At 44.4% G+C, this 69,067-nt stretch overlaps 1 protein-coding gene across 1 annotated transcript; it reads right to left on the bottom strand.

Annotated features, from left to right (window-relative positions):
* Nucleotides 1–11,368: 11,368 nt before the first annotated feature.
* Nucleotides 11,369–64,423, bottom strand: trpv1 (transient receptor potential cation channel, subfamily V, member 1). The gene is made up of 16 exons (XM_041197296.1): nucleotides 64,296–64,423; nucleotides 57,590–57,978; nucleotides 56,316–56,485; nucleotides 49,693–49,845; nucleotides 49,065–49,205; nucleotides 45,585–45,883; nucleotides 43,947–44,123; nucleotides 42,840–42,998; nucleotides 39,202–39,297; nucleotides 37,364–37,437; nucleotides 34,496–34,661; nucleotides 26,966–27,032; nucleotides 22,790–23,079; nucleotides 16,306–16,433; nucleotides 14,122–14,240; nucleotides 11,369–11,746 (listed from the first exon to the last, which is right to left on the bottom strand). Exons 2-16 carry the CDS (start codon nucleotides 57,892–57,894, stop codon nucleotides 11,601–11,603), a joined length of 2,490 nt encoding a protein of 829 aa, XP_041053230.1. The 5' UTR covers nucleotides 57,895–57,978; nucleotides 64,296–64,423; the 3' UTR covers nucleotides 11,369–11,600.
* Between the last annotated feature and the right edge of the window lie 4,644 nt (nucleotides 64,424–69,067).

The raw sequence follows: 69,067 nt of genomic DNA, 5'->3' as shown, positions 1-69,067 counted from the left end.
TCTTCTATCTCAGCTGCACCCTCCCACCCTATCCACATATCTCCTGACTCACTTAGTTTCCAAAAATCTAGCAATGTCTGTCTTGAATGTACCCAATGACAGAGCATCCACAGCTCTTGGGGTAGAGAATTCCAAAGATCCACAACCTTCAGAGTGAAGAAATTTCTCCTCACCTCAGTCCTAAATGATCAACGTCGTATCCTGGGTCTGTGTTCTAGATTCCCCAGCCAGGGCGAAAGCCTCTTAGCATCGACCCTGTTAAGCCCCTTAACACTTTTATGTATTAATGAGATCACCTCATTCTTCGAAGCTCCAGGGAACTAGATCCAGTTTATTCAATCTCACCTCAGAGGACAATTCCCACATCACAGAAATCAGCCCTGAATGTGGTTCACACTTTTCCCTTCTCAAGGCTGAACAAGCCGCTGCCAACAGCTCCCAGTTAGACTATAAAATGGGGAAATAGAAACTGGAGATGCAATCAGATGTGTAAAAACAGTTTGCGCCACCGAACTCTTAAAGGAACAGTCACATAGAAGTGGAACAATCCAGAACATTTTGTCCAATGAGTTTTGTGACAGGATTTGCTGGAGGCTGCTGATTTTCCATCAGTGAGTTGAAAACAAATTTAGACAGACTTAAAATAAACAAAGAAAACCCATTTCTTATTTCAGCCTCAGGATATCCCAAAAACTTTTACAGCTAATGAAGTACTTTTTGAAGTGCAGTCACTATTATATTTTGGAAAGGTGGCAGCCAGTTTGGGTAGAGCAAGCTCCCACAAAGAGCAATGTGATGATGACCAGATAATCTGTTTTAAGTGATCTTGGTTGAGGGATAAATGTCAGCCAGGGCAACAGGAGAAGAACATTCCTGCTCCTCTTTGAAATGTGGCCATAGGAACTTTTACGTCTACCTGAGAGAGCAGATGGGTTTCTTCGACAGTGCAGCACTCCCTCAGTTTTGACCCTCCAGCAGTGCAGCACTCCCTCAATACTGACTCTCTGACAGTGCAGCACTCCCTCAGTACTGACCCTCTGACGGTGCAGCACTCCCTCAGTACTGACCCTCCGACAGTGCAGCACTCCTTAGTACTGAACATCCAACAGTGCATCACTCCCTCAGTACTGACCCTCTGACAGTGCGGTGCTCCCTCAGTACTGACCCTCTGACAGTGCGGTGCTCCCTCAGTACTCACCCTCTAATGGTGCAGCGCTCCGTCAGTACTGACCCTCCAACAGTGCAGCACTCCCTCAGTACTGACCCTCCGACAGTGCAGCACTCCTTAGCACTGAACATCCAACAGTGCAGCACTCCCTCAGTACTGACCCTCTGACAGTGCGGTGCTCCCTCAGTACTGACCCTCTGACAGTGCGGTGCTCCCTCAGTACTCACCCTCTAATGGTGCAGCGCTCCGTCAGTACTGACTCTCCAACAGCGCAGCAGTCCCTCAGTAGACTCTCCAACAGTGCAGCACTCCTCAGTACTGACCCTCCAACAGCGCAACATTCCCTCATTACTGACCCTCCAACAGTGCAGCACACGCCCTGTAACGGATTGGGTGTCAGCCTGGATTAGGTGCTCAAGTATCTGGAGTGGGACTTGAACAAGTTCTGGCATCCACTGAGCCACGGCTGACACCTAGATATCATTCTCTTTGTAGAGGAGAGCAGAGGGTTGGAGGGTGTTGCGGTGGGGACGGGATGGACAGTGGGGAGAGGGGAAGGCGAAGAGGTGAGGGAAGTGATGGGAAAAGGGAGAAGTGGGAGTTGGGGAGGTGAGTTGCATTGGGGAAGGGAGTGAAAAATGGGCAAGTTATTTGGGATGAAGAGAGTGTGGGGAAGGGGATAGAAGGGTGGGTGAGTGGATGTTGAGAGGATGGGGAGGGATTAGAGAGGGTGGGGGAGGGGATGGTGATAGAGGGAATAGAAAGGTTGGGGGAGTGGATGTTGAGAGTGTGGGGGTGGGGAAAGAGAGGGTGGGGGAGTGGATGGTGAGAGTGTGGGGGAGGGGATGGTGAGAGGGTGGGAGAGGGGATAGTGAGGGAGGGGGAGTGGATGGTGAGAGGGTGGGGGTGGGGAAAGAGAGGGTGGGGGAGTGGATAGTGAGAGTGTGGGGGAGAGGATGGTGAGAGGGTGGGAGAGGGGATAGTGAGGGAGGGGGAGTGGATGGTGAGAGGGTGGGAGAGGGGATAGTGAGGGAGGGGGAGAGGATGGTGAGAGGGTGGGAGAGGGGATAGTGAGGGAGGGGGAGTGGATGGTGAGAGGGTGGGAGAGGGGATAGTGAGGGAGGGGGAGTGGATGGTGAGAGGGTGGGAGAGGGGATAGTGAGGGAGGGGGAGAGGATGGTGAGAGGGTGGGAGAGGGGATAGTGAGGGAGGGGGAGTGGATGGTGAGAGGGTGGGAGAGGGGATAGTGAGGGAGGGGGAGTGGATGGTGAGAGGGTGGGAGAGGGGATAGTGAGGGAGGGGGAGTGGATGGTGAGAGGTTGGGAGAGGGGATTAAACAATTATTTGGCCCTGGTACAGCAGCGACTGATTCAGGAAGTGAATTTTTTTGTTGAAATCTAGCAGTGCGATGAATACCTTTGAATAATCTTAGAAACCAGGCCGTGATATTATTATTTAACCTGCTTGTATCAACTTTCTTTTTCCTGTCAACTGGTTAACATCCTTCTCAATTAAGGAGACAAGAAATTGGATACGAATACATTAAAAAGAGAAAAGAATGACTTGCATTTATATAGCACCTTTCACAACCTCTGGATGTCCCAAAGTACTTTACAACCAATTATGTGTAGTCACTGTTGTAATGTAGGAAACATGAGAGGCAATGTGCTCACAGCAATGCTCTCACAAACAACAATGACATATATGATCAGATTTTTACTGTGTTTGGCTTTTTTTCATATTTTATTCATAATTAAGATATTGGAAATGGGGAAGCTGGTGTTACAGAACCTGAATCTTGCTGAAAAGAGAGACATGTTGCCAAAGCTTTTCACCTGACACTCATCGGGATAAATGCAAGAATGCCCAATTTCAAATAATCACAATTTGTATAATTTGGCATGCTCACATTGGCCCTGAGTGCAAAACGAAAAACTCCGGCACTATTTCTCTTTTCAGCAATATTCAGGATTCAAAATTAATCCAGCCAAAGAGTTCGCTCCCTTTCCAATTGGCTGCAGGAGGGTAGTGTTCCTGGAAGATTAGCCAATGGTGGGAAGGCGGGGGTGAAACTGTGAAGGCAGGAGGTCATGTGATGAAACCTCCAGGAATGCACCCAACCAGAGTTGGCAACTCCTGTGGAGAACAGATGTGTGAATCTGACAGAAAACTTGCTAAACACAATGGGGTGAAATTAGACTTGGGCAGAAGGGCACAACATGCAGCATTGCATCGACCATCTGTTTATACTCAGTTCCGTTGAAGGTCTGATTAACTCAGTTTTGTGTCTCTTTCTAAGTGCCCTTTTAACCCTGTTTTCTCTCTCACTCTGTTTAAAATCGAGTTTGTTAAAAAAAAACGGTGTTATAGACAACAAAGAACAAACCAAGATCATTCATTCATTCAAGGACCCTCCTGTAAATGTGTGCTGTCTCCAATCCAAGACCCAGATGATAACACAGGGAAATGAGAGAGAGGGGTCAAACCACAAGGTCTTCCTGAGTTTGGAGCCACGCAGTTTCTTCCTGAGTTATTCGGTGAGTTTGGAAGCTCTGCAGCTGTTTGCACTGCTTCCTCTCCGCAGTCACTGTGTCTATGACACTTGCAGATTTGGGTTTGCAAAAGGAGGAGACTTCCTCGCATTTCTTGTTGCCGTTACTGGAAGTTAACCAAGACAGTGAAGCGAGACCTCAGTACCACCTTTCTAACAGTGCAGCACATCTCCAGTGCAGACCCTCAGACAGTGCAACACTCCCTCAGTGCTGACCCTCTGACAGTGCAGCACTCCCTCAGTACTGACCCTCAGACATTACGGCACTCCCCCAGTTCTGATCCTCAGACATTACGGCACTTCCTCAGTACTGACCCTCCAACAGTGCAGTACTCCCTCAGTACTCACCCTCCAATAGTGTAGTACTTGCTTAGTTCTGATGCTCGGATAGTAGAGCACTCCCTCCGCACTGCCCCTCTGAAAGTGCTGTGCTCCCAACAATGCGGCACTCCATCACTGGGAGTATTGGCCTGCATTCTGTGCTCAAATCTCCAGAATGATGTTTGAATCCACAACCTTCGGATTCAGGCTGAAAAGTACCACCCACCGAGTCAACTCACACTTACTAATTCCTTTACATTGATTACTATTTAATCAATCACCAATTGAAAAAGCAACACAGAGACAGCAAGCTAATGCAGCAACACCTCTTACTGAATCTATAACCAGTAATAAAACAGTGCAGACAGACACAACCAGGAGCAACATCCCCTCACCAGAAATCTCTGTGACAACTCTCATATAGTTGCAGCTGTCAATCCTTAACATCTGGTATTCTTTCATCCATGTAGATCGCGATGTAGATTCCACAATGGGGAAAAGTTGCAGTTCAATTGCTTCTGACCAGCTCACGATCTAGTTATCAATTCGACCAATATCACAGACAGGCCACACTTAATTGCTGTGACCTTCACAAAAGACTGGAGATATGTGTAGCGTAAAGTTACTAGGGTCTCAGTACTGGGAGAAGAGGAAGAGAGAGAGAATAGTGTGAGAAAGAGACAGAAGAGAAAACACGTCAGTGTGGGGTCTGATTTTTCATGTGATGCAGTTCTATTTGTCTTTCACACCATTTCAGGTGTTTATCTACATTGACAGGTGGTGTTGAAAGAGGCAGTCAGTATCTTTGCAAAAAATTGTTTGGAAACTTCTTGTCTTCCCCATCAGAGAGGAACTAGAGTCAAATGTCTTTCCTGCACATTTCAATATGATTGTGTTTGTAAACCAAGGGGACTTTACATAGCACTTCACTGAACGTATCCCCATCACCAGGTTATAGAGGCTCCTGCCTGGTTATTGTGTTACACCAACGTGGTCTGGATCCCTGAGTGAACTTACTCACTGTACACACACATTGAACCTGCTAAAATTCATTCATTATTTGACAAAGATGCATGCTTGATCCATTAGACCCATGATGTCCAATCACTAGCCAGATGTGACCAATTTTATCTTTGATCAGTAAATGATGAATTACTGATCATGTAGTCTCAATACTCATTTAAACAAGGTATGTGTGAACTTTAATCTTTGTGCGTTTGTTGGTGAAATGGAGAGTTCAAAAGCAGTGTATGCGAACATTTTTTGATCATTGTGGCTGCTTTGCTTTCTTGGTAACTGAATGGTGGGAGAGTTACCTGGACGCTTTGTTTCAGGAGGCGGTCACATCCAGTAGATTAAGTACCTCAAGTTCAGTCAGTGGTCAGGGTCAGCAGGGTGTGACTGCAAGTGAGGCAGGTAGAGGGATCCTGTGCTCAGGAACAGAGGAGCCTCAGCTCTTGACCTTGTCCAACAGGTACGAGGTACTTTCTCCCTGTGTGGATGAGGAACAAGGCTGTAGGGAGGATGAGCCAGCTGACCACGGCACCGTGGCACAGGAGGCCATTCAAGAGGGGGAGCAAAAAGACAAGTGGTAGTATTAGGGGATTCTATAATTAGGATAATTGATAGCATCCTTTGTAAGCAGAATCGAGAGTCTCGCATGGTATGTTGCCTGCCCGGTGCCAGGGTGAGGGACTTCTCTGACCGTCTTGAAAGGATATTGGAGAGGGAGGGGGAGGATCCAGTTGTTGTGGTCCACGTTGCGACAAATAACATAGGTAAGACTAGGAAAGAGGACCTGTTTGGGGATTATCAGGAACTAGGAATTAATTAAAGAACAGGTCCTCAAGTGTTATAATCTCCAGATTACTACCCGAGCCACGTGCAAATTGGCCTAGGGACGTGAGAATAAGGGAAGTAAACACGTGGCTAAAGGAGTGGTGCGGGAAAGAGGGGTTCCATTTCGTGGGGCACTGGCATCAGTATTGGAACAGGAGGGATCTGTACCGTTGAGATGGTCTCCACCTAAACCGATCTGGGACCAATGTTCTAGTGAAAAGGATAAATAGGGTGGTCAACAGGACTTTAAACTAGAAAGTTGGGGGGGAGGGAAGGGTAAAGCTCCAAGAAGTATGACTAATGGGAAACAAAGCAGCAGGTTAGTATGTGGTGGGGGGGAGGGGTGGATTCAATTTCCTGGAAAATTATGAAAAAACTGAAAAGAAAGGAGAGCCCAGGAGAGGCTATTAAAGTCTCCAGAACACAAAATAGGACAGAGTGTTTGGAAAGAGCTAGGAATCTAACTTCAAGCACATCAGATAAAGGGACGACAATGAGAAAGGGGACGGGAAATACAGGACTGAAGGTGTTGTATCTGAATGCACGCAGTATACGAAATAAGGTAAATGAGCTTGTGGCGCAGATTGAAATTGGCAGGTATGATGTAGTGGGCATCACGGAGACATGGCTGCAAGGGGATCAGGACTGGGAACTAAATATCCAAGGATATACATCCTATCGAAAAGATAGGCAGGTTGGCATAGGGGGTGGGGTTGCTTTGTTAGTAAGAAATGAAATTAAATCAATAGCAAGAAATGATGTAGGGTCAGACGATGTAGAATCTGTGGGTAGAGTTGAGGAACTGCAAAGGTAAAAAACTATAATGGGAGTTATATACAGGCCTCCGAACAGTAGTCAGGATGTGGGGCACAAGATACACCAGGAGATAGAAAAGGTGTGTAAGAAAAACAAGGTTACAGTGATCATGGGGGGGATTTCAATATGCAGGTAGACTGGGAAAATCAGGTTGGTACTGGATCCCACGAAAAGGAATTTGTAGAATGTCTACGAGATGGCTTTTTGGAGCAACTTGTGGTGGAGCCCACTAGGGAACAGGCAATTCTAATCCTAATGAGGCAGATTTGATAAGGGAGCTTAAGGTGAAGGAACCCTTAGGAGGAAGTGACCATAATATGATAGAATTTACCCTGTAATTTGAGAGGAAAAAGCTGGAATCAGATGTAACGGTATTACAGTTGAATAAAGGCAACTACAGAGGCATGAGGGAGAAGCTGGCCAGAATTGACTGGGAGATGAGCCTAGCAGGAAAGACAGTGGAACAGCAATAGCAGGACTTTTCGGGAGTAATTTGGGAGACGCAGCAAAAATTCATCCCTAGGAAGAAGAAGCATACTAAAGGGAGGACGAGGCAACCATGGCTGACAAGGGAAGTCAGGGACAGCATAAAAGCTAAAGAGAAAGCATACAATGTGGCGAAGAGCAGTGGGAAACCAGGGGATTGGGAAGCCTACAAAGACCAACAGAGGACAACTAAAAAAGAAATAAGGAGGGAGAATATTAAATATGAGGGTAAACTAGACAGTAATATAAAAGAAGATTGCAAGAGTTTTTTTTAGATATATAAAGGGTAAGCGAGAGGAAAAAGTGGACATTGGGCCGTTGGAAAATGACACTGGAGAAGTAGTAGTGGGGAACAAAGAAATGGCGGAGGAACTGAATAGATACTTTGCGTCAGTCTTCATGGTGGAAGACACGAGTAACATCCCCAAAGTTCAAGAGAGTCAGAGGTGAGTATGGTGGCCATTACCAAGGAGGCTAGGAAACTGAAAGGTCTGAAGGTGGATAAATCACCTGGGCCAGATGGATTACACCCCAGAGTTCTGAAGGAGAGAGCTGAAGAGATAGTGGAGGCATTAGTGGTGGTCTTTCAGGAATCACTGGAGTCAGGGAGGGTTGCAGAGGACTGGAAAATTGCTAATGTAACCCCCCTGTTTAAGAAGGGAGTGAGGCAAAAGACGGGAAATTACAGGCCAATTAGTCTGACCTTGGTTGTTGGTAAGATTTTAGAGTCCATTATTAAGGATGAGATTTCAGAATACTTGGAAGTGCATGATAAAATAGGGCAAAGTCAGCATGGTTTTGTCAAGGGGATGTCATGCCTGACAAACCTGTTAGAGTTCTTTGAGGAGGTAACCGAATAGGTTAGACAAAGGAGAGCCAATGGATGTTATCTACTTGGACTTCCAGAAGGCCTTTGACAAGGTGCTGAACAGGAGACTGCTCGGTAAGATAAGAACCCGTGGTGTTAGAGGCAAGGTACTAACATGGATAGAAGATTGGCTGTCTGGCAGGAGGCAGAGAGTGGGGATAAGGGGGTCCTTCTCAGGATGGCGGCCGGTGACTGGTGGAGTTTCGCAGCGGTCAGTGTTGGGACCACAACTTTTCACTTTATACATTAATGATCTAGATGAAGGAACTGAGGGCATCCTGGCTAAGTTTGCAGATGATACAAAGATAGGTGGAGGGACAGGTAGTATTGAGGAGGCGGGGAGGCTGCAGAAGGATTTGGACAGGTTAGGAGAATGGGCAAAGAAGTGGCAGATGGAATACAACTTGGGGAAGTGTGAGGTCATGCACTTTGGTAGGAAGAATAGAGGCATAGACTATTTTCTAAATGGGGAGAGAATTCAGAAATCTGGAGTGCAAAGGGACTTGGGAGTCCTAGTGCAGGATTCTCATAAGGCTAACTTGCAGGTTGAGTTGGTAGTTAGGAAGGCAAATGCAATGTTGGCATTTATTTCGAGAGGACTAGAATATAAAAGCAGGGATGTGCTGCTGAGGCTTTATAAGGCTCTGGTCAGACCACATTGTGAGCAATTTTGGGTCCCGTATCTCAGGAAGGATGCGCTGGCCCTGGAGAGGATCCAGAGGAGGTTGACGAGAACAATCCCAGGAATGAAAGGCTTAACATATGAGGAACGTTTGAGGACTCTGGGTCTATACTCGATGGAGTTTAGAAGGATGAGGGGGGATCTGATTGAAACTTACAGAATACTGAAAGGCCTGGATAGAGTGGACGTGGGGAAGATGTTTCCATTAGTAGGAGAGACTAGGACCCGAGGGCACAGCCTCAGATAAAAGGGAAGACCTTTTAGGACAAAGATGAGGAGAAACTTCTTTAGCCAGAGAGTGGTGAATCTATGGAATTTGTTGCCACAGAAGGCTGTGGAGGCCAGGTCATTGAGTGTATTTAAGACTGAGATAGATAGGTTCTTGATTGGTAAGGGGATCAAAGGTTACGGGGAGAAGATGGGAGAATGGGGATGAGAAATGTATCAGCCATGATTGAAAGGCAGAGCAGACTCGATGGGCCAAATGGCCTAATTTCTGCTCCTATGTCTTATGGTTTATTCAGTAAATCTACACAGGTGAACTACACTTACCTGTATGACATGTGAGGTGTTTTCTACTAAAATAAGTGCATGGGACTAAAACTGTCATCATAGACTCATCTGTTGCAGTACTAGGCGATACTGCCACCTGACCCAGCAGCAGCAGAAGCACCAGAGGAATAGGATTGTCCTATAGCCTCCAGGAATAAAAGGCTCATCTCCCAGGACACTGCTGGAAACAAGGCCCGTGAGAAAAACTTCCCAGGTGTTAAAAAATAAATGGAGAGAGATTTTTTTCCCCCCATTTTTATTAGTTATACAAATATTGGAGGCAGCATAAAAATGTTGTTTACTGACTGTCCAATCAGATAAGAGTCTCTTCGCTTTAAGTCATGAAAGGCACTATATAAATATAGGTTTTTTTTAATTCATTCATTTGATGTGGGCGTCGCTGGCTGGGCCAACATTTATTGCCCATCCCTAATTGCCCTTGAGAAGGTGGTGGTGAGCTGCCTTCTTGAACTGCTACAGTGCTGTTAGGGAGGGAGCTCCAGGATTTTGCCAGCGACAGTGAAGGAACGGTGATATATTTCCAAGTCAGGATGGTGGGCGGCGGTGTTCCCATGTGTCTGCTGCCCTTGTCCTTCTTTTGGTAGAGGTCACAGGTTTGGAAGGTGCTGTTGAAGGGGCAAATTTCTGATTGGCTGTGGGAAGGTAGGGTATCATGAGGATGCAAACAATGGCAGGTGGATGGGGGGGTGGGGGGTGGTGGTGGGACTGATGGAGGGAGGAGACCATGTGATGAAACCGCCAGGAAATTTCCAGTCAGAGTTGCCAACTTGAGCTCGCTATCACTATGAAAGGATGGAGTAAGTCTGACCTGTGACTCTGTAGGAACAAGTTCTATGCTCCTACTAGTATACAGCAGGGGGAATGAGTGAAAGGGATAGGCTCTGTCAATTAGCTCCCAGTAAAGAATTCTACAGTTAAACACCTAAAATTAAGAAACATGATTAGGAGTCATTGGTACAGTAGAGTAGTGGTTATGTCATTGGACCAATAACCTAGAGGCCTCAACTAATGATCTGCAGACATAAGTTCAAATCCCACCATGACAGCTGGGAGAATTTAAATTCAATTATTAAATAAAATTGGGTGTGGTGGGAAGAAGGGGAAAAGTTAGTATCAGTTATAGCGACCACATGACTACCAGACAGTTGTAAAAACCCATCTCATTCACATATCCCTTTCAGGGGAGGAAATCTGCCATCCTTACCCGGTCAGGCCTATATGTGACTCCAGACCCACAGCCATGTGGGTGTCTCTTAACTGCCCTCTGAAATGACCGAGCAAGCCGCTCGGTTATATTCAAGGCAGTGCACCACCACCTTCTCGAGGGCAATAGGGATGTGTAATAACTTGCATTTCTGTAGCAATTTTCACAACCTCAGGATATCTCAAAGCACTTTGCAACCAGTGAGGTATTTTTGAAGTGCAGTCACTGTTGAAATATAGGAAACTTGGCAACTAATTTGTGCACAGCAAGATCCCACAAACCGCGATGTCATAAAGACCAGATAGTCTGTAGTTTTAGCAGCGATGGTGGTTACAGATACTTCCTATCTCCTGCTACCTCTCTCTTGTCAGTGAGAAGAAATGGATAGAAACCATTCTTACTTAAAAGAATAAAATAAGAATCAATGAGACAGGCCTTTGATGAACATTCATTTGATCCCCCCAATGGCTGTGCACCAATTGACCGCTCCCTGAATTTTCCAATCCCCTCCCATTTGACAATAAACAATTTCACATCCCAAGGAAGATTAAAGTTAGTTTGATATTTGTACTGCACTTGTCATCATTCCTATGCCATAGTCTGGTTGTGGGATATTTGGTTGTCTGTTAATTCCCATTTCCCACTATCAGGGTTGCCAACCCCATCTGGATGTATCCAGGAGGTTTCATCATGTGTCTTTCATTTCAAATGTCCCGCCCCCACACTTCTGCCATTGGTTGCCTGACACATCCATCTTCACAGGGCCCCATCTTTGCAGCCAATCAGGATGTAGACAATTTATTCCTTTCCCAATTGGATAATTCCTGTCAGTTACACTGCAATGCTTTCCCCATCTGCAATATTATAACAACTAATAAACAAAAATATTTAATAAAATAAAAACACACATTTCTTTGAGTATTACCAATGATTTTACTCTGGTGTCCAGGAGATTAATCTTCAGTTTCTGGAAACTCCAGGGCAATCCTGGAGGGTTGGCAACCCTAATTTTGGAGGCTAATGAAGGTTTGACTGTATTAGCTGTTCTAAGACAGTGTCCCGTGCATTGCTCCAACACACACAGTTCTAATATTAAACTACTTTTGTAGTTGCGTCATGCGAGTGTATGGGAAGCCGTCTTGCTGGGGTGGTGTTCATCTCATGCAATCGCACTTCCTCTTTCTCTTTCTCAGGTTCAATCTCCTTCAGTAGGGGCAGTATCGTCCGCCAACTCCTCTCTGTTCCAGGGCGAGAAATAGGAAAGGTTCAACTGTGGAGAAATGGAGCGAGCAGAAACTCTTCCATTTTCCCAATGGTAAGGATCATAGAGGGGAGACGGTGGTATAAGGGGGATGTCACTGGATTAATAATAAAGAACCAGCTAACGTTCTGGAGGACATGGGTTTGAATCCCATTGCAGCAGTTTGTACAATTTAAATTTAGTTAATAAATCTGGAATCTAGTCTCACTAATGGTGACCATGAAACTATTATCGATTGTTGTAAAAACCCATCTGGATCAGTAATAACCCTTTAGTGTTGGATTCACCCCCACCAATCACATCTCCCAACCCCTGGTATATTGCAGCATAGAATGTGCAGCACAGAAACAGGCCATTTGGCCCAACATTGCTATGCCAGTATTTATGCTCCACACGAACCACCTCCTGCTCCTACTTCACCTAGCCCTATCAACAGGTCCTTCTATTCTGCTCTCCATTGTGTTTATTCAGCTTCTCCTTAAATGTATCTTAAGGAGAAGATTTCTTTTTTCTTTATTCTTTCATGGGAAGTGGAAGGCCAACATTAGTTGCTCATCCCTATTTTCCCTTGAACTGAGTGGCTTGCTAGGCCATTTCAGAGGGCAGTTAAGGGTCAACCACATTGCTGTGGTTTGGAGTCACATGTAAGCCAGACCAGGTAAGGACCAGGTAAAGGACCTTAGTGGACCAGATGGGTCTCTGGATTACTGGTCTAGTAACATTACCATTATGCTACCATCTCTTGTCTCTGGTACATTTATCCTATCAAAGACCCTTCCTCTCAGACACTAACCCTATCAAAGACCCTCCCTCTGGTACACTAATCCTATGAATGACCCTCTTTCTGGTACACTAACCCAATCAAAGACCCTTCTTCTCACACAGTAACCCTATCAAAGACCCTTCCTCTCGTACACGAACCTTAACAAAGACCCTCCCTCTGGTACACTATCCCTATCAAAGACACTTCCTCTCAGACATTAACCCTATCATAGACGCTTCTTCTGGTATACTAATCCCATCAAAGACCCTTCCTCTGGTACACGAACCCTATCAAAGACCCTTCGTCTGGTACACGAACCCTATCAAAGACCTTTCCACCTGGACATTAATCCTATCAAAAACCCTTCCTCTTGGACACTAACACTATCAAAGACCCTTCCACTCGGACACTAACCCTATCAAAGACCCTTCCTCTGGTACACTAACCCTATCAAAGACCCTTCCACTCAGACACTAACCCTATCAAAGACACTCCCTCTGGTACACTAACCCTATCAAAGACCCTTCCACTCGGACACTAACCCTATCAAAGACCCTCCCTCTGGTACACTAACCCTATCAAAGACCCTTCCACTCGGTCACTAACCCTATCAAAGACCCTCCCTCTGGTACACTAACCCTATCAAAGACCCTTCCACTCGGACACTAACCCTATCAAAGACCCTCCCTCTGGTACACTAACCCTATTGAAGCCTCTTACTCTTTGGGATTGTGTTGAATGCAGAATCCCAGGTGAAAAGCTGCATGATGTTGTGCACTAGTGCACATTGCAATTTCTGTTAGTGCCCTGGACTCTGACCCTCTGCTGCTGGTTTCCGAGAGAGACTGAGAGCTTGGCCTGAGCATTGGAGTTGAACACATTGTCCAACAACTGAACTACCCACATACAGAAAAACAATTCTGTGCTCCCATGGCTGCACCCGAACATGGTCATTATCTGTTGATTCAACTTAAGGCAGTCAGAACATAACACAACAACAACTTGCACTTATAGAGGGACATTAATGGAGGAAAACATCTCAAAGTTCTTCATAGGTAAGTAATAAATAAAAGAAAAAGGGAAGGTTTGATAGCAAATGTTTGATAGGGTCAAGATGGAGAAGATGTATCCACTTGCGGGCAAGACCAGAACTAGGGGCCATCAATAGTCACTAATAAATTCAATCAGGAATTCAGGAGAAACTTCTTTACTCAGAGAGTGGTGAGAATGTGGAACTCACTCCCACAGGGAGTGATTGAAGTGAATAATACAGATACATTTAAGGATATGCTGGATAAACACATGAGGGAGAAAGAAATAGAAGGATTTGGTGATAGGGTGAGATGAAAAAGATGGCTTGGGAGGAGCATAACAGCGACACAGACCTGATGGGTGGAGTGGCCTGTTTCTGTGTCTGTAAATTCTACGTAATTCTATTTAAGGAGCAGGGGGGAAACCAAAAGCTTGGCCTAGCAGGGGAGGTTTTGAAGAGGGTCTTGAAGAAGAAACATTGATCCGTTATCCTAACAGTGCAGTTGGGAATCTACAATATTCTGATGTGGAGCAGCTTAGTTGCTGCTGCCTCTTACCCCGGCGAGCTGTTGTCCTTCTGCTCCCAGTGTTCCTTCTGACAACCTCAGAATTTCCTGGTTCCTCGTTGATGAGTCCAAGGTTTGTGTTCCATTGCGTCCAGTTAACTTCATCAACCCTGTGTGGACGGCATGCAACAATTCCATTATTGCTAAATATCTATACCCTGGACTCCCACAAATCCCCTCCTCCCACCCTCCCCAGCACAGGAATGAACTGTAATCAGTACAGGTTGGTGCCAATTATACCCAACACAGAAGTAACTCTAAACACAATGAAAACATGACAACACATTACTGTTGAACAATTGCTTCAGGGGTTCAAAGCTCCTTTAAGAGTGAATATTAATCCCAGAAAACGGGTATAAAAATACTTGTATTTAAATGGCACCTTTCAAGAATGCCATTGACATGATTTTGTTGGATAAGGTTATTGAAGGCTTTGGAGCAAAGGTGGAAAAATGGAGTTGAGGAACAGATCAGCCATGATTTAACTGAAAAAAAGTAAGTGTTGGAAAAACTCAGTAAAACTCAACAGAGTTAATGTTTCAAGTCCAATATGACTCTTCTTCGGATTAGTGTTCTGTTTCTGTTTTTTTACTGTTTCTCTCTCCACAGATGCTGCCAAACCTGCTGAGTTTTTCCAGCACTTACTGTTTTTATTTCAGATCTCCAGCATCTGCAGTATTTTGCTCTTATGATTTAACTGAATGTTGGAACAAATTCAAGAGGCTGAATGGCCTCCTCCTGTTCCTTATGTTACCAGTTCCTTGCTGTGTGACCTCATTAAGGATCACTCACTGGGTCTGTGCCCAGGGACACTGCAATTACTGAGAAATCAACAGGCTCCTTTAAGAAAGAAGAACTATCAACATCCATTGACCAGAAATTGAACTGGACCACACATACAAATACTATGGCTACAAGAGCAGGTCAGAGGCTAAGGATCCTGCAACGAGTAACTCACCTGTTAGCTCCACAAAGCCTGTCCACCATCTACAAGGCACAAGTCAGGAGTGTGATGGAACACTCTCTACTTGCCTGGATGAGTGCATCTCCCTTAGCACTCAAGAAGGTGGACACCATCCAGGACAAAGCAGCCTGCGTGATTGGCACCCCAACCACAAATATTCACTCCCTCCGCCACTGACACATTGTGGCAGCAGTATGTGTCATCTACAAGATGCACTGCAGGAACTCACCAAGGGTCCTTAGACAGCACCGTCCAAACCCACAACCATCATCATCTAGAAGGACAAAGGCAGTAGACACATGGGAACAGCACCACCTGAAAGTTCCGCTCCAAACCAGTCACCATCCTGGCTTGGAAATATATTACCATTCCTTCACTATCGCTGGGTCAAAATCCTGGAACTCTCTCCCTAACAGCACTCTGGGCGTACCTACATCACATGGACTGCAGCAGTTCAAGATGACAGCTCACCACCACCTTCTCAAAGGCAACTAGGGATGGGCAACAAATGCTGCCTTACCCGTGATGCCCACATCACATGAACAAAATAAAAAAAAGTGTGTTTATTTCATACCTTTCATGACTTCAGGACATCCCGAAGTGCTTTACTAAACTAGTTAAGTGCTTTTGAAGTGTAATCATTGTTGTAATGTTGTGGCAGCCAATTTGCAATCTCCCACAAACAACAATGTGAAAATTACCAGATAATCTATTTTCTTGTTTATATTGATGGAGGGATAAATATTGGCCAGGACACTAAGGAGAACTCCCCTGCTTCACTTTGAAATAGTGCTACGTAATCTTTACATAGTCCTCAAAGGGCAGATCATCTGAAAGATAGCACTTCTGACAGTGCAGCACCCCTTGAGTGCTACACTGGAGTGTCAACCTGGACTAATCTGCTTAGATCTTGAACAATGCAACCTTCAGACTCAGAAACAAGAGTTGAGTTGGTTTTGGAGGCCTGGACCAGAATTTGGACTTCCCCAACCAAGATAATTATCTTAGGGAGAACGTCGTGTAGTGATTTTGGAAATGGATCAACTTATGATCTTTGTAGCTAATTTAGAAAAATGAATGACTTAAAAATCTTGCTCCAGTTCATGAGCGGTTCTTCTATGTAGCCAAACTACAGCATTTACACTGGTCTGTATTGAAACTTCCAGAGTGAAATTTGGAATTTGCTGCATCGCAAATTGATTCCACTTTACCTGAAACACCATCTCTGGTCTTCTCTTCCATTGAGCATAAGGCCAACAATCACAGGCTCACCCGAGCGGAACCTCGCCCTTAGAAACCTAGGCAGACTTTTCTCTAAATCCAGAATTGTTATTGCTCGCTGGAAAAGAATGTCAGAAATTCAAGAAACAGAGAATAAATGCACACAATTTTAAAAAGTTTTGGTCTAACTTGACAATTTCGTTAGTTAGGCTCCAATGACTTTGGAGAAATGGAAATGACAAATTGGAACCCTCTCTTTATGATTGGCTTTAAGGCACCAATTGGAGCTTTATTCTGTATCTAACCCCGTGCTGTACCTGTCCTGGGAGTGTTTGATGGGGACAGTGTAGAGGGAGCTTTACTCTGTATCTAACCCCGTGCTGTACCTGTCCTGGGAGTGTTTGATGGGGACAGTGTAGAGGGAGCTTTACTCTGTATCTAACCCCGTGCTGTACCTGTCCTGGGAGTGTTTGATGGTGACAGTGTAGAGGGAGCTTTACTCTGTATCTAACCCCATGCTGTACCTGTCCTGGGAGTGTTTGATGGGGACAGTGTAGAGGGAGATTTACTCTGTATCTAACCCCGTGCTGTACCTGTCCTGGGAGTGTTTGATGGGACAGTGTAGAGGGAGATTTACTCTGTATCTAACCCCGTGCTGTACCTGTCCTGGGAGTGTTTGATGGGACAGTGTAGAGGGAGATTTACTCTGTATCTAACCCCATGCTGTACCTGTCCTGGGAGTGTTTGATGGGACAGTGTAGAGGGAGATTTACTCTGTATCTAACCCCGTGCTGTACCTGTCCTGGGAGTGTTTGATGGGGACAGTGTAGAGGGAGCTTTACTCTGTATCTAACCCCGTGCTGTACCTGTCCTCGGCTGGTTAGAGGGAGCTGTACTCTGTATCTAACCCCGTGCTGTACTGTCCTGGAGTGTATGATGGGGACAGTGTAGAGGGATTTACTCTGTATCTAACCCCGTTGCTGTACCTGTCCTGGGAGTGTTTGATGGGGACAGTGTAGAGGGTGATTTACTCTGTATCTAAACCCCATGCTGTACCTGTCCTGGAGTGTTTGATGGGGACAGTGTAGAGGGAGCTTTACTCTGAATCTAACCCCGTGCTGTACCTGTCCTGGGAGTGTTTGATGGGGACAGTGTAGAGGGAGCTTTACTCTGTAACTAACCCCGTGCTGTACCTGTCCTGGGAGTGTTTGATGGGGACAGTGTAGAGGGAGCTTACTCTGTATCTAACCCCGTGCTGTACCTGTCCTGGGAGTGTTTGATGGGGACAGTGTAGAGGGTGATTTACTCTGTATCTAACCCCGTGCTGTACCTGTCCTGGGAGTGTTTGATGGGGACAGTGTAGAGGGAGCTTTACTCTGTATCTAACCCCATGCTGTACCTTTCCTGGGAGTGTTTGATGGAGACAGTGTAGAGGGAGCTTTACTCTGTATCTAACTGTTATGTTCTACTATGGGGTCGCTTTGCTTGCTGAACCAGTTGCACACTTATGTGTCGGCAAGTGAGTCGATTACAATATACAGCAGATGCAGATACCAATATGAAATGAAGCACATGCTATTTATTTACATAAACAACAGAGCACTAACATGATGTGTGCTCCTTCAACCGGACCCTACTCTAGACTAACACTAACATGATAGCTCACGCTACACCGCTATTGGGTCCTACAGTCACGTGGTCAATGTGCTCATATTTTCTTAAAAGTGTATTGCACCTTAGATTGCCACATCCCTCCCCCTTTGGTTGAAAGTAAATTTTACAATATTTTAACTATTTACATAGATAAACTATTTACAAATTCAGTATCTCGGGAGGCTTTTTCAAACGTGTCGACCGTCGTAGTTCTATGACGTTGGATGGTTTATCTGAGGCCTCCCTCTCAGGCGTTATCTGTCCACTGGGCTCCCCAGGAGGAACCTGTAAGCTTACCTCTTTGACTCCAAGGCTCAAAAGGTTCTGCAGATACTTCCAAAGCAAGAGGAGTTCCTTCCACCTTTGGTGTAGACTCCGAATGGGAATATTTGGCACACCTTTTCTTGTGGATCTATTTCCCTCTTCCTGATGTGATCTACATACTGCTGATTATCCGACCAATCAATATATGGTTGGATTGGAGTCCTGTCACTGCACTGACTTCACTTGATAGTCATTTGGGCCCATCTCCAAAGTTCTTTGCAAAAACTGCTTCTCCTATAGTGAAGTTTCTGTCACAATTGTGGGGTAATCGTGTTCATTTTTCTGGGCCTCCTGACTTCTCTCAACCCTCCCTCCTAAATTTGGTCATATGAGGCTTTACCGTGTTCTGAGACGTCTCTTCGTTAATAACTCCTGCTATATCAGTGGGCATATGTGGCGTAGTCCTGAGCAGAAAGCATGATAACTTTGTAGCTATAGAGTCCCTGTCTAATTTTTTCATTCTGGCCTTGAAGACCTGGACTGCCTGCTTGGCCAGCCCATTGGATGCAGGATGGTATGGTGAGGTCTTGACATGTCATGCTGTTGAGAGTTGTAAATCTTTGGAATTCCTCGCCAGTGAATGCTGTTCCAGTATCAGATACTGTTATCTCTGTTAAGCCGTGTATCGCAAAACTCTGATGCAATCTGTCTATGGTGGTGGCAGACGTGAGCGATCTCACCTCATATACATCCATCTATTTGGAATGAGTGTCGGAAAAAGGCCCCATGTAGTCAATGTGGAGGTAGACCCATGGCCTTCCTGGCCATTCCCAAGGATGCAGTGGAGCAGGAGGTAATTTCTGCAGCTGTTGGCACTGCATGCAGCTCTTGACCATGTTTTCGATCTCAGTATCCATCCCTGGCCACCAAAAGGAGCTGCGCACTAACATTTTCATTCTAGAGATGCCGGGGTGAGCACTATGCAATTCTATCAATAATGGCTGTCTACCTCTGGGAGGCACAATGACTCTCACTCCCCACAGTAAGATGCCATTCTGGCAGGTGAGCTTGTATCTCCTGTTAAAATAGGTCTTCATTTCATCAGACTTTGGCTCGTGAGACAATTCCCTGCAAGACTTGTTCCCTGACGTGAGACAAAACTGGATCGTGATCTGTCCATTCTCCAATCTGTTTGGCATTCACTGACAATGAATCCAGAAAGTTTAATAACAAGTTCTTGAGTAATGGGGGCGTTCATATTGCTGTCTTTTAGAGGTAATTGGCTCAGCGCGTCAGCATTGACAATCTGGCTTCCCAGCCGGTGGATAAAAGTACATTCGTAAGCAGCTAGAATCAGTGCCCACCTTTGGATGTGTGCCGAGGCGATTGGAGGGTATTATCTCATCTTCCCCAAATAAGCCAAGTAGTGGCTTGTGATTGGATACAATGGTGAAGTGGCAACCATGGATGTATTGGTGGAGTTTCTTAGCGCCAAATACAATGGATAAGCCTTCTTTCTCTATTCGTGAGTATCTTCGTTCTGCCACAGTGTTGTGGAAACGTAGCTAAGGGGCCGTTCAGAGCCATCCGCCATCTGGTGGTGGAGTACTGCCCCAACTCTGTAAGGAGATGCAGCGCAGGTTAAAATCAATTCCTTCTTTGAGTCAAAATGTACCAACAGGGCTGATGAATGTAGTAACTGCTTTACTGCCGTAAAAGCCTGTTGTTGTGGGGCTTGCCATGTCCACCTGTGGTTTTTCTCAAGTAACCTGTATAATGGAGCCAGTACTGTCGACAAACTTGGGAGAAAACGACTGCAGTAGTTAACCATTCCCAAGAAGGACTTGAGTTCTGTGGCATTTTTTGGGGCTGGCACCTCACGAATAGCTCTCAGCTGGTCTTCTACTGGGTGAAGGCCCTGCAAGTCAAACCTATGACCCAAGTAACTCACTTCTTTTGCTTGGAAGATACATTTTTCCCTTTTCAAATGTACTCCGGCTTGTGAAAAACGCTTCAATACCTCTTCCAAGCTAGGCAGGTGTTCTTCTTCAGTTTATCATGTTACTAGGACAACATCGAGATAAACCACCACATGGGGTAGACCTTGGAGTAAATTTTCCATTGTCTGTTGGAAAATGGCACAAGCCAATGAGACTCTGAAGTCTGGTATAACCCCCTATGTGTGTTGATAGTCACAAATTCCGGACAGGCCTTTTCTAGCTCGACTTGCCGGTAAGCGTGGCTCATGTTGAATTTTGTATATGCGGTTCCCCCTGCCAGCTTGGAAGGCAATTCATTAATTTTCGGTATAGGATGCCTGTCTAGTCTGGCCACTTTGTTAACGGTCAACTTGTGGTACCCGCATATTCGCACACTCTGGTCAGGCTTTAGTACTGGAACTATAGGCGCTGCCCATTTGGAAAATTGTACAGATTGTAAGGCTCCCAACTTTCCAGCCTGTCGAATTCAATACTCACTTTTTCTCGTAATGTATAGGGGACTGGCCTTGCCATCAAGTATCTGGGGGGTTGCCCTGGGGTCCACGTGGATTTTAGTTTGCAGCCCCTGAATCTTCCCAAGCTCTTCCCTGAATACAGGGGCATATTTCTATAATAATTGTTGCAGATCTTTCATTCTGAGTTGAAAAATTACAGTCTACTCCAACTTTATGTCCTTAAGCCAGTTCCGACCAAGCAGAATTGGACCCTCCCCTGGTACCACTATCAGGGGTAGGTTAGCAGATTGGCTACTATATTGTACTGGAACTTTGCATATACCCTTTACTCATTTGTCTTTGCCAGTATGCATTTTTAATTTAGCATTTGAGTTTTCCAGCTTTAGTGGCCTCCTCCATTCAGATACTTAAGTGTATGTTCCCCTATGACTGTCGTGGATGTGCCTGTATCCACCTCCATTCGAATGTGTTTCCTGTTGACTTCTACTGTCACGTAGATTGGCTCTGTTTTACCCATTTTTAAGTTGTGCAGCGAGTAAATATCTGACTCCTGGTTCCTCCATTATATAAATTTCACGACTTCTGCCATTTTGTTTGAAATTTTGCCTCAATCCTTCTATACAATATCGTATAATGTGCTCATTGAGATGGCTGTAGAAACACTCTGTTCTGTTAAACTGTTGTTCATTTGCTGGCTGTTTGGCTCCATTTCTGCTATTATGAATGTGGTTTTTATCCATTAAGCCATTGCGTTTTGCTGGTCTGTAAATGGTGACTGTTTCCCACCTTTCTGCAGCACCCTGCGCTTCCGCATCATTTCTAGCTGGTGCCTCCCTCCCGACATGAAGAACAGCACCATTTTGTGCTGCCTTGATTTCGAGTCCCTGACTGTGCTTTCCATTGCGAGTGCCAACTCCAGTGACTTGCTGAAGTCTAAATTTGTTTCTGACAACAACCATTTTTGAATGGCGTCTTCAGTCACTTAACATGTCATTAATCGACGTCCCGAACTCACAATGCTCTGTCAGTTGTTTTAAGGCTGCTATATAGCAAGCGACTGTCTCTCCAGGGGCGTGACACCTCGAATTAAATTTAAAACACTGCTTTGTTACCAAGGGTTTCGGCTGAAAGTGGCTTTTCACAAGATTCACCAGCTCATCAAAGCCCTTGGAATCTGGGGCGTTGGGTACAGTTTGACCACGAATTAGGCCGTAATGTTTTACTGCCACATGTCGATAAGAGGATTGCCCACCTCTTCTCCACCGATATGTCATTGGCCAAAAAGAAAAATGCAAGCCGTTCAACATAATGTGACCAGTCATCGGTGGTCTGATCAAACAGTTCGATGCAGCCAAATTGTGTCATACTGGAGGGAGATAACTTCGGCGACTATGGTGAGAGCTTACAATTGTAATGTATTTACATTACAAGGCATGGCTGATTCACCTGAGTTTTCGCAGCTTTCTTTGGTGTCGTCAACTGGTCATGTTTTGCCTCATCGCCAGTTGTTATGGTCTACTACGGGGTTGCTTTGCTCATGAACCAGTTACACATTTACCTGCCGCAAGGTGAGCCAATTACAATATACTGCAGATGCAGAGACCAATATGAAATGGAGCACATGCTATTTATTTACACAAACTACAGTGTACTAACATGATGTGTGCTTCTCCAACCAGATCCTACTCTATACTAACGTTAACATGGTAGCCCATGTTACACAGCTGTTGGGTCTTACAGTCATGTGGTCAATCAGCTCACATTTTCTTAAAGGTATATTACATCTTAGATTGCCACACTAACCCTGTGAGTGAGTGCATAGGAATCTTTACTCTGTGTCTAACCCCGTGCTGTACCTGTCCTGGGAGTGTTTGATGGGGGCAGTGTAGAGGGAGCTTTACTCTGTAACTAACCCCGTGTTGTACCTGTCCTGGGAGTGTTTGATAGGGACAGTGTAGAGGGAGATTTACTCTGTATCTAACCCCATGCTGTACCTGCCCTGGGAGTGTTGGATGGGGATAATGTAGATGGAGCTTTACACTGTATCTAACCTGTTCTAGTTTAGAAGAGGGGAGGGAACCGGCAAGAATATAACTCCTTACCTGAAGTTTCCAAACACTTTTACTGTCCTTGGAAATCTTTTCCACTGTCTTGCTCATCAATGCAATTAATAGGTTGAGGAGGAGGATATACGTTAGGATGACATACAATATCAGCAGAAAGATGAAAACCTCTTTGAATCTGTAGTTCTCGGTGAACTCCAGATCTCCCATCCCAATGGTAAAGCGGAAAAGCTCCAAGAATGTTGTCTGAAAATTCTTGTACGTAGTATCCTTCTGACATCCTGGTTTGGTGTTATTGTAAATACGATCTTCGATAAGCACCACCAGAGCTGCGTGGAGAAGGTTCAAGGGTTAAGAGGGCAGCTCTGAGGTTATACTTACATTGGGAGCAGTACAGAGGAGATTCACTAGGCTGATTGCTGGGATTAAGGGGTTTGTCTTATGAGGAAAGGTTGAGCAGCTTGGGCCTAAGCTTACTGGAGTTTAGAAGAATGAGAGGTTATTGAAACATATGAGATTCTGAGGCAGCTTGACAGGGTATTTATTCATTCATGGGATGTGGGCATCTCTGGCTAGACCAGCATTCATTGCCCATCCCTAATTGCCCTTGAGAAGGTGGTGGTGAGCTGCCTTCTTGAACCGCTACAGCCCATGTGCTGTAGGTATCCACAGTGCTGTTAGGGAGGGAGTTCCAGGACTCTGACCCAGCGACAGTGAAGGATGATATAATTCCGAGTCAGGGTGGTGAGTGGCTTGGAGGAGAACTTCCAGGTGGTGGTGTTCCCATATGTCTGCTGCCCTTGTCCTTCTAGGTGATAGCAGTCGTGGGTTTGGAAGGTGCTGTCTAAGGAGGCCTGGTGAGTTTCTGCAGTGCATCTAGTAGATGGTACACATTGCTGCCACTGTGCATCAGTGGTGGAGGGAGTGAATGTATGTGGATTCGGTGCCAATCAAGCCGGTTGCTTTGTCCTAGATAGTGTCAAGCTTCTTGAGTGTTGTTGGAGCTGCACTCATCCACGCAAGTGGAGGGTATTCCATCACACTCCTGACTTGTGCCTTGTAGATGGTGGGCAGACTTTGGGGAGTCAGGAGGTGAGTTACTCATCACAGGATTCCTAGCCTCTGACCTGCTCTTGTAGCCATAGTATTTATATAGCTAGTCTAATTCAGTTTCTAGTCAATGTTAACCCCAGGATGTTGATAGTGGGGGATTCAGTGATGGTAATGCCATTGAACATCAAGGGGAGATGGTTAGATTCTTATGATCAAATGATCTTATGGCCAGGTGACCAACTCATTTTCCTCCCCATCTTTCTCTCATAGCAGCTGATGGTGTATGATAGGCAGGGTGGCCATTACTGGTTGGATGTATCTTGAGCTGTCATCAGCTTTTTGAGGATGTAGTTAGCTTTGAATATATTCAATGACCCAGCCTCCACTGCTCTCTGTCGAAGAGAATTCCAAAGATTAGTGACCCTCTGAGAGAAGAAATTCCTCCTCATCTTAAAATGCAGACCCCTTATTTTGAAACTGTGTCCCCTAGTTCTAGATTCCCATGCCATGGGAAATATCCTCTCAGCATCAAGGTCAGAAGTGGGGATGTTCATTGATGATTGCATCATTCACGACTCCTCAGATACTGAAGCAGTCCATGTCCAAATGCAGCAAGACTTGGACAATATCCAGGCTTGGGCTGACAAGTGGCAAGTAACATTTGCATCACACAAGTGTCAGGCAATGACCATCTCCAACAAGAGAGAATCCAACCATCACCCCTTGATGTTCAATGGCATTAACATCACTGAATCCTCCACTATCAACATCCTGGGGGTTACCACTGACCAGAAACTGAACAGGACTAGTCACATAAATACTGTGGCTATAAGAGCAGAATCGTGTGATGAGTAACCCACCTCTTGATTTCCCAAAGCCTGTCCACTATCTACAAGGCACAAGTCAGGAGTGTGATGGAATACTCCCCACTTGCCTGGATGAATGTAGCTTCCCACAACACTCAAGAAGCTTGACACCATCCAGGACAAAGCAGCCCGCTTGATTGGCACCACATCCACAAACATTCACTCCCTCTACCACCGACGCACAGTAGCATCAGTATGTACCATCTACAAGGTTCACTGCAGGAACTCACAAAGGCTCCTTCGACAGCACCTTCCAAAACCATAACCACTACCATCTAGAAGGACAAGGACAGCTGATACATGGGAACATCACAACCTAGAACTTCCCCTCCAAGCCTCTCACCATCCTGACTTGGAAATATATTGACGTTCCTTTACTGTCGCTGGGTCAAAATCCTGGAAATCCCTCTCAAACAGCACTGTGGGTGTACCTACACCACATGGACTGCAGCGGTTCAAGAAGGCAGCTCACCACCACCTTCTCAAGGATGGGCACTAAATGCTGGCCCAGCCAGCGAAGCCCACATCTCATGAATGAATTAAAAAAAAACTTTAAAGGGATTTAGGTGTCATTGTTCATGAGTCACTGAAAGCTAACATGCAGGTACAGCAATTAAGAAGGCTAATGGATGTTTGCCTTTTTTACAAGAGGATTTGAGTATAGGAGCAAAGGTCTCCATGTACAGCCTTGGTGGAATCATACCTGGGCCGGGATTTTCCGGCCCTGCTGTGGTGGGACCTGTCGTGGGAAGTTCAACGGCCCAGCCAAAAGTCCATTGACTTTCAGCAGGGCTGGATGATCCCGGCGGTGGGCAGGTTCAGGAAACCCCACCCCCTGGAGTACTGTGTGCAGTTATGGCCTCCCTGCCTAAGGAAAGATATACTTGCCATAGAGGGAGTGCAACAGAAGTTCATCAAACTAATTCCTGTGATGGAGGGATTGTCCTATGAGGAAAGGTTAAATAGACTGGGCCTTTATTCTCCGTGGTTTAGAAGAATGAGGTGTGATATCATTCAAACATACAACATTCTGTCAGGGCTCGAAGGGTAGATGCAGGAAGGATGTTTTCCTTGGCTGAGGGTGGGGTCTAGTATCAGGGGACACAGTCTCAGAATAAGGGGCAATGCCATTTAGGACTGAGATGAGGAGGAATTTCTTCACTTAGTGGGTAGTGAATCTTGGAATTCTGTGCCCCAGAGGGCAGTGAAGGCTCAGTCGTTATGTTCCAGGCTGAGATCGATAGAATTCTACATATTAAAAGCTTCAAGGGGATGGGGAGAGTGCAGAAAATGGAGTTGATGGTGCAGATCAGCCACGGTCTCATTGAATGACAGAGCAAGCTCAAAGGGCTGAATGGCCTGATCCTGCTCCTTTTCTTATGTTCTTACCACATGGTCATTGTCTCCTAGTGCTCATGCCCCCACACTCCCCACTATTGGCTGCCCAACACTCCATCATCACAATACCCACCTCGCCACAGCCAACTGGAAAGCAAATAGATTCTCTCTGATCTGATGGGATGAATCTTGACTGGCAGTCATACAGCCATTTTCCTCAATTCTCAATATATTTATAATCAATAGGAACATATTCAATAAAAATGGAAAGCACACACAATTTGTTCTCATATCACTGATGACTATTTCATCAGAGGCCGGGAGGTTAATTTTCAATTCCTGGAGACTTCAGGACAATCCTGGAGGTCTGGCAGAACACAGGCTGACCATGCTTGGGTTACCACATAAAGCTGTTAAAAAGCATACAAGTTCCTCAGCTCTACTAATAAGGTAATGGAGTATCAAAGCAGGAAAGTTTTGGTAAAACTTTTATAAATCAATGGTAATGCCTCAGCTGGAGTATTGTGTCAAATTTTGGGCACCACATTTGAGGAAGGATGTCAAGATCTTGGAGGTTTTACCAGAATGGTACCAGGTACAAGAGACTTCAGTTACATGGAGAGACTGGAGAAGCTGGGATTGTTCTCCTTAGAGCAGAGAAGGTTGACAGAGTTGATTGAGATGTTTGAAATGATGAAGGGCTTTGATAGTGTAAACAAAGAGCAACTATTTCTACTGGCAGGAAGATCGGTAACAAGAGGGACACGGATTGAAGGTAATTGGTACAGGCAGCAGGGGTGAATTAGGAACTGGCCAGCATGGGAGGAGTGAATGTGCTGGTGCCACCCTGGCATTATGCTCTGTGGTTTGCCATACTCCACTCTGACCAGCCAGGCACAGGGTCATTTAATCACTTCCTTCTGCAAACAGAGGGTCAGCCAGAAGCAATAAAACTCACCAGCTCCAAAACCAAAGAGGAAGACCATGTACACGAGAAGAAAGCTCATAATATCTGTCAGGAGAATCTGTGGCAAATATACATGAAACACAGTTTAATCACATGATGTAAACAACATTGTGAGATGTTTGCTCATGTTCCTGTTCACAAATCCATACGAGGGGTGTGTACACACGCGCACACACCTGTATGTGTGCAAACACACTCATCGTGTAAATGTGTACCCACACAATACATCTGTACACATACACACAGACATGCATGTGTGCCCATATCCATATGTAAAACATGTGCACTAACCATATACACAAAAGATACACATGTACACACAAATGTATAAGCACACAAACACTCATGCACACAACACTCATACTTGCACACTTTGCTCACAACAAATGATAGTGTGCACATTATTGCATCATTTGGCAGTTGTGCTGAGAGACAATAGCACAGAACAGACAACTGGGCTTCTGGATTTCAATTTTCATCAGGACGAGTGGCTCAGTAGTACCACCACTGACTGAGTCCTGATGGATGCAACTGCCAGACAGGCCTTGCTCCAGACAGTGAGAGAATAACATGAGAAAGTAACTTACAGCAATTCTGACCTCGGTCTGGCCGAGTGTGGAGAGGGAAGGGGAGAGCGGCAGGTCTGGACCGACTGTGGAGAGGGAAGGGGAGAGCAGCGGGTCTGGTCCGAATGTGGAGAGGGAAGGGGAGAGCAGCGGGTCTGGGCCGACTGTGGAGAGGGAAGGGGAGAGCAGCGGGTCTGGGCCAAGTGTGGAGAGGGAAGGGGAGAGCAGCGGGTCTGGGCCGAGTGCGGAGAGGGAAGGGGAGAGCAGCGGGTCTGGGCCGAGTGCGGAGAGGGAAGGGGAGAGTGTAGAAAAGTGGCGTGTTACAGGCGCAGGTTGCCATGTGGAAATATGTTGTTGTGGCTATAACAGAGACCTGGCTCCAAGGAAGGGCAGGATTGGGTGTTAAGCATTCCTGTATACAATGTGTTTAGGAAAGCTGGGAAAGGAATACAAGGAGGCAGGTTGGCAGTATTGATTAAGGAGAACATTGCAGTGCTGGAGAGCGAGGATATCCCAGAGGGATCAAGGACAGAATCTATTTGGCTAGGGTATAATCACGTTGCTGGGCGTTGTCTATAGGCCACCCACAAGTGGGAAGAATGTAGAGGAACAAATTTGCAAAGGAATTACAACAAGGTGCAAAAATTATAGAGTACTTATAATAGGGGACTTTAATTATCCAAATACAGACTGGGATAGCATTAGTTTAAATGGCAGAGAGGGGCAAGAATTCTTAGAGTGGGTTCAGGAAAATTTTCTTTAGCAGTATGTTCCCTGTCCAACAAGGAAGGAGGGACTGCTAGACCTGGTTCTTGGAAACAAGGTTTACCAAGTAGATGAAGCGTCATTAGGAGAACATTTAGGGGACAGTGATAAAAACAAAAAAACTGCGGATGCTGGAAATCCAAAACAAAAACAGAATTACCTGGAAAAACTCAGCAGGTCTGGCAGCATCGGCGGAGAAGAAAAGAGTTGACGTTTCGAGTCCTCATGACCCTTCGACAGAACTGTCGAAGGGTCATGAGGACTCGAAACGTCAACTCTTTTCTTCTCCGCCGATGCTGCCAGACCTGCTGAGTTTTTCCAGGTAATTCTGTTTTTATTTAGGGGACAGTGATCATTGTATCATATGTTTTAAGCTGACTATGGGAAATGACAAAGAACAGTCCAGAGTAAGAAAATTTAATTGGGGAGAAGCCAACTTCAGTGGGGTAAGAATGATCTGGGCCAAATAAATTGGACTCAAAGGTTGGCAGGAAAAATGGTAGCTGATCAATGAGCTACTTTCAAAGAAGAGATAGTTTGGGTGCAGTCAAGGTATATTGCCTTGAAAGGGAAAAGGAGGGTAAACAAACCCAGAGCTTCCTGGATGACAAAGGAGATAGAAATTAAGATTAAGAAGAAGTGCGCTTATGACAGGTGTCAGGTAGAAAATATAATTAAAAACTCAAGCTGAATATAAAAGGTTCAGAGGAAATGCATATAGCGTAATGGTCTGGCACATAAAGGATTAACGTGGGATGAATACAGTACTGCCCAAACAGTGATGTAAGAGAACAACCCTATTGGATTGAGGATGGATAAGTCCCCTGGACCAGATGAATTACATCCCAGAGTATAGAAGGAGGTGGCTATAGAGATAGTGGATGCATTGGTGGTTATCTTTCAAAATGCTACAGATTTAGAAAGACTCCTGCAAATTGGAATATTGCAAATGTAACCTGGTTATTTAAGAAGGGAGGGAGAGAGAAAACAGAGAACAACAGACCTGTTAGTTTGACATCAGTAGTAAAGAAAATGTCAGAATCTATTAGAAAGGATGTGGTGACAGGACACTTAAAAATAATGATATTATTGGGTAGAGTCAACACGGAATTATGAAAGGGAAATCATGTTTCACAAAACTGTTGGAATTTTTTTTTGAGGATGTCCAGTGGATGTGGTGTATTTAAACCTTCAGAAGGCTGGCAATTCCAGGGGTCACAGCCTTAGAAAAAGGGATAGGGACAGGACATTTAACTCTGTGATGAGGAGAAATTTTTTCACTCACAGGGTGGTGAATCTTTGCAATTTTCTAACACTGAGGATTTTGGAATCTCAATCACTGAACATGTTCAAGACATAAATCTATAGATTTCTGGATATGAGGATAGTGGGGAAAAATGGCGTGGAGGTTGATGAGCAGCCATGATTTGTTTGAATGGAAGAGCAGGCTCGACAGGCAGAATGGCCTACTCCTGCTTCTATGTTCCTAACATATGACCTGCACCTAGGGCTGAGTGTAGTGTTGGACAGAGCTGTGTGTAGAAGCAAGCATGGAGACAGCTCCTGGCTTGGACCTTTACTGTACCTATGTATATAGGTTCTAGCAGTTAGTAAATAATTACTGCTGAACTATCTAAGACTATGAATACCTTAATAAGACCTTCGCCCAACACCGTACAACATGGTGGCAGCGAATGGAACAATTCAAAACCTCACAGAGACAGCAGAAGAAATTTAAAATCCTGGAAAGCTGAAGGAAAAATCAAAGGCGCATTCTGACCTTATGAAAAGCTCAAGAAGCGAAGGCACAGAAGGAATTGCCAAAGAAAAGCTCCAAGTAAAAAGCTTGGAATCTGAAAGCAGAAATGGAGTTTCTCACTGTAGCAGAAGATTCCATTCAACTCTGTGGAAGCCCAGCTTCAGTACTCAGAGTGCACAGAGTCAGTGGGCCTAGCAGAGGTGAGTTTAATAAGAGTTTAAAATTCCCGGACAACAGAAGCCCTGAAAAAAGTTAAATACTACAGTGGTCAGAAATTGCCTTTTAAATCGCTGTCTGGGAAACCTGATTCCCGAGTTGGCAGCTGAACACGTGTTGGCCGAGCTCGCTCCAAATAAAGAAATGAATTAAAAATTAATCTCGGCTGAGTATGCAACTTAAAAAACTCATCAAAAACCGGGATTCGACTCTTCCAAGGCCCAAGAACACGGCGCTAAAGCAGGGAAGTCTCGAACCAGTCGATCCAGGCAGCCATTGTTGGAAAAATTAAACACTGAGATTGTGACCACCTTTACTGTGGGGGCCCACCAAAGCCGGAAAGTGAAGGAAAGCCCTCTGAAGATGTGTACGGCGGTGCCATCTTGGATTTTCAGAAACCTCTTAAAGCTGAAATTTTTAAAATTTCATGGATCAGAAATCCACTCTTCAAGGCCAGTTTGGACTCAAGCAAGGGCCAAGCCTGACACAAAATTGGATCTCCTGGAGAAGAAAATTTTTAAATAACCAGAGTACAGCAAATCTAAGTAGGAACTCAGAAGAAGTCCAGATTAATGTGTTTTTATTTTTGTTTGGTGAATTGATGAAGTAATCTTAATGAAATACATTGAAGCAGCCTCTGTCAGCTTCGATGAAATATTAAAAGCCTTTGACAAATACTTTAACCTTTAAAGTGTAGAGTGTACAGAGCTTAAAATGAGGGATAGAAAACCCTCAGTAAAGCTACAAAAGAGAACAAACACCACCTAAGCAAACCACATGAGGGCACCAAAGAGGCAGGGTAACTTCCGGAATTCTTAAAGATAAATCTTTTCGATAAAGCTGACACATTTCCTGAACTGCAACAGTAGGTGACAGTGCTGAGCCAGTTGACTGTGGTCAAAGGGAAAGCTGTGGACCATTCCATGCTACAAATGGATAATGAAGCCATGTGCAACACCATTACAGAACAGAGAGAAGTTAAGGCTTCATCAGAGGCAGACCTGGTTTACACTGAAACCAAAGTGAATGACAAGGACGAAGCACTGCGGCAGGCGGAGAAAGAAAAGGCAGAAGATAGATCAGAAGAAGTTCGTATCAAGGCTGAACTGGAAAATTTGAAATGCAAGATTCAAGCTACGTACCTCTGGAAGCACATGATAAAATAAAGTCTTCATTGAATCAAACTGTTCAAGATCTGGATGAAGAAATTTCTCGGGTGACACAAAGGCACAAAAAGGCTTTGAAGGAAACAACAAAGTTAAAGGTTGAGAAAGAATAGTTCTTGCATCAGAACAGTTGCTTGAAAGCAGAATTAACAACCAAAACTGATTAAATTCTTGAACTTTGATCCAATCTGAACAACACGAAGAATGAGATGTGCAATGTGGAAGATCAAATCCAAGGAAAATTCAAAGAAACAGATTGAAGATCTAACGAATGATTTGAAAGAGTCTAAGTAGCAGTCAGTTACCATGCAAGAAACATTCCAAAAGGAATTGAATGGCCAGGTGAAGTTGTTAAAACTTATGTAAGAGATCCGCAGATAACCCTGAAACAAAGACAACTGAACTTACCAGAGTAGTTGCTGAGCTGAATGAAAAGACTCGTAAACTCAAAAAACAACTGAAAAATAAAAGCGTAATCAAAGATCTGGGTATAACCATGAAACAACAAGGAATGAAGGTTCCATTTTTGAAAGGTCAATCTCTACTTGCATCACATCGAGCCACATGAAGGAAGGAAAAAAACACACTGTATAGACGAGCTGAGAGTTTATTCTCCCCATAAAGAACAGGATAAACCAATGACCATCCATAACAAAACATGGGGAATCGACAAAGAGCAATTCAATGTCAAGGAACGGAAAAAGATGAAGACACCCAGATGCCAGAACAACCTCTAATTTAACAAAGCTTACCTGCAACGATAGAGCCTACAACTCCTCCGGCAATAGTGAGAACATGATATGGAAGGGTTATAAGACCTCCAGACCTGAACCTACAAACTCAGAGACTTGAGTGGGGAGATGGGGTAGTAGTAGTGATGGAAATACATGGGGTAAACTGGGATAACATAACAATGTTGGATAAGGACTTGGGGGGAATGAAGGGTCTGGCAAATAAAGGGATAATGTGGGGCTCAGTACAACACCACCCACACAGTAATTCAAAAGAACACAACACCCACACCTAGGGGTCAGTGTAGTGTTGGACAGAACCATGTGTAGAAGCAAGCATGGAGACAGCTCTGAGCTTGGACTTTACTGTACCTATGTATATAGTTACTAGTAGTTAATACATATTTACTGTTGAACTACCTAAGACTATGGATACCTTAATAAGACTTACCAAACTATGCCCAACACCTGACAACAATGTGAAGTGGCAAATAAGAGAAGCAAAGAGAGAGAATGAAAAAAGACTGACAGCTAATATAAAAGGGAAGCCCAAAGTCTTATATAGGCATATAAATAGTGAAAGGGTGGTAAAAGGATAAGTAGGGCCAATCAGGGACCAAAAACGGAATTTACACATGGGGCAGTGGGCATAGCTGAGGTACTAATTGAATACTTTGCATCTCTCTCTATGAAGGAAGAAGATGCTATCCAGGCCACAGTTAAAGATGAGATAACTCAGACACTAGATGGATTTCAAATAGTAAAAGAGGAGGTATTTGCAAGGTTATCTGTACTTAAAGATGATAAGGCACCAGGGCTGGATGAGATGCATCCAAGAATACTGAGGGAAGTGAGAGTGGCAATTGCAGAGGCACTGGCCTTAATTTTTCATTCTTCCTTAGACTCAGCAGTGGTCCTGGAGGACTGGAGATTTGTAAATGTTAAACCCTTGTTCAAAAAAGTCTGTAAAGATAAGCCTAGCAATTACAGGCCAGTCAGTTTAACGTCAGTGATGGGAAAACTTCTAGAAACAATAATTCGGGACAAATTGATAGTAATATGGACAAATGCAGGTTAATTAAGGAAAGCCAGCATCGATTTATTTAGGGAAAGTCTTGTTTAACCAACTTGCTGGAGATTTTTGCAGAGGTAACAGAGAAGGTTGATAAGGGCAATGCTGTTGATGTGGTGTTCATGGACTTCCAAAAGGCGTTTGATACAGTGCCACACAACAGACTTGTGAGAAAAGTTATAACTCATGGAATTAAAGGGACAGTAACAACATGGATACAGAATTGGATGAGCAACAGGAAAACAGGGTAGTGGCTAATGGATGTTTCTTGGGCTAGAGGAAGGTTTGTAGTGGAGTTCCCTATGGGTCAGTGTTGGGACCCTTGTTTCCCCTGACCTAGTGACCTAGGCCTTGGTGTACAGGGCACAATTTCAAAATCTGCGGATGATACAATACTCAGAAACATTGTGAATTGTGAGGAGGACAATATAGAACTTCAATGGGACATAGACAAGTTGGTGAAATGGGCGGACAGGTGGCAGATGAAGTTCAATGCAGAGAAATATGAAGTGATTCATTTTGGCAGGAAGAACATGGAGACACAATAAAGGGTACAACTCTAAAGGGGGTGCAGGAGCAGAGGGACCTTGGTGTATGTGTCATTAAATCATTGATGGTGGTGGCAGGATAGATTGAGAGAACAGTTAATAAAGTATACGTTATCATGGGCTTTATTAATAGGGTCATAGAGTGCAAGAGCAAGGAGGTTATGTTGAACTTGTATCAGCCACTAGTTTGGCCTCAGCTAAAGTATTGCACCTAGTTCTGGGTGCCACACTTTAGGAAGGATGTGAAGGCATTGGAGAGGGTGCAGAAAAGATGCACGAAAATGATTCCAGAGATGAGGAACTTCAGTTATGAAGATAGATTGGATAAGTTAGGGCTGTTTTCCTTGGAGGAAAAGTAGACTAAGAGGAGATTTGATGGAGGTATTCAAAATTATGAGGGGTCTGGGCAGCGCAGATAGGGAGAAACTGTTCCCACTCATGAAAGAATCGAGAACGAAAGATCACAGAGGTGAGTTGCTCATTTGGAGAGCTGGTGCAGACATGATGGGCCAAATGGCCTCCTTCTGTACCATAGCAATTCCGTGATTAAAATCTACCTCTTTGACCAAGCTTTTGGTCACCTGTCCTAAATCTCTTTATGTGGCTCAGTGTCAAGTCATAGTTTGATAAAGCTCCTGCAAAGCATTATGTTAAAGGCATTCTATAAATGCAAGTCATTGTTACAGAATTGTACGTACTCTCTGCATCATGACACTATAGATGCCCATTCGTTGGTTGCCTCGTGTGTAATAGAGTAGATTGATCCAGCCTATTGCCAATCCAATCACCATAAGTCCCACGTATTCTTCCCGTCCAGTTACGTACAGCACAGAGGAGCCCAGCAACAACAGGGCCTGGAGAAAGCTGCAAATAAAAACAGACAGATGCATCTCTTTATGAAAAGATCCCAATTTTTTTTATCCTTTGTGGCCATCCCTATGTGCCTTTGAACTGAGTTTCTTGCTAGGTCAATTCAAAGGGCAGTTAAGAGTCAACCACATTGTTGTAGATCTGGAGTCACATATAGGCCAGATATAGGGACAGCAGATTAGTGAACCAGATAGGTTTGTACAATAATTGATGATAGCTTCATGGTCGCCATTATTGAGACTAGCTTTATATTTGAAATTTATTAATTGAATTTGTCACGGTGGGATTTGAATCTGTGTCCACAGAGCATTAGCCTGGGCCTCTGTATTACTTGTCCAGTGACATTACCACTAGGCCACCATCTCCCCTTAAAGTTTATAAGTGGATTTTTTATACTGTAATGATGCAGCTTCCGCTCAGCCAGCAAGGTGCAATGATCTCACCGAGAGAGTTGGCACCCATTAGCTGGGAGTGCTATTTGTCCTGCAATGTCATCACAAAACAGGAGGCAGAGAATGTACCATGGTTGTCCAAGTCCCAGGAAATGCCGGTGACACAGGATCCAGGGGCAGAAGAGGATAAGGTCAGTGGTTCTCCCAACTCCAACAGGAAACTTCAAGCCTCCCCTACCTTTTGATTTCCTCCATTGCCACTTCCTCATTCTTGATTCCCATCGCATTCTTCCACACCGGGCCCTCCGCCTCCCAACTCCTGCCAATTTACCATAATACTGAGGTTTGTTACTTTGGAATGCAGCTCAGATTCACAAGAATGGTACCAGGATTAAAAGGGTTAACTTATGAGGACAGGTTGTATTCCCTTGACTGTAAAAGATTGAGGAGGGATCTAACTGAGATTTTGAAATGATTAAAGGATTTGATAGAGTCAATAGAGAGAAACTATTTCTTCTGGTGGGGGTGGTGGACTCCCGAACAAGGAGGAAGAACCTTAAAATTAGAGTCAGGATGTTCAGGGGCGCTGTCAGGAAGCACTTCTTCACAAAAAGGGGATTGAAAATCTGGAACTTTCTCCCAGCTGTTGATGCTGGGAGTCAACTGAAAATTCCAAACAGATATCAATAGATATTTATTGGGTAAGGGTATTAAGGGTTATGGAATCAAGGTGGGTTATGGAGTTAACATACAGATCAACCATGATGTAATTGAATGGTGGAATAGACTTTGGAGGTTGAGTGACCTCCATCATTTATTTATTCATTAATGGGATTTGAATGTCATTGGCATGGCCCGTATTTGTTGCCCATCCCTAGTTGACCTTGAGAAGGTGGTGATGAGCCGCCAGTTTTTTGACCAAGCAACAATGGTGTTATGGTGATATATTGTCCAAGTGAGGATAGTATGTAACAGGCTGGAGAGGTGGAATGGCCTCCACTTGTTCCTATGTCCCTTTGTCTGCCCAACATCTTGCTTCCTTCCACCAGTGTCCATGTCATTCCTGCAGTCAGGTGTCCCATGAAATTGAGGATCAGGGATTAAGATGGCCTGGGTCTCAGTCTGTTGTCATTATGGGTGCTTTACCAACCCCCAATACCCTCACTGCCCCATCATGCAGTAGCCCCCTCTTCCCTCCCACAGTTTAAAGTGGGCATTGTTTTTCCACCATTCTGATTGGGTATCAGGAAAATATAATAATTCTCATAATGTTACTGGAATTTATTGTAAAATAATGGTATCTGTGTCTGTATTTGTGTGTGTGTGCATGTGTGTGTGTGAGAGAGAGACTTAATTGGATGAAAGGCAGCTAGTCTGAAGACTTTGATCTAAACATGAGGGAAGTTTAGAATGTAAGGTGTAAAAGGACATTTGTATTTTTAAATAAACCAGGGGGAGTGAAATATGTCACCTAGCCAGGTGAAGTTTAGAAACAGTGTGTTTATTTTTCTTAAAGATTACTGGTAAAACTTAGTGCTATGAGAGATTTTTATTATCAGAAAGATAAAGTCCAAAGACATAGTGAAACAGTGGGAATTTGCATTCAAAGGGAAATTATTTATAAAGGAGCAAAGGCTATTGTAAGGGTAGGCATTTTTAAGATCTAACAAGTGTGAAAAGCTTTCAGCATCTATGCCTCAAGCTGCTGGTTTCAAAGAGCTGACGTTAAGGAAACTCATTTTGAATTCGACTGGTTCAGGGCATTGTGTCTTACTTTGCCTGGGCCTTTTAGGATCTAAGTGTCCTACTGTTGCCTTAATGAAAGTGTAGCTGGGAGTCAGATTAAATAGGGGATGTAAAAGTTATTATAGTAGTAATTTGTAGGCATATGTATGTGCTTAAAAATCATTTTTCTTGTTAATAAAAAGAACAAAGGAACAAAGAACAAAGAAAAGTACAGCACACAGACAAATGTTTAATCTAGTTTTGTAAAAACCTATTAAATTGGTGGTCTTATTACTACTGAATTTAAGGCATGGATCTCGAAATTTATTAAAAAATTGCTAAACAAGCTTTGGCAGTTGTTTCAAATTTCCTTTTGTGATTTGACCAACTTAGCATTTACCATCAGCTGTGCCATAATGAGTAATGATAGGTGACTGATGCCATTCCTGGGATTGTGAAGTCAATTTGTCAGACAGGTGTTGTGAGGTTTCTGACTGAATGCCACATTGGGAAGGAGAGAGACCAAGCACAGCAACAGCCACAGTTCACAACTGGGAAATGAAGGGCTTGGGGACTTACAATAAAATGTCACAGTAACCATCAATTGTGATTGATTTTGGAGTCCGCCGCCTTCGTAGAAAGACTTCGTCAATCTGTGGAGTGAATAAAATACTTATTAGTTTTAAAAAGGAAGACTTGCATTTATATAATATATTTCACCATCTCAGGATGTCCCAATATATTGTACAGCCAATGAGCTTCTCAAGGGCAATTCAGGATGGGCAATAAAAATGCTGGCCCAGCCAGTGACACCCACTGAAAAAAATGCTCTTGAGAAGGTGGTGATGAGCTTCCTTCTTGAACCGCTGCAGTCCCTGTGGTGTAGGTACACCCACAGTGCTGTTGGGGAGGGAGTTCCAGGTTTTTGACTCAACGACAGTGAACAAATGGTGATATAGTTAGTGTTGTTAGGTAGTTAGGTTTACATAATTACAGTAACCAGGACTTCACTGTGGCCACAATGAAAGTTGGGTTTCCACAATTTAATAAGTTAATTAACTCTAATTCCCATTTAATTCAGATAAATATAGGAACACAAGACTTAGGAGATGGAGTTGGGCCATTTGGCCCATTGAACCTGCTCCTATTTCAATAAGAAATTGGCTGATGTGATTGTGGCACAAACTCCACTTTCCTGTCTGCCCCCCACCCCAACCTTTGACTCTCTTGTCTATCAAAAATCTATCTAACTCAGCTTTGAATTTCTTTGACTAAACACAATACAGAGCAGATAAAATGATCAAAATAGCAAATTACAATAATTATCAAATTACAAAAACCAAGTAAGTCATGCTATTGATCTTATTGTTCTTCGATCAGGTATTTCTTTTCAGGTAGGTGGAGTTAAGATACAGATCAGTCATGATCTAATTGAATGGCAGAACAGGGTTAAGGGGCTGAATGGCCTCCCCTTCTTCATAAGTACTTCTGAGCTCAGTGATTCTACTCTGTTACTGAGCCAGGAAAGATAAAAATATAAACAGTGGCTTGGTAGTACAGAGTTTGAGTATTGCTGAAAAGAAAGACATGCTGTCAAACCTTTTGGTCTTGCACTCATCAGGATTGGTTTAAGAAAACCAAATCTCAAAGGCAGCTTCAACAGGAGTGGTATTCTCCACTAACTGGGTGCTGCCATCAAACCAAAATGATGTGTGCCTACCACACAAATGAGTAATGTGGTATGTGAATTTCAGTGCCAGTGTGATGCCAGATATGTAGCCACGTGTCCCAATGACTGGTGGATCCTATTAAACAGCACTTCGCTTTGGCTGTTCTCAACAAGCAAAGTACTGACCATACTCAACCAGGCCGTGCTGTCAAAACCCAGGACAATGTGTCCAACATTAGATGTGATTCCACAATTGGATAACATTTACTAAACAATCCTGATTTTGCTAAGAATTATACTAACAACCAATTTAAGATTATCCGTTAGGCTCGCAGTGTGGCTCACTTAAGCAAGCTAGAAACTACATATGTTCACACACAGGGCCAAGTCATTGGCAAACAGAAAGAACATGCCCATGCATTTCACATCTTTCAACGAAACAAAAACTTGAGGACAGCCATTCCCTGGTTCATTCCCCAGGGCAATGCCTTGACCAGAGTCAACTTGTCCGGTTTGAATTTTAAGAAAAGCTGGGCAGTTAACTATTCCTTGGAACATTCTCCATGGCTACGCTTCTACCAGTCAAAGCTCACCCGTCAACCAATCAGCACCCTCTTCTTATTTGTTGTTTCCCTTTGAGATTTGGTATTCTTGCAAATCTGTCCTGATGAGTGCAAGATGAAAACTTTTGACAGCATGCTTCTTTTTATCAACAATAAAAACATAAGTGAACTTGCACAAGACTCACCCCTTGACAGAAAAGGTATAGCGCTCCGAGGGTCGTAATGACTTGTCCAGTAACCCGCAAGTAGCTTTCCATTTTGGCCTCAATTTTGAATGGGGGCTGTGTTGAGAATAAAGTGAAACAAGGTGTTACTGGAGAGAAACTGTGTAGTGCAGACGCGATGGTTCACCTCATGTTTGATGCTATCTTGATACAGAAAACAAATCTACATTTACAAAGAAAACCAAACCGAATTGCAATAAAGTGCAGCAAGCTCAAACTGTGAAGAGACAAACTGCTAGTAAGCAATTGGGAGATGAAAAGGCTCCAGTTGACAATGATTTGTCACTTCCCTCAGAAACATTTCAAAGCACCTCGCACACAATGGGTGAGATAGAAATATAGGAACCAAGCCCAACCTCGGACAGCCCGCTTCTACCACCTACCCAAGATCTACAAACAGTCCTGTCCCAGCAGATCGATTGTGTCAGCCTGTTCTTGCCCCATGGAACTCATTTCTTGCTATCTTGACTCCATTCTCTCTCCCCTTGTCCAGTCTCTTCCCACCTACATCCGCGATTCCTCTGACACCCTACATTATATCAACAATTTCCAGTTCCCTGGCCCCAACCGCCTCCTCTTCACCATGGATGTCCAATCCCTTTACACCCCCATCCCCCACCAGGATGGTCTGAGGGGTCTCCGCTTCTTCCTCGAACAGAGGCCCGAACAATCCCCATCCACCACTACTCACATCCGTCTGGCTGAACTTGTTATCTCACTGAACAATTTCTGCTTAAACTCCTCTCACTTCCTCCAAATAAAAGGTGTGGCTATGGGTACCCGCATGGGCCCCACTTATGCCTGTCTCTATGGGGTATGTGGAACATTCCTTGTTGCAGTCCTACTCTGGCCCCCTCCCACAACTCTTTCTCCGGTACATCGATGACTGCTTCGGTGCTGCTTCATGCTCTGGTCTGGACCTGAAAAAAATGATTAATTTTGCTTCCAATTTCCACCCCTCCATCATTTTCACATGGTTCATCTCTGACACTTCCCTTCCCTTCCTTGATCTCTCTGTCTCAATCTCTGGTGATAGACTGTCCACCAATATTCATTACAAGCCTACCGGCTCCCACAGCTACCTCGACTACAGCTCCTTACACCCCGCTCCCTGTAAGGATTCCATCCCATTCTCTCAGTTCCTTCGCCTCTGTCGCATCTGTTCTGATGATGCCACTTTCAAAAATAGTTCCTCTGACATGTCCTCCTTCTTCCTTAACCGAGGTTTTCCACCCACGGTGGTTGACAGGGCCCTCAACTGTGTCCGGCCCATCTCCCGCGCATCTGCCATCACACCTTCCTCTCCCTCCCAGAACCATGATAGGGTCCCCCTTGTCCTCACTTATCACCCCACCAGCCTCCACATTCAAAGGATCATCCTCCGCCATTTCCGCCAACTCCAGCATGATGCCACCAACAAACACATCTTCCCTCTTCCCTTCACCCCCCCGGTGGTATTCCACAGGAATCGTCCCCTCCGGGACACCCTGGTCCACTCCCCTATCAGCCCCTACACCTCAACCCCCTCCCACAGCACCTTCCCATGCAACCACAGAAGATGCAACACACGCCCTTTTACTTCCCCTCTCCTCACCGTCAAAGGGCCTAAATGCTCCATCGAGTGAAGCAGCATTTCACTTGCACTTCCCTCAACTTAGTCTACTGCATTCGTTGCTCCCAATGCAATTTCCTCTACATTGGAGAGACCAAACGCAGACTGGGTGACCACTTTGCAGAACACCTTCGGACTGTCCGCAAGCATGACCCAGACCTCCCTGTCGCTTGCCATTTCAACACACCACCCTGCTCTCATGCCCACATGTCCGTCCTTGGCCTGCTGCAATGTTCCAGTGAAGCTCAACGGAAACTGGAGGAACAGCAACTCATCTTCTGATTAGGCACTTTACAGCCTTCCTGACTGAATATTGAGTTCAACAACTTTAGATCATGAACTCTCTCCTCCATCCCCACCTCCTTTCCGATCCCCCCTTTTAGCCAATAATTTATATAGATTTTTCTTTTCCCAGCTATTTCCATTATTTTTAAATGTATTTCCATCCATTGTTTTAGCCTATTTCGATCCCTTCCCCCACCCCAACTCCACTAGGGCTATCTGTACCTTGCTCACCCTGCTTTCTACCCTTAATGTCACTATTAGCACATATCTTAGCTAATATCACCACCGTCAACACCTCTTTGTCCTTTTGTCTATGACATCTTTTGGCTATCTCCACCTATCACTGGCCCTCTATCCAGCTCTATCTGTCCCACCCACCCTTAAACCAGCTTATATTTCACCTCTTTTCTATTTTTCCTTAGTTCTGATGAAGAGTCATTCAGACTCGAAACGTTAATTGTATTCCTCTCTGCAGATACTGTCAGACCTGCTGAGTTTTTCCAGGTATTTTTGTTTTTGTTATAGAAACCATGCATCTGCTTTAGCCAGTACCACTGCCATTAACACCCCTTTGTCCTTTGGTTCATGACATCTTTGGCAATCTCTGCTTTGCCTCCACCTATCGCTGGCCTTCTATCCTGCTCCACCCCCCCGGCTGTATAGATTTCATCACATTTTTACTTCTCTTTAGCTCTGAAGAAGAGTCATATGGACTCGAAACGCTAACTCTGTTTTTCTCTCCACAGATGCTGTTAGACCTGCTGAGTTTTTTAAGCATTTTCTGTTTTTGTTTCAGATTTCCAGCATCCGCAATAAAATGCTTTTATACAGAAACAATGAAAGATTCATAGCACGGAAGGCAGACATTCATGTCTAAACTGGGTGAAAAGAAAGCTATCTAGTCTAATCCTAATTTTCAGCTCTTGGCCCGTAGCCCTGTAGATTCTAAAATCTTTGTGCATCTTGATTTAGAAGAAGTGTTAAATGGGATAGCAATTTCATCAAACACACCCAGCACAGAATATTCCAAAGGAGAAACATTTCACCACCTCATTATATCCCAAATGATTGGAATAAAGTACTTTTTTAAGTGCAGTCACAATTGTACTGTAGGAAATGTGGCAGCCAATTTGTGCACAGCAAGATGCCATGAACAGCAATGTGATAATCAGCAGATAACCTGTTTTTAGTGATATTGTTTATCGGCTGACAGATACGTATTGGTCCCAAGGCACTGGGGAGAACCTCCCCATTCACGCCCCCACACCTCCCCCGACCCACCCACCACCACACCACTAGCCCCTTCTCTTCTTAGAAACAGTACATTGGGATCTTTTAAATTCAACTGAGAGGGCAGCCAAGGCCACAGTTTAACATTTCGCCTGAAAATGATACTTCTGACAGAGCAATAAACCCACAGAATGGGCCCTCCGGCAGAAACCACACCCTCAGTACCGACCCCGACAATGCAGCACTGCCTCAGTATTGACCCTCCGACAATGCAGCACTCCCTCAATACTGACCCTCCGACAGTGCGGCACTCCCTCAGTACTGACCCTCCGACAGTGCGGCACTCCCTCAGTACTGCACTGTGATCATCAGCCTGAATTTTGTGCTCAAGACAGGCCTTGTACCCATGACCTTGTGACTCAGGGGGAAGAATGCTACCCCACCCAACTCAACTTGAAGAACAGAGCTGCACCTTTCCTTCCTCAATCCTGTTGTAGGCTGTTGTGGTGAAGATGATCATGTAGGAAAAGTAAATGAAGAACTTGGTGTAAAAGATGTAGCTGGCAAAGGTGTTCCATTTCTCATGCAACAGGTGCTTCAGCGGCTCTAAGTTTAACATCTCCTGTCGGTTCTGAAAATATATAAAACAAACCAAGGCTGTTAGTTCAGGTACAAACCTGACAATTAGACTCCGAGATGCAAGAGGATGGCTGGTGTGGTGAGGGGAAAATATCACATGGGCATTGTGGTGGATGTTCTTCTGCCACTGAGTTACCAAAGCACTATTCACAATGTGCTATATTCACCTTAGGACAATATAGAGGGGGATTTACAGTGCACCTAACCCCATGCTGTACCTGTCCTGGGAGTGTTTGATGGGGACAGTGTAGAGGGAGCTTTACTCTGTATCTAACCTCGTGCTGTACCTGTCCTGGGAGTGTTTGATAGGGACAGTGTAGAGGGAGTTTTACTCTGTATCTAACCTCGTGCTGTACCTGTCTTCGGTTGTTTGATGGGGACAGTTTAGAAGGAGATGAACTCTGTATCTAATCCTGGGAATATTGACTCCCTGAAAAAAAAGGAAAATTGACAAAACAGAAAGTAAATTTTGAAAAAACCCAAGGTTCTCTGGTACTGCCCATGTTTAATATGTACAGGAACGGTCAGATCTCTGCCACTGAAGGTGCTGTAAACTATGCATTGAAAGCAGTGACTGGTGTTTTTTAAAGTGTAACAGTCAGGATAATTACACTTCATAATATAGCTTACAGGACCATAGAATGATACAGCACAGAAGGAGGCCATTCGGTCCATTGTGTCCAGCTCTTTGAAAGACCTATCCCATTAAACCCCTGCAATTAGCTCTTGGTCCATAGCCCAACAAATATTCCCTTTCCTAGTACTAATCCAGTTCTCTTTCGAAAGTTACTGCTTTTGCTGGCCATTCCAGCAGCATAATCCTGACTCACTGTTTGAGAAAATGTTTCCTAATCTCCATCCTTACTGTTCTTTTGCCATTTATATGAAATCTGTCTCAACTAGTTATTGAACCCCTTGCCAGATAATGCAGGTAACGTACCGGAGTCTCACTGCCATAGGTGATAATCTCCAACACCGACATTTCCTCATACGTGTCGAGGGCGGAGAGGTCATAGAGCGATGAGTGCACTGGACCGTACGCCCATTCTGTGAATTTCCTTGACAGGTGTCGACATTTCTCATCGTTGATTTCCCTCTCAATGATTTGTTTCAATATCTGAAAATGAGACAGTATTAAACAAAAATGCACTCCAAAAGAAGGGGAGTTTACTGGGGTGTAGCGTCTCAAAGTGTTTTGTCATGTCTGTATCAGCTTTGATGGAGGGTCAATACTGATGGAGTGCTGCAGTGTCAGAGGGGCAGTACTGAGGGAATGTTGCACTGTTGCAGGGTCAGTACTAAGGGAGCGCTGCACTGTTGCAGGGTCAATACTGAGGTAGTGATGCACTGTTGGGGGGTCAGTACTGAGGGAAGCGCTGTACTGTTGAGAGGGTCCGTACTGAGGGAGCACCGCACTGTTGGAGGGTCAGTACTGAGGGAGCACCGCACTGTTGGAAAGTCAGTACTGAGGGAGTGCTGCACTGTCGGAGGGTCAATACTGAGGTAGCACTGCACTTTTGAAAGGTCCATACTGAGGGAGCGCTGCATTTTTGAAAGGTCCATACTGAGGTAGCACTGCACTTTTGAAAAGTCCATACTGAGGTAGCACTGCACTTTTGAAAAGTCCATACTGAGGTAGCACTGCACTGTCGGAAGGTCAGTATTGAGAGATGTCTGCACAGTTGGAGGTCCTATCTTTAGGATGAGATGCTAAACTGGAAGAGAGCAGGGAGATCTTTCCGGTGTCCTGGCCAATATCTATCCCTCAACTGATATCACCGATATAGATTAGCTGGTCATTATCACAATACAAAAAACATTCAGCAGGTAAATCACTGCTGCTGTTTGTTTTTCTTCCCTCATCCCTTGCAAACAGTAATCTTTCTCCTAATCTATTCAGAGAGTTTTTCCAAACTCTTCCTGTTTCTGTGGCAGAATATTATGCTCAATATCTATTGCAATATCTTTTTTAGCTTCACTCTGTCGCAATCTCTTTCTGTCAGTCTCTCTGTCAATCACTCTCTCTGTCTTTCTGCAAAATATCACTCCTGTGAATAAATGCTTATCTCTCTCTCTCAGGATACCACTTTTAGTTTTCATCGGCCTTGTTACTATATCTCAGTTTTATCTGTAATTGCCTCTCGGTGTTCTCACTATCCCAATCTCTTTCTCTATGTTATAAAGTAACACTCCCTCTGCGTTCGCTCTATTCTCTCTGTAATCTCTCCGTCACAGTTTCTCTGTTAACTTTGCTTTGCTGTCACAGTATCCCTTGCTCTCTTACAGTTTCTCTGCCGCGTCTCTCTTGCATTCATACCCTGAATCTCCACCTGTAAATTTTTATTGAGTCTTTCTCTCCACAACTGAAACTGAGTTTCATTCCTGTCGTTCCTAACTTTTTTGGAACATTGAAAATATTGAAATGACACTGAGCTCTGATGATGTGGAATTAATGAAATAAGCTCCTCAGCAAGAATACACAGAGGCCCCTTCAGTGCATAAACAGTGGGTACTATTTCTCTGGCCTCATCACTCCTCTTTGCTGTGTTTCCTTACTCAGAAGCTGGGGTCCACCCACCTCGATTTTGCCTGTCTTTGCAGCCAGCTTTAGAGGAGTCAGCCCTTTCTTGTTCTTCATACTTTCCAGGTTCAACTCTGGTCTGATCTTCACACCCATCCTCAGCAGGTGATCGTACATTTGGGTGACAAACTTGGTGTTCTCCTTGGTGTTATCGGAGACGGATACCAGCGCATGGAGCACATTATTCCCCATTGAGTCTGTTGCTGCGATGTCAGCCGGTTGGTACGGGTTTTCCAGCAAATGTGTCACCACATCCAACTGGTTTGTGCAGGCGGCCAATGAGAGAGGCAGTTCCCCTGTTGGAGAAAGAGATCTAGTCACCAAAACAACAAATTTATACAGCATCCTTAATGTAGTAAAACGCACCAAGGCACTTCACCGGATTGCAATCAGACACAATTTGACACTGAGTCATATAAGGAGATATTAGGATAGGTGACTAAAAGCTTTCTCAAAGAGGTAGGTTTTACGGACTGTCGTAAAGGAGGAGAGAGACAGAGATACAGGGAGGTTTAAGGAGAGAATTCCAGAGCTCAGGGTCCAAGCAGCTGAAGGGTCTGGCCACCAATGGTGGAGCAATTAAAATTGAGGATGTGAAAGGAGCCAGATTTGGAGGAAGGCAGAGGTCTTGGAGCATTGCCGGGCTGGAGGAGATTATAGAGGTAGGCATGGGTCCAGGTGATGCAAGGATTTGAAAGCAAAGATGAGAATTATGAAACTGAGGCATTGCTGGGAGCCAATGTTGATGAATGAACACAAGAAGTGATGGGTGAGTGGGACTTGGTGCAAGTTAGGATATGGGTAGCAGAGCTTTGGATGAGCTCAAGCTTATGTTGTGAGAAAAATAGGAGGCAGGCCAGGGGTTCATCAGAATAGTCAAGCCAAGAGGTAGCAAAGGCATGGATGAGGGTTTTGGCAGCAGATGAGCTGGTGAACAGGCAGAGATCAGGTTACTTGGGTGGAAATAGGCAGTTCTGGGGTTGGAGAAGATATGTAGTTGGAAGCTCATTACAAGGTGGAAACAGTCTGTTTCAGCTTTAGACAGTTCCTAGGGAGAGGGATGGAGCCGGTGATGAGGAGAGACAGTAATGGTAATGTCGCTGAATTAGTAATCCACAGTCTCAGGCTAATATCCTGACGACACGGCAGCTGGTGGAATTTGATTACAATTAATAAATATGGAATTGAAAGCTACTCTCAATAACAGTGACCATGACAGTATCATTAATTGTTGTAAAAACTCATCTGGTTCATTGATGTAGCTTAGGGAAGGAAATCTGCCATCCTTACAAGGTCTGGTCTACATTTGACTCCAGACTTACAGCAATGTGGTTGACTCTTAAATGTCCACTGATATGGTCCAGCAAGCCATTCAGTACAAGGGCAATTAGGGATGGTAAACAAATACTGGCCTTGTCAGTAATGCCAAAGCACATGAAAGAATAAAGAAACAAAATGAGGAAATAGTGATTGTGGCGGGACTGAGGACAAACTCTTTCACCTTCCCAATATTTAGAATGACAACACTCATAGGAACATGCAGAAGGTCATTCAGCCTAATGAGCTAGCTTAGTTAGATCACAGCTAACCTGCATCTTAACTCCATCTATCCACCACTGCTCATATTCAAGCAGATGCATGCCTATTATCCCTACTCTGTCTTCTTAACTCATAACTGATTTTTCTTCAGACCAGTACCTTTCAAAGTATTAAAGATATTCTGATCCTAGGTTCAAAGTTGAAGATATACGTCCACCCTTTAATCACAGAATCATAAAATAGTACAGCACAGAGGGAGGCCACTCAGCCCATCAAGTCTGCAGTGGTTCTTTAAGAGCAATCCAGTTAGTCCCACTTCCCTGCTCATCCCTAATATGCCTCTAACTTATCTCCGGTATTTATACAATTAATCTTCGATCCCCGAGGGTATACTGTCACTGTCCAACATTAGCTGCTGAGGTTGAGATCAGTTAACTACTCACATACAACGAAAGTGCATCAAGAGATTGCTGCTGATCTTTGGGCGAATTGTCTCAGATTTGCACTAAGTGCGGTAGTGGGCAGGTAAAACAACTTTTTACTCACCGGCTGCAATGGTGGCTTCTCACGCTGTATCATCCCAAACCCACTGCATTAATTATGCATTCCCAGGAAACACGCCATTTCAATGGCAGGCTCCATCACCTCACCGCTTCATCATTCCAGGCGCCACATTTGAAGTACAGCTGCGCTTGCACCTCTCAGTGATTCCAGCCCAGAACTTGCCTGAAAGGCAAGAAGGCTGCAGCTCCCAGGTTTATTGATGTGTCCCTTGAGTGCCTTTTGGACTGTGGAGGCCTGCCATGATATCCTCGACCCCAGCTCTGGCCGCAGGAGGGGCAGCAACATTAGCGCTCCGGCTTCATAGGCGATGGCAGTGATGATCAGTGCCAATGCTGCACAGAGGAGGTTGACCATCCAATACAGATAGAGGATGAATGATGTCATCCATCCATCTTAACACTCTCACACTCCAGCCGATCACACATTCACTGGTATCTCACTCACTGCCAGCTCAAGGGACAGCACCCCCCACTCTCTCACACACACCCTCACATCACCATCTGGCCTCATCTCCTCTGGAGACTGCCTCCTCAGCCCTCACCATCTTGAGGCCACTTGCACAGATCAACTTGTGCCCCCCCACACACACTCTGGGATACCCCCCTTCCCCAGTACAACCCTCACCCTGCAGGCCCTTGCCTGAGGCCACTTCTCCCCCTTCTCCCAAGCAAGAAGAAAGCCCTAGCCCTGCTGTCATACAAAGCCAGCCCCGCCTTATGGCTGGTCTGGTGGGTAGAGGGCTGCCTGTGAGCCTGTGATGCTGTCTGCGAAGCCTGGTGCCGATGACTGTGAGTGCTGCTCGAAGCAAGGTAGGCAAACCTTCAAGTCCCGAGTGAAGTGCAGCTCACCAGGTGCATGTCACTTAAGTGTCGTGGTGAAACATGTTGGCGTGTGGGCGGATGATCCAGCGAGGGAGGATGAGTTCCGGTGGGCTAGCCTTATAATGATATAATGCAGATGTAGTACAATGAGGTTACCGACATCCGATGGTGGGAAACGCAGCCCGCCATCAACGGGCTGAGTGGACGATCGTAAACTGGTTTCACAATATCATGAAGCTGAGTTTTGGCCTTCTCACCATATTGTCTGCTCACACCGACAAACACGCCCAACGCCAGTGAGCTCAAAAAATTCCGCCCTTTGTGTGGGATGAATGGAAATAAGTGAGTGGCCTCTCTGCCCTCCTACCCTTGTTAAGCAGCTTCATGGAACTTACTGGGAGTGTGTATGTGTGTCTGGCTGTTTGAATTTGAATTTTTCCCAGTTAGTTTGTCAGGTCTCTTTTTTTGCTTCGTGTTCTCAATTGTTGCCTCCCCCGCTGCCCCTCCCCCAACAATCCACATTGTTACCTGGATCTTGCTCTGCTTTTCTTACCAAAGTAAAAGCCAGTTTGGCTTTCTTTTTGCATGAAGAATAGCCCATTGGCCTTGGCGTGGACATCAGCGCCATTCCGAAGCAGGAGCGCCACGAAATGTAGACACCGGCGCTCGATGGAGATGTGTAGTGCAGTCTGACCTAGGGTAAGGTTGGCAACGGGTTAGTCAGCAGGCTGAAGTAGTGCAGCTCAGAACAGGTCAGACAGTTAAACAGTGTTCTTTAAACTCAGCAGTCCCGGGAGGGCGTGGGGGTGGTGGTTACCTTGAAGGCACTAGTGTAATCTATGTTCCCTTCGGTAAATATTAACACACCTCAGGGAGTCTCTGAAAATATTAACACACACTCAGGGAATCTCTGAAGATATTAACAGACCCTCATGGAATCTCTGAAAATATTAACAGACCCTCAGGGAATCTCTGAAGATATTAACACATCCAGCCCCCTACAATCCCTGAAAATATTAACACCTCCTGGGGAATCCCTATAAATATTGAAACGTTCCCAGGGTTGTCTCCATGAGTTCACCCCTCAGCCTTGAGTTTTCTAGAACCCCAGCCTGTTCAGTTCCCTGGAGATTAATTTACACTTCCTGGAGACCCTGCATGCCACTGCCAGCGCTTTGTACCCTTGTAGTAGCTGTCGCTGTAGGCCGCATTGATGAACTGGTTCAGGTTGTCGGTTTTCTCTGCGATGTCCAGCAGCAAAGGGATGGTATCGTTCCGCTGGTTATTCAGGTTTAATAGCGCCTTCAGTAAAACTGTTTTCCCAGTCTCTGGGTCTGAAAGACATAAAATGTGAGATTGTAACATGGTCCCTCAGAAAGAAAAGGGTCATTCAGCTCATCAAGCCTTACCCCATCCAGAGTGCCCACTGGAGCTCTGCCCATATTTTAACATTGGATCAGCAGGAAACCATCAAGAACATTCTATCATCCATAAGCACGGGTACCTGGGGTTATATGTGCACAAATAATCAAAGGTAGCAGGCTAGGTTGAGAAAATGGTTAATAAAGCTTACGGGATCCTGGGCTTTTTAAGTAGGGATATAGAGTACAAAAGCAAGGGAGTTAAGGTGAACATTTATAAAACTTGGATTCAGGCTCAACTGGAGTATTGTGCCCAATTCTGGGCACCACACTTTAAGAAGGATGTGAAGGCATTGGAGCGGGCGAAGAAAAGATTTACAAGTGTTGTTCCAGCGATGAGGGACTTCAGTTACATAGATAGATTGGAGAAGTTGGAGCTGTTTCCCATGGAGAAGAGAAGGTTCAGAAGAGATTTGATACAGGTGTTCAAAATCATGAGGGGTCTGAACAAACTAGATAGAGAGAAGTTGTTCCCATTGGTGGAAGGGACAAGATTTAAGGTGAATGGCAAAAGAGCTAAAGGTGACATGAGGAAAATCTTTTTATGCAGCGAGTCGTAATGATCAGGAGTGCGCTGCCTGCAAGTATGGTGGAGGTAGATTCAATTGGAGCTTTCAAAAGGGCATTCAATAATTATGAGAATTATCTGATATTACGTGGCTACAGGGAAAAGGCAGGGGAGTGGAGCTAAGTGAGTTGCTCTTAGAGAGGGCCAGCACAGAGATGATGGGCCAAATGGCCTCCTTCTATGCTGCTATGATTCTATGATCATGCTGGTCTGTATCTTAACTCCATCTACCCACCTAGGTTCTGTAACCTTTAGTACTCTTTGTCTAACAAGAATCTATAAATCAATTGACCCACAGACTCAACAGCTTTTTGGGAGAGTTCCAGATTTCCACTATGCTTTGTGTGAAGAAATGCTTCCTGACTTCACCCCTGAAGGACCTTGGCTCTAATTTTAAAGTTATGCCTCCTTGCTAACAGAAGTGACACATCTGTTTATGGATAGCAAGTAAAGGAATTTCACACAAATGTCTTAATGAACAAGTAACCTCGTTTTTACGAGTAAGAAGAGATTGAGAGATAATCCAGTTGTTTTATTGATCTAGGAATCGAATAATGTGGGTATAAGCAATTTCATAGAATATCACAGCACAGAAGGCCATTCAACCCCTCAAGTCCATTCTGGCTTCTTAAAAAAAGATATGCAATTAGTCCCACCCTGCTCTTTCTTCATGGCCCTGAGCATTCCTCCCCTCCAAGTATTAGCTAATTCATTTTTGAAAGTTACCACTGAATCTGCCCACATCTTTCAGACAGCCCACTCCAGATCACAACTTGCTGCTTAAGAATGTTTCTTCATCTCCCCCTCCCGTTCTTTTGCCAATCACCTCAAATGTGTACCCCTATGGTTAAGAGTCCTCCTGCCAGTGGAAACAGTTTCTCCCTGTTCACTGCACCATAACCCTTCATGATTTTGAACACCTCTGTTAAAGTCTTGCTACAACTTGGTGAGGCTGCACCTGGAGATTGCATTTAATTTTGGTCTCCTTATTTAAGGAGGGATATGTTTGCACTGGAAGCAGTTCAAAGGTTCACTAGGTTGATTCCTGGGATGAAGGGGTTGTCTTGTAAGGAAAGGTGCAGAGTAGGTCTATACCATTGGCGTTTAGAAGAATGAGAGGTAATCGTATTGAAACATACAAGAGTCTGAGGGAGCCACACAGGGTGGATGCTGAGAGGACGTTTCCCCTTGTGGGGGAAATCTAGAACTGGCGGGGCACAGTTTAAAAATAAAGGGTTCCCCCATTTAAGATGAAAATGAAGTGGAATTTCTTCTCCTAGAGGGTCGTTAGTCTTTGGGATTCTCTTCCACGGAAAATAGTGGAGGCTGGGTCATTGAATATATTCAAGGCTGAGTTAGGCAGATTTTTGATCGACAAAGGAGTCAAAGGTTATGAGGGGGCAGGAAAGTGGAGTTAAGGCCACAATCTGAGCAGCCATTTTTTTAAATTCATTCATGGGATGTGGGCATCGCCAGCTGGGCCAGCGTTTATTGCCCATCCCTAATTACCCTTGAAAAGGTGGTGGTGAGCTGCCTTCTTGAGCCGCTGCAATCCATGTGGTGTAGGTACACCCATAGTGCTGTTAGGGAAGGTGTTCCACGATTTTGACCCAGCAACAGTGAAGGAATGGCAATATATTTCCAAGTCAGGATAGTGAGTGACTTGGAGGGGAACTTCCACGTGGTGGTGTTCCCATCTATCTGCTGCCTTTGTCCTTCTGGATGGTCGTGGGTTTGGAAGATGATCTTATTGAATGACAGAGTAGGCTAGATAGGCTGAATGGCCTACTCCTGTTCCTATTTCTTATAATAAATCTTCTCTTAGCCTTTTCTCCTCTAAGGAGAACAACTTTAGTTTCTGCAGCGATTCCACAAAACAGAAGTCCCTCACCCTGGTACCATCCTGGTAGATCTCCTGCACACGCTCTCAAGGTCCTAAAGTGTAATGCCCAGAATTGGCCTCAGTGCTCCAGCTGAGGCCAAATCTATAATTGTTAAAGGTTTAGCTTGGGCTGTGAGCACAGAAATAGAGGGTATGGGAATAAAATTAACAAGATCAACTAAGTCATGAGATCATAAGGATTTTTTTCCCATATTGAGTTCTGACGAATTGGAATAAACTCTCCACTAAAGCGGCTTGTATTGTGCTGATTAACCCTCCTCTCCCTCCATTTCTGTCCCCAAATCCTAAACTAACTCTGCTTGAATTGAGAGTTAAAGAGGAAATGATGCCACTTTGCCTTTGGTGTGGGGGGATAGGAGGGGACCAGTTTTGTGGGGGGGGGGCGGTGTAGGACGGGGTGGGGCTAGGCAGTGGTGGGTGGGAGGGTGGGTGAGTGAGTCTTTCTCGCCTATTGAGACTCCTTGCTGTCTCTGGTGGCATTACTGTGTGTCCGTGGAAGTTTCCTTATCTAATTTGGAGGGTTCCCTCTTGCTGACAGATTTTCCACCCTAATGGATGTTTTATTTTAAAATTATGAATCGGGTTTGATAGGGTAAAAAATGTTTCAACTTTTGGTGTCGGGGTGAGGAGAAAGATTAGAACTAGGTACCATACTTGGAGCATTGAGTACATTTTGGTCTCCTTACCTAAGGAGGTACTGACATTAGAGGGTGTGCTACAAAGGTTCACCAAACCAATGCTGGGGATGGCTGGATAGCCCTGTGAGGAAATATTGAGGAGACTGGGCCTGTATTCTCTAGAGTTTAGAAAAATGAGGGGTGATCTCATTAAAATTCACAGAGTAGATGCAAGAAGGATGTTTCCACTGGTCGGGGGTTGAGAACCAGGAGACAGAATCACAGAATCTCATAGTGCAGAAAAGGCCCTTCAGCCCATCGGGTCTGCACCAACACATGAGAAACACCTGACCTACCTACCTAATCCCATTTACCAGCACTTGGCCCATAGCCTTGAATGTTATGACGTGCCAAGTGCTCATCTTTTTAAAGGATGTGAGGCAACCCACCTCCACCACCCTCCCAGGCAGTGCGTTCCAGACTGTCACCACCCTCTGGGTAAAAATGTTTTTCCTCACATCTCCCTAAACCTCCTGCCCCTCACCTTGAACTTATGTCCCCTTGTGACTGACCCTTCAACTAAGGGGAAACCTGTTCCCTATCCACCCTGTCCATGCCCTTCATAATCTTGGACACCTCAGTCAGGTCGCCCCTCAGTCTTCTCTACTCCAACGAAAACAACCCAAGTCCATCTAACCTCTCTTCATAACTTAAATGTTTCATTCCAGGCAACATCCTGGTGAATCTCCTCTGCACCCTCTCCAGTGCAATCACATCCTTCCTATAATGTGGTGACCCAGAACTGCACACTGTACTCCAGTTGTGGCCTCACCAAGGTTCTATACAACTCCAACATGACCTCCTTACTTTTGTATTCTACGCCTTGATTGATAAAGGCAATGTCCCTCTGCCTTCAGAGATCTGTGGACACACATGTTAAGGTCCCTTTGTTCCCCAGAACTTCCTAGTGTCATGCCATTCATTGAATGCTTCCTTGTCAAATTACTCCTTCCAAAGTGTATCACCTCACACTTTTCAGGGTTAAATTCCATCTGTCACTTATCTGCCCATTTGACCATCCCGTCTATATCTTCCTGTAGACCAAGACACTCAACCTCACTATTAACCACCCGCCAATCTGCAAACTTACTAATCCAGCCACATGTAGTCATCTATGTTGTTTATATAAATGACAAATAACAGGGGACCCAGCACAGTTCCCTGTGGTACGCCACTGGACACTGGCTTCCAGTCACTAAAGCATCCTTCTGTCATCACCCTCTGTCTCCTACAACTAAGCCAATTTTGAATCCATCTCATCAAATTACCCTGTATCCCATGTGCCTTTGCCTTCTTTATAAGTCTCCCATGTGGGACCTTGTCAAAGGCTTTGCTGAAATCCATATAAACTGCATCAACTGCACTACCCTCATCTACACACCTGGTCACCTCCTTAAAAAATTCAATCAAATTTGTTAGGCATGACCTCCCTCTGACAAAGCCATGCTGACTATCCCTGATACAGTCTCAGAATAAGAGGTAGGCCATTTAGGGCCGAAATGTAGAGGAATTTCTTCAGTCAGATGGTGGTAAGTCTTTGGAATTCTCTACCTCAGAGGACTGTGGATGATCAGTCATTGAAAGCAGAGGTTGACAGATTTCTCGATAGCAATGACATCAAGGCATATGGGGATAGTGTGGGAAGATGGCGCCAAGGTAAAAGATTAGCCATGATCTAGTTAAATGGCTATAGGGGCCAAATGGCCTACTCCTGCTTCTCTGTTCCTACATATGATTGTCACTAATAAACTTAATAGGGAATCAGGAGGGAGTTCTTTACCCAGAGAGTGGTGTGAATATGGAATTTGATACCACAGAGAGTAGTTGAGGCAAATACAGGAAACTGAATAAACACATTGAAGCAGAATGGAATAGAAGGTTATGTTGATGAGCTTAGATGAATTGAGTGAGAGGAGGCTCATGTGAAGCACAAACATTGGCATGGGTCAGTTGGGCTGAATAGCCTGTTTCTGTGCTGTAAATTCTATGCAACTCTATGTAAAATGGGCACAGGTTCAGGGTTGGTTTCATAGAGTTCAGGCCATCAGGAATTCTGCCTGGGAGAGGAAAATCCAGCCTACAGTATCCTCGAGTGTGAGGCAGTTGCTTCAGTTTTCCCTACACTCTGTTTAATGTTGCCAAAATTGTACCAGACTGTTCCCACATGAGCATCTTACCCTGCTGGCCTTTGGGAAGAACCAGCCAGTACTTGATTCCTCTTTCACAATGCAGCACTGTCTCTGGAGTGGGACTCAAACCCACAAGCTTCTGACTCAGAGACACGAGTACTACCCACTGAGCCATGGTTGATATCATGGGTGAGATGTTTACAGCTGAAAGCATTCAAACAGGACTATTTACCTACCATGATGTAACTCACTTCGTTCTGCGGCATCTCTTGGATAATGCTTTGTGCTTCTGTATGCAACAGTACTCTGTGAATTTATGGAGTTTTACCCCCTTCCCATTCTCAGTTCTGCAGTGTTAAAGTTTCACTTTTAATATAACCTTTTTCAATTACAATAGTAATTGAGTCCTGAAGCTGAAACAGGGCAGCATGTGAGAGGGGAAAGGTTTCCAATGACCCTGGTCTCTGTGGAAAGGATGGGAATAACTATCTCCCATTCCCCAGCCAGTGAGTCATTCTGGAAAGTTTCTGTTCATTGCCTGAGAGGAGGATGGAACTTGTCTCTGTGGAGTGTCCCCATCTCTCCTCCAAGTCCCACTCCAGAGACTTGAGCCCATGATCCAGGGTGATGCTCCCAGTGTCAGTATTGAGGCTTTTGGATGAAATGTTAAGTCAAGGTCCCATCTGCCCTCTCAGGTGCTCATAAAAGATTCCATGGCAACTATTTCGAAGAGGAGCAGGGGAGCCCTTCCCAGTTTCATGGAACCAATATTTATCCCACAGCGTACATCTCTAAAGAACAACTTATCTGGTCATCATCAGATTTATGTTTGTGGGATCTTGCTGTGTGCATATTGGCTCCTGCGTTTCTTAAATTACAACAGGAATGACACTTCAAAAGTACTTCATTGGCTCTGATGCACTTTGGGACATCCTGAGGTTGTGAAAAGCGCTTTAGAAAAGTCTTTCTATTCTTCCTTTAGTCAGTGTTTAGATTCACACTTGGAATGAATTAGGTACTGGAGGGTAGCTGGTACCCATGGGATATATCCTTCAGGACCAGGAATGAGATGGTGAGAAATCAGGAGGGAAAGGAAGAAATTATACCTCTGAATTTCCAGTCGGTGAGACGTTCGTTGTTTTTGATCAGGTACTCCAGTAATCCATCTAACTCGCTGGCCTTGCCTTTGGATGCTACTTCAAACAACCATCGCCACTCATAGACTTTGAGTGCTGAATTTCCTTCACTGCTTCTAACTGAACTCAAAGGTTGCATCCTATGGAAAACAAAAACTGTTTAATGAAACAAAGGAAACCAAAAATCCAAAGACAAAACAGGTTTCAGTGTATGCAATGCCTTGACTTTAAAATTTTCATCCTTGTTTCCAAATCCCTCCAAGAGCATGCTATTTCCTATTTCTGTAACATCCGTCAGCCATACAATCTTCTAAGATCCCCGCAGTCCTCCAATTCCAGTCTCCTGCACATTCCGATTTCTATTGCTCTACCATTGGCTGCTGTGCCTTCAGCTGCCATGGGCCTAGGCTCTGGAATTCCATCTCCTTCTTTAAGACACTCTAAAATCCTGCCTCTTTGATCAAGCTTCTGGTTACCTGTCCTGACATCTCCTTGTGTGGCTCGGTGTTAAATTTTATTGGACAACATCCCTGTGAAGCACCTTGGGACATTTTCCTATGTTACAGATGCTATATAAATGCAATTGTTGTTGTGGCTGTTGTTGTATACAGAAATGGAGTGAGAAAACATTGAGTAGCCTCGACGGTGGTGCTTGATTATAGACGGTTATAAAACTCGCTGTCAAAACTCTATTTGTTAAACAGCTGAGAAATAAACTGTATCATTGAGTCTCATCATAACTTTTCAAAGCTTTGAAAACTTTCAAAGCCAAACAAGAAAAGTTAGGGTAAAGCAAAATACTGTGGTTGCTGGAAATCTGAAACAAAAACTGAAAATGCTGGAAAAACTCAGCAGGTCTAACAGCATCTGTGGAGAGAAAAACAGAGTTAACCTTTCGAGTCCGTATGACTCTTCTTCAGAGAAAAATCTAGTGTTACAGGGCTCAGCATCCATTAACCCCTTAAACTTCCACTGTATATAAACACCTCACCAGCTTCAATCATGCTTTTTTGGTGTCCTCTGATCTGAGATTTTTGCTCTTCCTGGTAAGCCTCCTTCTGTGCTGTAACCGTTCTATAATTCCATTCTATAACCTTGTTTCTGCTCAGTCATATAAAATGTTATATTTATATACTGCCTTTAATGTCCCAAGGCACTTCACAGGAGCATTACAAAACAATATATGACACCAAGTCACTTAAGGAGATATTGGTTCAGATCATCATCACAAGCAGCCCACTTACTTAATCTTCTCCTGTGCTGCCGGTCTACTGGATTTTGGTGAAGGATAGCCTTTTGAGAAAAAGGAATCCATTGGTGCCTTGGCTTTTGAGGCATCACCTTCCCGAAAGTGAGAGTGTTGCTGTGTCCTTTTTAAAAGGTTGGGAGTGGACAACAATGGACTCTTGGACACAGTGGAATACTTGGGAGCTGGAAAGGAATTTTCCAGCTCCTCATCCTCGGTGAACACATCATCCGTGTCCGGATTCAAACCGGTTTCGTCAGTGACCTCGGACTGGTCGGCATCATCACTGTGAAGCCGTTTCATTCCAACAGAGCAAGCTGTGTTGGGCACAGGATCAACCAACCAGGAGAGGGTTATGAAGAGGACTCGTGGCAATCTTCAGACACCCTGAAAAAGAAAAACATTTAGTAAAAAATGCATTAAATGTCCAATATATCCAATAACACAAAGTGTGTTATATATGGTAACATTATACCCAATATCGCAGTGTGCTACATGTATACAGGAACTTTATCTCGACGTGAAGTTTTTTTTATTGTTGATTACACCTCTAGGAAGCCTTTCAGGATGTTTTTCTATATTGAAAACCTGACATAGATGCAACTTGTTGTTATACTGTTTCCATTTTCCGCAGTGAACACTGCATTTAAATTCACAAGATGTACAATGGCTTGAACTTTTCTGCTGAGGGACCACCTCCTGATACTCTTGGGACCCAACAAGCCCATGGCCCAACTCCTGAGAGTGTCAACTACTCAAAGGGGAAACAGAACTTTCTATTATTAAGTCTCTTTATTAAGTGAATAGCAACTGAAATAATATCATAGTCGGTCAAGAAACAGAATATAGAATTCTCAAGTATCTCATTCTATGTCTTGTCCTGGAGTTGTAAGAAATCTGATGATTCCCCACATGGTAGGGCCCCAAATCCACCCCACCCCCCACTCCCCCCGCCTCCAGAGTGTGCAAACCCCAGTTTGTAAACATATAGGTGTCTGTGTCAGTGTCTATGATAGTATTAAGAATTTCAGTTTGTTCACAATGATATTATGTGCTGCCAGTGCTAATGTTTCAGAACTTGAATTTTGAAAGAGTTCAAATCCACAATCATCATGCAGTTGCCCTTTCTTAGATCACCAAAGAAATGGAAATAACTAAACGAGGAAATTGCAACACAGCGAATAATGATGGAAATGTTAATGGAAACTTGCAGGCCTTTAATGTGGAAACATATCCCAAAAGGCTTCACATGGACGTATTCAACAACAGAAGGATGGGCCAAATGGCCTCCTTTGTGCCATTATGACTCATACTGAACCAAAGAGGAGGTATTGGAAGGGGGAAGTTTCACCAAAGACTTGGTTAAAGAGGCTGTTTGGAGGATTTTCTAGTTTTATTCATTCAGAAATTTGACTGTCCCTGGCAAGGCCAGCATTTATTGCCTATGAGGAGGTGGTGGTGAGCAACCTTCTTGAATACTTGAATTTTTGATTGATTTGTTAGACCATTTCAGAGGGCAGTTAAGAATCAACCACATTGCTATGGGTCAGACTGGGCAAGAGCAGCAGACTTCCTTCTTGAAGAGACATTGGTGAATCAGAAGGATTTTTATGACAATCCATTAGTTTCATGGTCACCATTACTGATACTAGATTTTTATGCCAGATTTATTTAATCCAGTAAATTTGAATTTCCCAGCCACCATGGTGGGATTTGAACTCATCTTCAGATCATCAGTCCAGTCCTGTGGGAAACTAGTCAAGTAGGATAACCACAATGTTACCATACCCATCACACCCATGACCGTTGTGTGGTCCCTAAAGGAGAATTCTGTTGTGAAAGACAGTGGAAGCACAAAGCAAGTTGGACATGTGATTCTGAAAGAAAATAAAGCTTGCATGTCTTAAGTGCTGCCTCGGGTCAGTGGTAAACTCTTTAGGATCAGAGAGCAGAACTGCAGAGTGGAGATGCTGTGTGAGCGTGAGAATTGATGAAGGGGTGAAACAGCTTCCGTTGTAAAATCCTGCTCCAGTACAAAATTAGATCAGTGAGCAATTCACCAGGAATCTAGCACATTAATTACATTAACTGAGTAGTCACACAGCCAGGGTCTGCTCGCAAAGTACTTGGTACTTGATAAGATTTTCCTCCATAGTCTTTCACTAGGGAATTTTCACAGGGGAAAAGTTATTTTAGCCATGGAACAGGGGAATTTGGTTAACTCTATTATATCCTAGAACCCTAGTACTGGATATATACAGAACAGACTCTCTCTCTGAGAGAGATGTAGTGTATAACGTATTGTCTCACTCTCCTGAGATCTGAGTTCAAATTCAGAAAGCACCATTTAAAGAAAGAACTTGCATTTATATGGCACCTTTCATGACTCAGGAAGTCCCAAAGCACTTCACAGCTGATGAAATGCTTTTGAAATGTAGACACTGTTGTAATGTAGGAAACACATCAAATTTACACACAAGATCCCATAAACTGCAATGTGATTGCATCTAGATAATCCATTTTAGTGATGTAAGTTGAGGGATAATTATGGGCCAGGACACTAGGGAGAACTTCCCTTGCTCTTCTTCGCATTAGTGCCAGGAGACTGTTTACATGCACCTGAGAGGGCAGATAGAGCCTCGGTTTAACAAGTCAACTGAAAGGTGCCACCTCTGACAGTTCAGCAGTTACAGGGGAGTGGGTGACAAGCTGGAACCTAATCGAAGGTTTTTGAGAGGTTTATTAAAAGAATAATGCCTACGTTGCTTAACATGATCTTTGTACAACGTTCTGTTCTGTAAAATGCTTGCACCTTTAATGCAACAATCCCAATCTATAACATTTTCTGATTATGTCCTGTTTGTAGCCTTTCAATAACATAGGAATCATGTCATAATCTCTCTCAGTTTAAGTTCAGGTTTTAATACATCTGTTGCTATTGATTCTTATTTAAAGCAGGGTTATGTAAGCTTGCATTCAAGTAACAAGTTAATAAACACATTTAAAAAACACCCCTCTATAAAGCACCCTCCGAATTAACCAACTTCACTATAACATGCATTGATACAACATAGCTTACTTCTTTTTTAAAGGGAAACAATATACAATTCCCTCAGTATAACACACCCCAACTAGATTGTCGTTTCTATTTCATTCCCAAATAATCACATAAAGGGTATCTTATGTGATATATTAATCTGTTTGTTCTTGGACACACAGAGATTTTCTACAATACTTACAATTATTCTGAAGATCTTATATTCCAACATTTGCAGCAGAGGTAAAAACAAAAACAAAAAACTGCGGATGCTGGAAATCCAAAACAAAAACAGAATTACCTGGAAAAACTCAGCAAGTCTGGCAGCATCGGCGGAGAAGAATAAAGTTGACCTTTCGAGTCCTCATGACCCTTCAACAGAACTGAGTAAAAATAGGAGAGGGGTGAAATATAAGCTGGTTTAAGGTTGGGGGGGGTGGGGTGGGTGGGGGGTGTGGTGGGGGTCAGGGGAGAGAAGTGGGGGAGGGGGTGGTTGTAGGGACAAGCAAGCAGTGATAGGAGCAGGTAATCAAAAGATGTCACGTACAAAAGAACAAAGAGGTGTTGAAGGTGGTGATATTATCTAAAAGAATGTGCTAGTTAAGGATGGATGGCAGGACACACAAGGTACAGCTCTAGTGGGGGGTGGGGTGAAATATGACTAAAAGGGCATAAAAGGTATAGATTTAAAAATAATGGAAATAGGTGGGAAAAGAAAAATGTAAATGAATTATTGGAAAAAACAAAGGGAAGGGGGAAGAAACAGAAAGGAGGAAGTTCAAGATCTAAAGTTGTTGACTCAATATTCAGTCCGGAAGGCTGTAAAGTGCCTAGTCGGAAAATGAGGTGTTGTTCCTCCAGTTTGCGTTGGGCTTCACTGGAACAATGCAGCAAGCCAAGGACAGAAATGTGGGCAAGAGAGCAGGGTGGAGTGTTAAAATGGCAAGCGACAGGGAGGTTTGGGTCATTCTTGTGGACAGACCGAAGGTGTTCTGCAAAATGGTCGCCCAATTTGCATTTGGTCTCTCCAATGTAGAGGAGACCGCATTGGGAGCAACAAATGCAGTAGACTAAGTTGGGGGAAATGCAAGAGAAATGCTGCTTCACTTGAAAGGAGTGTTTGGGCCCTTGGACAGTGAGGAGAGAGGAAGTGAAGGGGCAGGTGTTGCAACTTTTGCATATGCATGGTGAGGTGCTGTAGGTGGGGATTGAGGAGTAGGGGGTGATGGAGGAATGGACCAGGGTGTCCCAGAAGGAACGATCCCTACGGAATGCCGCCGGGGGGGGTGAAGAAAAGATGTGTTTGATGGTGGCATCATGCTGGAGTTGGTGGAAATGGTGGAGGATGATCCTTTGAATGCGGAGGCTGGTGGGGGGCTAAGTGAGGACAAGGGGTACCCTATCATGTTTCTGGGAGGGAGGAGAAGGCGTGAGGGCGGATGTGCGAGAGATGGGCCAGACCGGTTGACGGCCCTGTCAACGACCGTGGGTGGAAAACTTTGGTTAAGGAAGAAGGAGGACATGTCAGAGGAACTGTTTTTGAAGGTAACATCATCAGAACAGATGCGACAGAGGCGAAGGAACTGAGAGAATGGGATGGAGTCCTTACAGGAAGCGGGGTGTGAGGAGCTGTAGTCGAGGTAGCTGTGGGAGTTGGTAGGCTTGTAATGGATATTGGTGGACAGTCTATCACCAGAAATTGAGACAGAGAGGTCAAGGAAGGGAAGGGAAGTGTCAGAGATGGACCATGTGAAAATGATGGAGGGGTGAAGATCTAGCCTACCAACTCCCACAGCTACCTCGACTACATCTCCCCACACTCCACTTCCTGTAAGGACTCCATCCCATTCTCTCAGTTCCTTCGCCTCCGTCGCATCTGTTTTGATGATGCTACCTTCAAAAACAGTCCCTCTGACATGTCCTTCTTCTTCCTTAACCGAGGTTTTCCACCCACGGTCGTTGACAGGGTCCTCAACTGTGTCCGGCCCATCTCCCGCGCATCCGCCCTCACCTTCCTCCCAGTAACATGATAGGGTCCCCCTTGTCCTCACTTAACACCCCACCAGCCTCCGCATTCAAAGGATCATCCTCTGCTATTTCCGCCAACTCGAGCATGATGCCACCACCAAACACATCTTCCCTTCACCCCCCCGGAGGCATTCCATAGGGATCGTTCCCTCCAGGACACCATGGTCCACTCCTCCATCACCCCCTACTCCTCAACCCCCACCTACGGCACTTGCCCATGCATACGCAAAAGATGCAACACCTGCCCCTTCACTTCCTCTCTCCTCACCGTCCAAGGGCCCAAACACTCCTTTCAAGTGAAGCAGCATTTCTCTTGCATTTCCCCCAACTTAGTCTACTGCATTCGTTGCTCCCAATGCGGTCTCCTCTACATTTGGGAGAGACCAAACGCAAACTGGGTGACCACTTTGCAGAACACCTTCGGTCTGTCCACAAGAATGACCCAGACCTCCCTGTCGCTTGCCATTTTAACACTCCACCCTGCTCTCTTGCCCACATGTCTGTCCTTGGCTTGCTGCATTGTTCCAGTGAAGCTCAACGCAAACTGGAGGAACAGCACCTCATCTTCCGACTAAGCACTTTACAGCCTTCCGGACTGAATATTGAGTTCAACAACTTTAGATCTTGAACTCACTCCTCCATCCCCACCCCCTTTCCGTTTCTTCCCCCTCCCTCTTGTTTTTTCCAATAATTTATATAGATTTTTCTTTTCCCACCTATTTCCATTATTTTTAAATCTATACCTTTTATGCCCTTTTAGTCGTACTTCACCCCACCCCCACTAGAGCTGTACCTTGCATGTCCTGCCATCAATTCTTAATTAGCACATTCTTTTAGATAATATCACCACCTTCAGCAGCTCTTTGTTCTTTTGTCTGTGACATCTTTTGATTATCTGCTCCTATCACTGCTTGCTTGTCCCTACAACCACCGCCCACCCCCCACTTCTCTCCCCCCACCCCCACCCCCACGCCCCCACCTTAAACCAGCTTATATTTCACTCCTCACCTATTTTTACTCAGTTTTGTTGAAGGGTCATGAGGACTCGAAACGTCAACTTTATTCTTCTCCGCTGATGCTGCCAGACCTGCTGAGTTTTCCAGGTAATTCTGTTTTTGATTTGCAGCAGAGTGTTTCTTCATAGAATTGTACAGAAGTTAAGGAGGCCATTGTGCTGGTGCTGGCTGTTTGAAAGAGCTATCCAATTAGTTCCACTCCTCTTTCTTCACAACCCTTCAAAGTTGTTCTTTGTCAATACTTAACTTTTGAAATTTACCAGTGAATCTGCTTCCATCACCTTTTCAGGAAGTGTGTTCTCCAATCATAACTATTACTGCATAAACAACATTCTTCTGATCTCCTCACCTGGTTCTTTTACCAATCACTTTAAATCTGTATCTTCTAGTTGACTGTGGTGCTACTGGAAACAGTTCCTCTTTGTTTGCTCAATCTAAATAAACTCTCTCCTTGCCTCCCTTCCTACAGGACAGTGACAGCAGTTCGTCTGAGGGAGACAGGGTTTGAATGATCACTGCCAGTGGCACTGAACGTGAAACTGCTGAACTTCACTTCCCAAAATTGAGATTCCCTCAAAGTGCAAATTCTGAAACTGCCGGTGGGACAGTCTGTGTTTTCTTACCTTTAGATCAACTGCACATACCCCCAGTGGCTGTATGGTGTCAGACGGAGGCTCTGATACGGGTCGATAGCTTGAACCAGTCCGAGTGTCCTGGAGTAGAGATGCTTCATCGGTTCCCCTTTCACATGCCTCCCCTTTCCATCCCCTTGTTAATGTGGCCAGTGAAATACCAATCTGTTCTCAAAAACTATTGCCATCAGCACTGTTCTGTGCTGCATCTCTCTGCAACCACTTCCTTTGTCTAGCTCAATGCCTCTCAGTGCCCTTAAAATACTTCAACATTCAGAAATGAGTTCACTTCTTTTAAACCAAGAAACTTAGCATATCCAAAACCAAAAAATTCAAAACTATTTATTAGGGTTTCGTACATAGTAGAGCAGTTATCTCACTGCGATCTATTGAAAGTCATCCCTCGAGCCAAACAGTGTTGTTGCAATAGTAATCCTGCTCAGTATGAGAGGAACTGCAGGTTCAGATATTTGGTGTATGTGCTTGGCTGAGGAGTCAATGGTACGAAGCTACCATCTGTGGGATTACGACTGAACGCCTCTATGGTTCTAAAAGCAGAACTTATTAAGAATAAAATAAAAACAAAAAACTGCGGATGCTGGAAATCCAAAACAAAAACAGAGTTACCTGGAAAAACTCAGCAGGTTTGGCAGCATCAGCGGCGAAGAACAAAGTTGACGTTTCGAGTCCTCATGACCCTTCAACAGAACTAAGTAAAAATAGGAGAGGGGTGAAATATAAGCTGGTTTCAGGTGGTGGTCGGGGGTGGGGGGGGGGGTGTGCTTGTAGGGACAAGCAAGCAGTGATAGGAGCAGATAATCAAAAGATGTCACATACAAAAGAACAAAGAGCTGTTGAAGGTGGTGATATTATCTAAAAGAATGTGCTAATTAAGAATGGATGGCAGGACACACAAGGTACAGCTCTAGTGGGTGTGGGGTGAAGTACGACTAAAAGGGCATAAAAGGTATAGATTTAAAAATAATGGAAATAGGTGGGAAAAGAAAAATCTATATAAATTATTGGAAAAAACTAAAAGGAGGGGGAAGAAACGGAAAGGGGGTGGGGATGGAGGAGGGAGTTCAAGATCTAAAGTTGTTGACTCAATATTCAGTCCGGAAGGCTGTAAAGTGCCTAGTCGGAAGATGAGGTGCTGCTCCTCCAGTTTGCGTTGGGCTTCACTGGAACAATGCAGCAGGCCAAGGACAGACATGTGGGCAAGAGAGCAGGGTGGAGTGTTAAAATGGCAAGCGACAGGGAGGTTTGGGTCATTCTTGCGGACAGATCGAAGGTGTTCTGCAAACTTTGTGGGATTATGACTGAAAGGCTCTATGGTTCTAAAAGCAGAACTTATTAAGAATGAAATAAAAACAAAAAACTATGGATGCTGGAAATCCAAAACAAAAACAGTATTACCTGGAAAAACTTTGCAGAACACCTGCAGTCTGTCCGCTAGAATGCCCCAGACCTCCCTGTCGCTTGCCATTTTAACACTCCACCCTGCTCTCATGCCCACATGTCTGTCCTTGGCTTGCTGCATTGTTCCAGTGAAGCTCAACGCAAACTGGAGGAACAGCACCTCATCTTCCGACTAGGCACTTTACAGCCTTCCGGACTGAATATTGAGTTCAACAACTTTAGATCTTGAACTCACTCCTCCATCCCCACCCCCTTTCTGTTTCTTCCCCCTTTTTGTTTTTTCCAATAATTTATATAGATCTTTCTTTTCCCACCTATTTCCATTATTTTTAAATCTATACCTTTTATGCCCTTTTAGTCTTATTTCACCCCACCCCCACTACAGCTATCTGTACCTCTTTCGAGTACAAACCCGTTTCCATCTGTTTCAGATGAAGTTACATTGTTTCATAGTTTGCCATTGTGAGATCTGAACTCTTGATCTTGGGGTTACAAACCCAGTACCATAACCACTTGGCTATTTAGGCCAAGCCTAGAGCTATCTGTACCTTGCATGTCCTGCCATCCATTCTTAATTAGCACATTCTTTTAGATAACATCACCACCTTCAACTCCTCTTTGTTGTTTTGTCTGTGACATCTTTTGATTATCTGCTCCTATCATTGCTTGCTTGTCCCTACAACGCCCCCCCCCCCCACTTCTCTCCCCCCACCCCACCTTAAACCAGCTTATATTTCACCCCTCTCCTATTTTTACTTAGTTCTGTTGAAGGGTCATGAGGACTCGTAATGTCAACTTTATTCTTCTCCGCCAATGCTGCCAGACCTGCTGAGTTTTTCCAGGTTTTTGTTTTTACTTATTAAGAATGCCTGTTTGAGACCTTGCCCAATTGTATTCTCCATACTCCTTGAACCTATTCTTCCATTCTATCATGACTGAAATGCACCTTAATTCAGTTTACCTTACCTCCATATCCCTTGAAACCCTTATCCAACAAAAATCTATCCATTTCAAGTCTTGAAAATCTAATTATCCCTCAGCTTCCATAGTCTTTTGGAGGGAGGTTCCAGGTTCTCACTGCCCTTTGTGTGAATGGACTAGCTGTAAATTTAAGAATGTGCCTTCTTTGTCCCAGATTCCCTCAGCAGAGGAAAACTGCATTTATCCTATCAAATTTTTTAAATAATGTTAAACACCACCATTAAATCATCTTTTAGCCTTCCAAACTCAAGGGAGTACAAGGCATTGATTTCAGCAGACCCAAATCCACCTTGGTTTCGCTGGGCAGTTTGGATCAAAATGGCACTTCCCCATCCCTTGCCCCTTCCCATAAGCCATTTCAATTGAAAAAGGTGTTTGACAGTGCCATTTTGGTGAATGGTGATTGATATTTTGCTGGAATATTCTATTTCATGGCCTCAGGATGTCCCAAAGTGCTTCACAGCCAATGAATTACTTTCGAAGTGTTCTCAATGTTATAATAATGCATCTTGGACAATCAGGGAATGAATGAAGCATCTTCCCCTTCTAGTTTCTTGCTCAGTTGCTAGCATTCTTGTCTCTGAATCAGACAACTGCAGGTACAAATCCCATGCCAGGGGATTGAGCTCACAGTCTGAGCTAACACGCAGTACAGTACTGAGGGGGTACTGCATTATCAGGTGCCGTGCTTTGGCTGGGGCATTGAACCGTTCTGCCTGTTCGAATGGTTCGGATAGAGATTGAAAACCCCAATATTCAAATCCCTATTCAAAGAAAAGCAAGGGAGTTTTTCTCAGTGTCATGTGATGATCATCTGCCCTCAAACAGCGCCACCAAAATTCAGACTACTCTTTCATTCGTCTCATTGTTGCTGGTGGGATCTGTGTGCAAAACAGTTGTTACATTTGCCTGTAGAACAACAGTGAGAAGACAAAATACAAGTCCTGGTCCAGGATCTCTTTGCGTGCAGCTACTGAGCTGATCTATATTAAGAAAGACCTGCATTTCTATATCGCCTTTCAAAACCTCAGGCCAAAGATGAAATCTTGAAATGTACTCAGTGTTTTAATGTAGGAAATAACAGCAGCCGATTTGTACACTGCAAGTTCCCACAAACAGCAATGAGGCATTGATCAGGTAATCTGTTTTTAGTGATGTTGTTTGGGAGATAAATGTCAGCCAGCTTTATCTCCTTTTGGGTTCATTAATACCAGTTTCATCAGGATGGAGGGACAGTTGGAGGAAAAGAAGGAGCAGGATATTCAGGTTGTCAGCTTCTTAACTTTTGCTCAAAAGGAGTTGGGTTCAGGAACCAGCCAAGAATTGATGCAGCACCGAGGGGATGCAGTATGGCTGGAGGTGTTGCTCATTGGATGGGATGTTAAACCTAGACCTTGTCTCTGACTGGTTCTGGTAAATATTAATGATCCCTTGACATTCAGATTCCTTGAGCTCAATATTCCTCCCTCAACCAACACCACTAAAAATAATCTTGTTTTTAAAATTTACCTAGCCATTCACTGTGCTGTTTGTGGGATCTTGCTGTGCTTATCTATATAACAGCCACTGCTGTTCAAAGTAATTCGTTGTAAGATAAGGGTTTTTGATATCTGATTGGTGCTCATATAAACAAAACGTTCCTTGATGCTTTTGAAACTGGCCTTATTCCAAAGTTGTCGAGTTGATTGAATTAAAAAACCCTGTAATTCCGTAATGAATGTTCAGCTGCAGGGACAGTGCAAGTGGTTACACACTAACTCAATTACTACTTACCCAGAACTGATCATTGTAAGTTTACATTGTGGCTGAGTGATTCAAGGTCAGTAACACCAAGCCAAAGTGCACAGATTGAAATTAATGAAGGTGAATTTAAAACAGATGACATTGGTGAAAGAATGCCTTCACTTAAGGGTGATGATTCTGAACATCTGAACTGAGGAAGCCATTCCATTTCTCCAGCCTTTTCTGCCATTCAATTAGACCATGTACTAATCTGCATCTGAACTCCATCAGTCTTTCAGCCTTGCTGGTTCCATAACTGTTCATACCTTTAACCAACAAAAGACCATCAATCTCAGTTCTGAATTTTCAGTTGGTCCCCAGCCTCAACTGCTTTTTGGGGGAGGCAGTTCCAGATTTCCACTCCCCTCGGTATGAAGAAATGCTTCAAGTCACCCTTGAATGACTGGCTCGAATTTTCAGGTTACTCCTCCTTGTTCTGGATTCCCCCATCAGAGGAAATAGTTTCTATGACCCTATTGAATCCTTTAATCATCTTAAACCCCTCAGTTAGATTACCCCTTAATCCTCTAAACTCAAGGCAATACAAACCTAGTCTATGTAACCTGTCCTCATAATTTTAA

This window comes from Carcharodon carcharias, chromosome 10 (assembly GCF_017639515.1).
Source record: "Carcharodon carcharias isolate sCarCar2 chromosome 10, sCarCar2.pri, whole genome shotgun sequence".
NCBI classification, from domain to species: Eukaryota; Metazoa; Chordata; class Chondrichthyes; order Lamniformes; family Lamnidae; genus Carcharodon; species Carcharodon carcharias.
The sequence above is the reverse complement of the archived record's forward strand: the minus strand, read 5'-3'. Positions and strand labels throughout refer to the sequence as shown.

Bases quoted from the DNA above. Each gene is read 5' to 3' on its own strand.
- trpv1 (XM_041197296.1), bottom strand. From the start codon at position 57,894: ATGAAACGGCTTCACAGTGATGATGCCGACCAGTCCGAGGTCACTGAC. The intron at 39,298-42,839 runs GTGCAGCTCTGT...TTCTCAACACAG, and splicing joins ACAGGATTGAGGAAGGAAAG to CCCCCATTCAAAATTGAGGC. The intron at 14,241-16,305 runs GTAAAGTGGAAT...CCGTCCACACAG, and splicing joins GACCAGAGATGGTGTTTCAG to GGTTGATGAAGTTAACTGGA.